Source organism: Gossypium hirsutum, chromosome A13 (assembly GCF_007990345.1).
Source record: "Gossypium hirsutum isolate 1008001.06 chromosome A13, Gossypium_hirsutum_v2.1, whole genome shotgun sequence".
NCBI lineage: Eukaryota > Viridiplantae > Streptophyta > Magnoliopsida > Malvales > Malvaceae > Gossypium > Gossypium hirsutum.
The window spans coordinates 90,574,386-90,646,474 of NC_053436.1; the positions used below are offsets into that span (position 1 = coordinate 90,574,386).

At 33.8% G+C, this 72,089-nt stretch overlaps 1 protein-coding gene and 2 long non-coding RNA genes across 4 annotated transcripts in view; all 3 read right to left on the reverse strand.

Annotated features, from left to right (window-relative positions):
- Nucleotides 1–24,213: 24,213 nt before the first annotated feature.
- LOC121212464 (uncharacterized) lies at nt 24,214–25,165 on the reverse strand. Its single transcript, XR_005907681.1, has 2 exons — nt 25,028–25,165; nt 24,214–24,586 (listed from the first exon to the last, which is right to left on the reverse strand). It is a non-coding gene; the product is annotated as an uncharacterized lncRNA (long non-coding RNA).
- A 9,178-nt stretch (nt 25,166–34,343) lies between these two features.
- Nucleotides 34,344–35,590, reverse strand: LOC107893534 (uncharacterized). The gene is made up of 2 exons (XR_001682856.2): nt 35,053–35,590; nt 34,344–34,731 (listed from the first exon to the last, which is right to left on the reverse strand). It is a non-coding gene; the product is annotated as an uncharacterized lncRNA (long non-coding RNA).
- Nucleotides 35,591–69,964: 34,374 nt separating this feature from the next.
- LOC121202829 (NAC domain-containing protein 86) overlaps nt 69,965–72,089 on the reverse strand; it is a 3,201-nt gene continuing 1,076 nt past the window's right edge. Inside the window, exons 2-4 of one of the 2 annotated variants that reach the window (XM_041085198.1) lie at nt 72,075–72,089; nt 71,175–71,459; nt 69,965–70,469 (exon numbers count right to left, since the gene is read on the reverse strand). The exon at nt 72,075–72,089 is cut by the window's right edge and continues 266 nt beyond it. In XM_041085198.1, the coding sequence (XP_040941132.1) occupies nt 70,239–70,469; nt 71,175–71,459; nt 72,075–72,089 (531 nt within the window). In that variant the 3' untranslated portion in view covers nt 69,965–70,238. Of the gene's footprint in view, nt 70,470–70,748; nt 70,990–71,174; nt 71,460–72,074 lie in introns of those variants that run through there. The other variant, XM_041085199.1, reaches the window with a different exon arrangement.

Below are 72,089 nucleotides of genomic sequence, written 5' to 3' on the forward strand. Positions count from 1 at the left end.
CCATCCCTTACATAGAGAAAGGTCATGGGGAAGTCATGACATGTAGCAGTAAAGTAGGCACATGAATTTTGTCTCCATAGATTTGGCATTTATGACATCTCTTAGCGTAATTGACACAGTCTCCTTCCATAGTGGTCCAGTAATACCCGAATATCATAATTTGTCTGGCCATTGTAAAGCCATTAGCGTGTGTCCCACAGATGCCCTCATAGACTTCTTCCAGGATTTTCTTAGCCTCTACAGCGTCTACACTTCTTAATAGCACTTGATCTTTTCTTCTTCCGTATAGGATCTCCCCATCTAAGACATAGCCAATGGCCAATCTTCTCAGCGTCCTTTTGTCATTATCACTTGCCTGGTCTGGGTACTTACGATTCCTCACGTATTGCGGATATATCGTGATACCAAGGGTGATCATCTTTTTCTTCATCTTCTTCAATATTGTAACAGTGAGCCGGAGTTTCATAAATGCTCATCCGAATGAGTTTGACATCTTCTTATTTGTTTACCTTGATCATGGAAGCTAAGGTGGCCAAAGCATCGGCCATCTGATTTTCGTCTCGTGGAAGGTAGCAGAAGGTAATGTCATCGAACTCTTTAACCAATTTAAGGACCAGTTTTCGATAATCGATCAACTTAGGATCTCTGGTCTCCCATTCTCCCTTGAGTTGATAAATCACTAGAGCAGAATCTCCATACACCTCTAGTATTTTAATCTTGCGTTCTATGGTTGCACGGATACCCATGATGCACGCTTCGTATTCTGCCATGTTATTCATACAATCAAAATCCAATTTACTAGTAAATGGATAATGATCTCCGTTTGGGGATACCAAGACTGCCCCGATTTCATTACCCACAGCATTTGATACCTCATCGAAGTTTAGTTTCCAGGGAAGTTCTTCTAGAGCTCCTTCTTCAGTGGTCGTAACACACATCATGTCTTCATTCGAGAAATCGAAGTTCAAGGGCTCGTAATCTTCCAAAGCTCTAATGGCTAAAAAATCTGCTATTGCACTCCCTTTTACTGCTTTTTGATTTACATAGACTATATCAAATTCAAATAGTAGAATTTACCATCGGGCCATCCTGACTCATTATGCTGACCAAGTACGCATCCCATGGAATTCTCAAATACTGCCAAATACAGTATCAATGGCTTATCGGGGTTAGGTGGCATCAGCACCGGAACGTTGGATAAGTACCGTTTGACCTTGTCGAAAGCCCTTTGGCATTCTTCATCCCATACACCTGGGTTGTGTTTCTTAAGGAGGCAAAAAATAGGGTCACATTTCTCGGTTAGTTGTGAAATGAACCGAGCGATGTAATTTAATCTTCCTAGAAAGTCTCGAACCTCTTTCTCGGTATATAGCGGAGATAGCTCTTGTATGGCTTTGACTTTGTCTGGATCGATCTCAATCCCTTTCTCACTAACCACGAATCCGAGAAGCTTTCCAAACCTAGCTCCGAAGGTACATTTGGCTGGATTGAGTTTTAACTGAAACTTCCTCAACCTTAAGAACAACCTCCTCAGGACTTGTACGTGCTCCTTCTCTGTTCGGGACTTTGCGATCATATCATCGACATAAACTTCGATTTTTTGTGCATCATGTCGTGAAACAAGGTTACCATGGCTCTTTGATATGTTGCCTCCACATTTTTCAGTCCAAACGGCATCACCTAGTAGCAGAACGTCCCCACATGGTTACAAATGTGGTCTTCTCCATATCTTCAGGATTCATCTTGATCTGATTATATCTGGAGAAACCGTCCATGAAGGAAAATAGTGAGTGTCCTACCGTGTTGTCCACTAGGGTGTCAATATGAGGCAATGGAAAATTATCTTTCAGGCTGGCTTTATTCAAATCTCTGTAGTCTACACACATTCGTACTTTTCCATCCTTCTTAGGGACGGGGACGATGTTGGCTACCCATTCTGAGTATTTTACCACCTTTAAAAATCCAGCGTCAAACTGCTTTCTAACCTCTTCTTTTATTTTTAGCAAGACGTCGAGCCTCATTCTTCGGAGTTTTTACTGAACTGACTTACATTCTTCCTTCATAGAGAGTCAGTGCACCACGATATCAGTGTTCAACCCGGGCATATCTTGATATGACCATGCAAAGACATCTTTGAATTCTTGAAGTAATTTGATAAGGTCTCGTTTCATCTCCATAGTGATACATATTCCGATCTTCACCTCTTGTCCCTCTCCTAAGCTCACAATTTCCACTGATTCTTTGTGAGGTAGGATTTGTTTCTCGTCTTGTTCTACCATCCTTAACAAATCAGGAGATAAGTTATAACTTTGGTCATCTTCGAAATCTTGAGAATTTTTCATACACATATCTCGCTCAAAAGGAGACTCTGAGCCACTAGCAGTGTCACTCATATCATTGATATCTGGGGACCTGTTATGAGGATGAAGGAAGATACAAAGAACCAAAAGAATTTAAGAATACTTATCTGTATGGTATGATTATGAATGAAGAACGAAAGAATATTTAAAAGAATGTCCGAAGGACCAAAGAATCCAAAAGTAATCATTTGAATAATATAATTATGAATGAAATGAAAAGAATGAAAGAATATCTGCTCAAAATGATAATAACTGTGCATTTTATTGAAATAACGTTTTTGAACATAAGCCTATTTCACAAAAGATTCTTATTACTTCTAGGCCTAGAGCAATAAGTGTGTTTTGGACATTACTCTGAGTCAGCTCTAAAAGCTAAAGGAATCTCTTTCGCAGTCCAGTTATCCAAAACACTTCCAGGTATTTAGGGGCAAATGCCCAAAAAATTTTCTCCTCCAGCCCCTTCTTCATATGTGGCGTTGATTTCCAACTTTTCTTCTATGGTTTCCTTTCTTGGCGTGCCCCGCTCGGGATGAATGATTCCTCCGGACACAAAATTTTTCGATATATGGGGGAGTATCATTGGCTCCCATTTGATTTCCTCCCCCTTCAACTGTGCTTTCTTTTTTTTCCTGCTTCTTTTCCAGCTCTTTTTTCCTTTGTCTTGCATCTAGCTTAAATCCTAAGCCGAAGCGGTCTCTCTTGTCCTTCAATATTGACGTTTCAACCCTTCTTTGGAGATGTCTCCCGAGTCCTCTTCCCGGTAGAGCTCATTTTCCAACCATCAACTATAGACTCATCCGTGTAGTTTTAGATAATTTTGGCTTCAGAATCTTGCTTCTCTCAGTAATGAATGTCATATTAACAAATTCCAAAGACCGAAATGAACATTCGATTGCTTTGTCATCTGTCTCCAAATAGGGTGCATCATTGCTTATAGCTGCAATGATATCCTCTTCAGCATTTATCGTTATCAATCGCCCCTCCGATACTAACTTCAACTTCTGATGCAACGATGAGGGCACTGCCCCAGCTGAATGTATCCAAGGCCTCCCCAATAAACAGTTGTATGAAGGCTTGACATCTATCACCAGGAAATCCACCTCATATGTGTTTGGCCCGATCAGAAAAGGTACCTCAATTCTGCCCATCACCCTTCTCTCTGTGCTATCGAATACTTTCACTATGTTCTGGCACTCTTTCATGTGAGCGTTGTCTACAGGTAATATGTTTAGTGTGGACAATGATAGGACATTCAAGGCTGACCCGTTGTCAATCAGTACTCCTGGTAGCGCATACCCTTTACAACGTATGGTGATGTGTAAAGCTTTAGTTGACCCCATGCCACAGGGTGGTATCTCATCGTCATTGAAAAAGATAAAGTTATCGGTACTTATGTTGCTAACCAAGCAGTCTAGCTTGTTGACGGAGATATTATTAGCAACGTATGTTTCATTCAAAACTTTTATCAGCGCGCTGCGATAGACTTCCAAACTTAGGAGTAAGGCTAGCACCGAGATACGAGCTGGTTGTTTACGCAGTTGTTCCATAACACTGTATTCACTGTGCTTTAGAAATTTTAAAAACTCCTTAGCCTCATCTTCGTTTACTGGCTCATTAACAAGAAGTTCAGATTTGGCCAATTTTTCCTTCTTCTGTTCAGCCACTATGGCTTTTCCTTTTGAGGGTTCTGATTTCTTGCTTGCTGAATCGTAGCATATTCCGCTACGAGTATAGGAGCCCATATATTGGTCTTCTTTTAAAGCATCAGCCAGGTTCTCTTTTCTTGGGATCGTTACGTTACAGTCGTAATTCCATTGGACCCTCTTACTGTCTTGATAGGGGAAGACTGCAGGTCTTTGGATTATGACTCTCGGTGGCATTTGCACTCCCGCTTCATTATTTTTGCGTCATAATATGATGACCACGGGGTAGTTAATTGTTTGGTTCTGCGCCGTCAATTTTCCCTCTAACGCACATATATCTCCCTTTCTGGGGTTTTTGGTTTCTTTATAAAACTCTATTTTTCTATTATTTATCATATCCTGCACCAGGGCTCTAAACTCCACACACTCTTGAATTTCATGCCCCACCTCGTTGTGGAACTCACAGTAGTTCCTCTCTTCTTCAGGTTCTTCTCTCGAATCCTACACAATCAATCCTCTCTTAACCATCTCCTTCCACACTCGTCTCAATGGGGTTCTGACTTCTGTAACCCCATATTTGATCTTTTTACTTCCGCCTTTGTTTATCCCGTTTACTCATTGGTCAGTATGATTGGGGAGCGGGTTCCTGCTACATTGGGTACTGTTGGGTCGTCAAACCTTACAATACCTATTTTAATAAATCTTTCAACTAGCTTCTTGAACGCAGTGCAGTTTTCGATCGAATGCCCAGTGATTCCTGCATGGTATTCGTATTGGGCGTTTGTTTCATACCATTTGAGAAACGGGGGCTGCAGTGGCTTCAGGTAGAAAGGGGACACTACATGAGCGTTGAATAGGTTCTGGTACAGCTCCCTATACGTCATGGGTATAGGCGTGAACTGTAGTCTTTCTGTGTTCGCTGTCGCGCTGGATTCTTATCTCACAGTGCTATGTTGATTGGCAGTCACCATCTTTGGTTGGTTTATAGTGAGTAACTTAGACTGACCCTTACTAAATGTGATTATGTTGTTCACTTCGTTATCTCTTTTCCTCGAGGCCAATCTTTTGGTACTTTCCCCTATTTCTATTTTGCCGCTCCTCACAGTATTTTCAATCATTTCACCTATCATCACTATGTCTGAGAAGCTTTTGGTGGTACTCCCCAACATATGAGTGATAAAAGAAGCCTTCAAAGTGTTGATAAAGAGAATCGTAGTTTCTTATTCTAAAACGGCGGCTGAACTTGTATAGCAACTTCTCTCCATCTTTGCGCATACTGTCTGAAACTTTCATTCAGTTTCTTCTCCATATTTTGGAGAGTAATCTTGTCAGGAGTCATATCTGTCACATAACTATACTGTTTCATAAAGGCTTAAGTTAGGACTTTCCATGAGTTAATCTTAGCACGGCTCAATTGGTTATACCATTTGGATGCCGCCCCAACCAGACTATCCTGGAAATAGTGAATCAATAACTGGTCATTGTTGACGTATCCAGTCATTCGCCTGCAAAACATAGTAATATGAGCTTCAGGGCAGCTCGTTCATTGTACTTCTCAAATATAGGCATTTTGAACTTAGGGGGAAGGACTAAATCTGGGACCAAACTTAGGTCTTTAGCGTCAATTCCGTGACGACTATGGGCACCTTTTATCGCCCTGAATTTTTCCTCCAGCCATTTACACCGTTCCTCTAATTAATTCTATGATTCCATCTTTGCCTTTTCTTCTTCTGTAACTTTATCCAAATCGAGAACAAGCGGATAATTCGGGTTATTAACAGGGTTAGAGCCTGAGTTGGCTCAAAAATTTATCGGTATCGAAGCTCCAGCCTGAATCTGCTGAGGCCTAATTGTAACAGATGGTCTTTTTAGATTAATCTCAGGTTGTATCGGTACATGTGTCGGAGTGAAGCCAAGAGGATATTGAGGGTCTTCATTATTTTCCCCAACATTGTCCATGGAACCCTTTCCTTTACCCATTCTTCCTATCAGCAGTTGGGACAACTAACTCATCATCTTTCTTTGGGATTCTATAATTTGCTCTTTCATCTCTTGCTGAATCTTGGCTAGCTGCTCTTGCATCTGTGACTGCATTTGTTCCTGCATGTCTTTTTGCATTTACTCCAATTTCTCAAGTCTTTTGTCTATTGACTTGGTATTTTTCCTTGTACCGTAGGGGTGTGTAGTTGGTTGGTTTTCGTTGGTTTCCAGATTACTGAAATAATTTTTAATTAATTAATTATAATCTTTTTATGACCTTAAATGCATATGATGTAATGCAATGCAAATGCATGAATGCAAAAGAGGCATCAATTTTGATTCAATTCCTTTTAGAAAACTTCACTAGAAAATAAAATTCTTTACATAAAACTGAGTTACAAATAAAACTTCACCCTAATACTCAGAGCCTTAATTTTCCTAAGCAACGAGGCTAGCTCTTGCCCCCGATCTAACTCTAACTCGTACTTCACGCTCAGTGTGTCCGCTTGCACCGCTAAAACTTGCAAGTAATCGGCTACCTCCCGAATCTGGGTTATGGCTTCCGCCATAATGTAATCCCTGTTTCTGACTTAGTCTTGCGCATGGTGAAGTTGTTCCTTCCAACGTTCCTCACTTGCTTCAAAAAATTGAATCCGCATCTCACAGCTTTGTAGTGACGCTTCTAATTCTTCTACTTTTCCTTTCATTTCTTCTACCTTGCTCAAGCTTGCCCTCAACTCTATTACGGTATTACGGCTTAATTCACCTTGTTCATTTCTGCTTTCTGACAGACTCTTCTCTAAATCCCTATTTCGTGCCTGAGCCTCTCGGAATTTCCTTTCCCATCGGTCGACTTTGGTCTGTTCCTCTCGGATTTCATGGCACCATTGCTCTGAAGTTTTACCTAATCTAGTAGTCCTCATAGACAGGCATAACTTCTTATAATCCGTCTTCAAACTGTCTAGATCCTCTTTGGCCTTACATTTCCCTCTTCTCCACTTCTCAGCCTCTGACCTCTGAATGTCTACGTCTAATCTCAGATGCTTCTTTTCTTCCTCCAACTGTTCAATCTTCTTCCCAAGCTCAAAACTCTTCTTCTCAAAATCCTGTTTTATAATTTCCAACTCTGACGGGGCAACTTGTAATTGTTCCTCCACAAGTCGAGAATCTTCTACACTTGGTCTAGGAATGTTTTCATTGACCCTTTTTCTAAACCATCCGTTGTATTCAGGTGTCATCATGGAATTGACAGCCAACCTCTTCATCCATCGAGTTTGCTTCCAAGCATCAGACAGTTCTCGAACCTTCTTCTTATAGTGGTCACCTTTAAAGGAGAATTCACACTGAGCAAGCCCGTAAGTCATGGGTACAAACTGCCTCAATTTATATTGCCTTAATGCAAACAATGGAGTATACCCAGTAGCTTTCCAAATTCCTAACAACGGTACCCAATCAAAGTCCCCACATCAATACAGGATTTCATCAGGAACCATCCAATAAGCTCTCCACTCTATGTCCCCCTCCTTGAGGTTTTGGAGGATTTCCATCCACTTCTCCTCTGAGATACCTTCTCTTCTTTGTATGACTGCCTCCTCCTATAACGTGGAATAACCTTCAGAAAAGACCTGATAAAAAATCTTGTCTACTTTCCAAAAATGCCCATGAAATCACACCATCAACAGCTGTGCACACCCAATAAACCGTCCATCGCCTGTCTTCCGACACATGCTCAAGGATTTGAACGTCTCAGCCAATATTGCAAGCATAGGTGTGATTTCCTTCTCAAGACAGTCGAATAAATTAGTGACTGCCTCATCGACGTGCCTTAAAGCCTTAGGAAAAATTACCAATCCATAAATGCTTAAGGCGAAGATATCGACCCTCTTTCTTTCATCAGGATGCGTTAAAACCAAATCTCTCAAATTCTCCCAAGGGATACATTTATTATCTCCCTTTTGTTGAATCCGAGCAGTGACCCAAGGCTCGCTCATCCCTGAAATATTCATCAATTTCTTCGCAAAAATTTGACCATTAAAAACCTTGGCATAAGCTTTTCTAACTTGAATTTTTGGACACCTGAGTAGGGTAGTATATTCCTCCATGGTAGGCACTAAATCCACTTCCCCAAAAGTGAAACACTTGTAAGCAGAATTCCAAAATTGAACCATAACTCAGAACAGGTATTTGTCCACCTTAACATCTAGCAAATAGGATATATCACCATAGCTTTGATAGAACAACTGTTTGGTTCTTTCATCCCAATGAGCCCATATATCTCTTAACTCTTGCAACTCATTCTGTGTTACATTGACGCGAGTGAATTCCTGCAACTCTGATGTATATCCTTCTGCCAGGCTATCTCCTTTCTCCGATTGTAACTTCTCTGACCATGCGCGGACGGCTGCATTATCCTCAACTTTATTAAGAAATTCATTCTTCATGTCAAACTTTCTAACTTAGTAATCGAATACGAATCAACACTGTAGTCAACCAATTTTGCCCGGGTCTTTATTTTATTTATACATTCAATAGCTAGTCAAATAAACTTAAATAAAGTCCCAATAGTCCATTTACAACCTTAAATAAACACTAACAAATAGCCCAAACATATACAGAGGCCCAAAGACCAATAAGCCCAATTTGCAAAAAGGCCCAAACTTGAAAGAACCCAAAAGGGGAATCTCAGCAGCTGAAAGCACTAGGGGTTTTTAGAACACACCAGTGCTGCAATCACGGCTTTCACGAGCAATTTTTTCCGTACGGCCGTTGCTCCATCCCTGCATTAGAATACACGAGAAAAGGATAGAAACAGAATACGGTAGATGACAACAATAAAATGTATTTTTATTTTATTTTTATTCTGAAATTTTAGCTATAAAAGCCGATGATTGTACCTACAAAAGGGATTACGCTCAATACACGCATGCACATTAGATATTCAAAAATCTAGCCCAAAATTTGAAAGGTGAATTCCAGATTTATTCTTTATTTTCTTTGATTGATTTTCATATTTAGTACGAGTATTAAAAGGGGGAAATCTAGACCGACGCCGATGAAAAGCCCCAAACATCTCAGATATACATAGATGTGGGCGAGGGTCAAGTGAGATTAAAGTTTTGTTTGAATATATGTGAAATTTATTTCGTTTTTTTTTTAAAAAACAGTATAAGATTCACGTTTTTTCGTGGGAAAAAAAAAAGAAAAAGGAGCGAAGTTACCTAATTTTTGGAAAGGTGACCTTCGTTGGCTATATCTGGCCCTTATCCGCGCCACTGATGGAGGTTAAGGGCTGCGTGATGAAATGAACCCACACAGAGCAAGAGTTCTGTTTTTGCATCTGCTTTGAAAAGGAATGAATGAAAATGGGCATTTAAACATCCAAAGCAAAACGGCGCCGCATAGGGGGGAAGGGTCCCCGCGTTAACCCGCCTGGAGCCCCGAATTTGTGCCTTTGCGCCTGGAATGGAATATTTGTGCGTCAGGTCCCTCCTCCTTGTACCGATTTGTAATCTGCTCCTATTTGCATTTGATTTGCTTAATTTTCTTTTAGATTATCCCTAAAATTTTAAGTACTTTTACGTTTTAGTCCATATCTCAACACAATGCTTCAGGATTAGGGATTATTTCAATTTTGATCCCTATTAATTCATGTGTGTTATATATATGTCTCCATTAGTAGTTTTACTTATTTTGTAAATTTTCTTTTTATTTTACTTTGATTTTGATTAAGTATTTTATTATATTTATGTTATAAATTTGGGTTTATTCACTCATATATTTTTAGTCCTTTTATTAATGTATGTGTATTCATCCTTATTTTATTTACATTTTTATTTGTTATTGTTTATATTATTTGTAATGTTAATATTAATGGTATTATTGTATTGTTGTAATTTGAATAATTGAATTTCCCCATGTTGTATACTATTTTATGTAGTGTTTTATGCGTTATTATGCATGTATATACCTCATAATAATTGCTTTTTATTCCATGAACATTATTAACATTAAAATTAACTATTTTTTTTCACATATTAATGTTATTTGTATTTGTTTTTTTTTAAAATGAAATCGCATGTTATATACATTAACTAAATTTTAACTATACATATACAAAAATTATTGATTTATATATATAATTTAAATACATTTTTAAACATTAGTATTTTTATTTCTTTTAGATTTGTTCACATATCTTTCTTATTTAAAAAGAAAATCCCACATATTTTGTGTATTATTTAAGTTATTATTAAACATATATTTAGAATTTATATTTAATTTGTATTCATTATTAAAGCCAAGATATTCTTATACATATATATTTTTTTAAATAAACTCATATAATTGTGTTTTTAAAATTATTACGTATATAAGTTATGTTTAATTCTATAATTCATATTTTAATTAAATGATATTTTGAGATATAATTATTTTTAACATTTTTTCACATGTATATGGCATATATTAAATTATTTTTACTATGGTACATGTTATTATTTTCATATAACTTTATGTAAATATTTTTTATGTATATATATCCTCCTTAAAAATTATTTATGTGTATAATGTTTTTTAAGAAACCCTTTAAATCGTATAATTTATTGTATTTCATATTATCCTTATGTTTTTTCATATATATATTTTGTTACTTATATAACTTATATATTTACTTCATTTTTTTATACATTATTAATTTCATTCTTTTTATCAATAATTATACCCAATGTTTATTTGTATATAAAAGTTTCATAAATCTATTTTGTACATTATTTTATATTATGAATTGTTATTCCTTCATATTTAATACATTTTTTAAGTTATCTTGTGAATTATCAATTTTTGATTAAATTTGTGTTTTAAATATTTTGTATCTAATTTGATTTGAATTTTGAGATTTATAATAACTATTTCAATGAACATATATCCCAAGTTTTACGCAAATGTGTCAACTTATATAATATTATATGATCATTAATTCTTCATTTTGTTTCATACATATTTTTATACATCATTTTATTTTGTGTTATAATCATGTATATTATTTTTATATTAATTGTTCATTATCCATGCTTAAAGAACTTTTTTACATTATACCTGGAATGATTGTTAGATGTATTGAGCAAGGTTTATTGTATTTTGAGTGTATTATTTCATATTTATTATTTTTTACAATGCATTAAATACTTCATCAATTTTAAAATGAATAAACATGTTTTTAAGAAAATTTCTAAATTTCAGTTATTTAAAATTTCTGAAATAAGACAATATCTAATATTTTGGGAATTATATGACTTTTCCGGTAAACCAAATATTTAGATAACCTTTAATACTTTTAATGTATGAGTTTTTTTTTCAAAATTCGAACATCGATCGTATCTTAAAGGTATAAGGGATCGTATCCAATCGTACTGGGTATGAAACCGCATATCTTTAGAACGAAAGATTTTTAACAGCGAATTTGAGCTATTCAAACATTTTTTTATATACTTCATAAAATATTTTTTTAAAAAAAACTTTTGATAGAAGGACAGCATCAAATCAATTTGGTACCAGTTTTTGGGCGTAATGAGGGTGCTAACTCTTCCTCATGCGTAACCGACTCTCGAACCCGTTTTTCTTTATTTTACCTAAATCAAATTTATTTTTTATTGAATAAAGCGTTTTAGTAGGTGATCCAATCACGCCTAAATCAAGAGATTGGTGGCGACTCCACACTCGGTTTTTAATGTCGATCCCTATTGTTTTCCAAATTAAAAAAAGGGTTTCGATAGCTTGGCGACTCCACTGGGGATTGAACAAAGAGAGTCAGGCCATAAAATTGATTGTTTGTTATCCTTTTGTCAAAAAAAATTGAAATTTTGTTTTGAAAATCATGTTTCTTTTAATTGCATTTGTTTGCATGATTGTTGTGGTTCGAGTCTTGTCTAATAAATATGGCATTACATTGCATGACCATTGTGGTTATACCTGTTATGTGGGAGTAAAGAAACTATGCTTTCGTGAGGTTTTCACGTCCGTATGGGCTAGTGGATTACTTCCGGGATATATCCGTACTTATGATTTCGTGAGATTTTCATCTCCGCATGGTCATAGGGAAATGTGTTCCCCTGAACCGAACTCGATCTATATGAGCCTATAATGGGTGAGGATTGAGGAATCTGCTGGTTCCGGTACCTTTACTCTAGAACCGAACTTCATATAGTGAACCTTAAGAACTATCCTTAGGTAGAGCCGCGTCGAACCTTAGTTTGTGTGTTATGATTATTTTTGATGTTATACTTGTATTTTATTGCGTATATTTGATACTAACCTGTGCTTTGTTTTGGTTGTGTTTTGCATGACATTGCATACTAAAAGAGGTGTTGGTTCGTATTCGATTGCTAAGTTAGAAAGTTTAATATGGAGAATGAATTTCTTAGTAAAGTTGAGGATAATGCGGCCGTCCGTGCATGGTCAGAGAAGTTGCAAACCGAGAAAGGGGATAGCCTGATAGAAGGATATACATCAGAGTTGCAGAACTTTACCCGCATTATTGTAACACAGAATGACCTGCAGGAGTTGAAGGATATATGGACTAGTTGGGATGAGGGCACTAAACAGTTGTTCTACCAGAGTTATGGTGATATACCGTACTTGCTTGATGTTAAGGTGGATAAGCGTTTGTTCCGAGGTATGGCTCAATTTTGGAATGCTACTTATAATTGTTTCACATTTGGAGAAGTAGATTTGGTTCCTACCTTAGAAGAATACACTACTTTTTTGAGAAGTCTAAAGGCTCAAGCCAGGAAAATTTATGCTAAGCTTACTAATAGTCAAACTTTTGCGAAGAGGTTGGTGAATATTTCAGGGATGAGTGAATCTTGGGTCATTGCTCGAATTCATCAGAAGGGGTATAGCAAGTGTATTCCTTGGGAAAATTTTAGAAATTTGATTTTGACGCACCCAGATGAGAAGAAAAGGGTTGAAATTTTTGCCTTAAGCATCTATGGATTGGTGATTTTTCCTAGGGCTTTAAGACATGTTGATGAGGTAGTCACTGATTTGTTTGATCGTCTCGGGAAAAGAGTCACACCTGTACCTGCAATATTGGCCGAGACGTTTAGATCTTTGAGCATGTGCCGGAGGGCAGGGGAAGATCGATTTATTGGCTGTGCACAGTTGTTAATGGTATGGTTTCACGGGCATTTTTGGAAAGTAAATAAGGTATCGTACCAAGTTTTCTTCGAAGGTTACTCCCCTTTAAAAGAAGAGATAGCGATGCAAAGGAGAGAAGATATTTCGGAAGAGAAATGGATGGAAATTCTCCAAAATCTCAAGGAAGATAATGTAGAGTAGAGGGCTTTCTGGGTGGTTCCTGACGAAACCTTGTATCGATGTGGAGACTATAATTGGGTGCCATTATTAGGAATCTGGGGAGCTACTAGATATACTCATTTACTTTCACTAAGGTAGTATAAGTCGAGGCAGTTCATACCTACGACGCACGGGTTGGCTCAGTGCGAACTTTCATATAAAGGAGACCATTATAGGAAGAAGGTTCAAGAATTGTCTAATACTTGGAGGTAGATGCACAGGATGAAAAGGCTGACTGTTGGTTCTATGGTAACACCCGAATATAATGGATGGTTTAAGAAAAGAGTCAATGACAATATTCCTCGACCAAGTTCGGAAAACGCTCGGCCGACTGAGGAACGGTTACAAATTGCCCCGTCAGAGTTAGAAATTATAAAGCAAGATTTTAAGAAGAAGAGTTCCGAGTTTGGGAAGAAAATCGAGTAGTTGGAAGAAGAAAAGATGCAATTGAAGTTAGAAGTGGAGATTCAAAAGTCAGAGGCAGAAAAACTACAAAAAAAGAAGGGTGAAGTTGAGGAATATTTGGAAGGCTTGAAAACAGATTACAAGAAACTACGCTTATCAATGAGGACTGCTGGGCTAGGAAAGACTTCGGAACAATGGCGCCAAGAGGTTCGAGAAGAAAGGGCTAAGGCAGAATAATGGGAAAAGAGGTTCTAGGAGGTTCAAGCTCAGAACGAAGCTTTGGAAAGAAGTCTGTCAGAGAGTAAGAATGAGAAGGATGAACTAAGAGCCAGAGTGGCGGAACTTGAGAGATCTCTGTGTTTATACTAGAATCGCAATTCTGTGACCAAGTTGAAAGCAAGCTTAAGTAAGATTGAGGAGATGAAAGGGAAAATAGAAAAGTTAGAGACGGCATTGCAGAATTGTGAAATGAGGATTGAGTTCTTGGAGGCAAATAAGGTGCAATGGAAGAATCAGCTTCATCACTCTCAAGAACAAGTTAGAAGCAGGGATTACATCATGGGAGAAACTGTAACGTAAATTCGAGAAGTAGCTGACTACTTGCAGTCTTTGGCAGTACAAGCAGACGTATTAAGTGTGAAGTACGAGCTGGAGTCAAATAGGGGACAAGAACTAGCTTCATTGCTTAGGAAAATTAAGGCCCTGAGTGTTAGGGCGAAGTCATATTTGTAACTCAGTTTTATGTAAAGAGTTTTATTTTCTAGTGAAATTTTCTAGAAGGAATTGAATCAGAATTGATGCCTCCTTTACATTCATGCATTTTGCATTACATTACATCATATGCATCAAGGTCATAATAAGATTCTAATTAATTAAAAAATTATTTCAGTAATCTGGAAACCAATGAAAATACACCAAATACGCATCCCTACGGTACGAGGAAAAAGACTAAGTCAATGGACAAAAGACTGAAAAAGTTAGAACAAATACAAAAGGATATGCAAGAGCAAATGCAGTTGCAGATGCAAGAATGGCTTGATAAGATGCAGCAAGAGATGAAAGAACAGATGATGGAGACCCAAAGAGAGATGATGAGTCAGTTGTCCCAATTGCTGATGAGAAGAATGGATAAGGGAAAAGGTCCAATGGATAATATGGGAGAAAGTAATGAAGACCCCCAATATCCTCCTGGCTTCACTCCTATTCATATGCAGACACAACCAGAAATTAATTTGCAGAAGCCATCTGTTACAATCAGGCCTCAGCAGTTTCAAGCTGGGGTTTTGGTTCCAATGAATTTTCAAGCTGGTTTAAGTTATAATCCTGGTAATAACTCACATAATCCAATGGTCCTTGATTTGGATGAAGTTGCAAAAGAGGAAAGAGCAAAGGCAGAATCACAAAGGCAGTTAGAAGAACGGTGCAAATGGCTAAAGGAAAAAGTCAGAGCAATGGAGAGTGGTGATAGGCACCTTGGGATTGATGCAAAGGATCTGAGTTTGGTCCCAGACTTAGTACTGCCATACAAGTTCAGGATGTCAGAATTTGAGAAATATAATGGAACGAGTTGTCCTGAAGCTCATATCACTATGTTTTGCAGAAGGATGACAGGGTATGTTCATAATGATCAATTGCTGATTCATTGCTTCCAAGATAGCTTGGTGGGAGTAACTGCTAAATGGTACAATCAATTGAATCGAAACAGAATTAGTTCATGGAGAGACTTAGCGTAGGCATTCATGAAGCAATACAGTCATGTGACAGATATAATTCCTGATAGAATTACTCTGCAGAATATGGAGAAGAAGCCAAATGAAAGTTTTAAGCAGTATGCACAGAGGTGGAGGGAAATGGCTATTCAGGTTCAACCACCGCTATTGGAAAAAGAAACCACGATGCTCTTCATTAATACTTTAAATGCCCCGTTTATAACGCATATGCTAGGAAGTGCCACGAGAAGCTTTGCTGATGTGGTCATGACAGGAGAAATGATTGAAAATGCCATAAAAAAATAGAAGGATAGACGCCGGAGAAGGTGCTAAAAGGTCTGTGCCACGGAAGAAAGAGAATGAGGTGAACAATGTGAATATGGGATATTCGAAGTCTATTACTGTGAGTCAACCAAAAGCAACAACTGCTGGTCAGGGTTCATCACGACAAGAGTCAGGGACCAGGCAGAATAATGAGAAGATTCAATTTACACCGATTCCTATGACATACAAAGAATTATATCAAAGTTTGTTCGATGCACATGTGGTGGCACCTTTTTACTTGAAGCCAATACAGCCTCCGTTCCCTAAACGGTATGATGCTAATGCCCAATGTGAGTATCACGCAGAAATTGTGGGTCATTCGATAGAAAATTGCACCACTTTTAAGAAGCTGGTAGAGAGATTTATCCAGAAGGGTATTGTGAAATTTGATAATGCACCCAGTGCTGAAAATCCACTACCTAATCATACTGATGGCAGGGTAAATACAATAGATGGAGGTATTGGAAGAAGGACCAAAAGGGACGTTTTAGAGGTAAAGACTCCTTTGAGACAAGTTTGGAGAGAGATGGCAAGAAGGGGATTAGTTACTTCAAGCACAGAAGGAAATGATAATGGGATGGAGAATTATTGTGATTACCATCATAAAAAGGGACACAGAATTCAGGAATGTGAAGAATTTAGAACTGTTATTTAGGGCCTGATGAACAGCAAGGAAATGGAATTTTATGAAGAGGTCAATGAGGAGGAGTACATATGTGCGTCAGAGTCCACATCAAGTCCAAAAGTCAATTATCCTGTGGTTATTATCTCGCATCCTAGGAATGAAGCAAGAGTTCAGATGGCGCCAAAGATTATAATTCGGAAGCCCGCAGTTTTTTCTTACAAAGATAGTAAACAGTTGCCCTAGAATTATGAATGTAATGTGAAAATCCCGGGAAAAGAAAGTTCAGTTAGCCCGTTAAAGGAGGATCAAAATATAGGTTCTCATACACGCAGTGGAAGGCGATATGATACCCGAACAGAACTGGTGAAAGAAAGAGAGGTGCTGGTTGAGCAAAAGAAAGGAAAAGCAGTTGAGTTTGATGTGCCTGTTAATGAACCAGTGAAAGAATAAGAAGCTAAGGAATTCTTGAAATTTTTGAAACATAGCGAGTACAGTGTGGTAGAACAGTTGCGTAAACAGCCAGCCCGCATATCTATATTAGCTCTACTCTTGAGTTCAGAGGTGCATCGGAGTGCATTGATGAAGGTGCTAAATGAGACATATGTAACTAATGATATTTCTGTCAGTAAACTGGATCGGTTGGTTAACAACATAAGTGCAGACAACTTTATCTTTTTCAATGATGATGAGATTCCACCAGGAGGGATAGAATCTACCAAAGCTTTGCATATAACTACTAGATGTAAAGGGTACATGCTACCAAGGGTATTGGTAGATAACGGTTCAGCATTGAATGTGTTGCCTTTGTCCTTACTAAATAAGTTACCTGTGGATAGTTCTCATATGAAAAGATGTTAGGACATAGTACGAGCATTTGATGGCACAGAGAGGAGAGTCATGGGGAGAATTGAGGTACGCTTGTTAATTGGCCCAACTACGTATGAGGTAGATTTTCTAGTAATGGATATTAAGCCCTCTTACAACTGGGAAAACCTTGGATACACTCGGAAGGGGCAGTACCTTCATCATTACATCAAAAGCTGAAGCTGGTGTCAGAAGGGCGGTTGGTAATGATAAACACTGAAAAAGATATTATTGTGGCCGTAAGCAGTGATGCGCCATATGTAAAAACAGATGAGGAAGCCATTGAGTGTTCTTTCCGGTCTTTAGAGTTTGTGAATGCAACATTCATCACTAAGGGAAGTAGAATTCTGGAGCCAAAAATGTCCAAAACTACGATGATGGGTTTGCAATTGACGGTAGGGCGAGGAGCTATGCCAGGAAAGGGACTTGGAAGATGCCTTCAAGGAAGAATTACAGTTCCAATGCTGAAAGACAAATAGGATCGCTTTGGTTTGGGGTTCAAGCCAGATGCAAAGCAAAGGAAAAAGGAGCTAGAAAGAAGACAAGAAAGAAGAAGAGCTCGAATGAGTGGTGGGGAAATCAAGTGGGAGCCCATGATAATTCCTCATATCTCCAAGTCGTTTGTATCAGGAGGTATTATTTATCCTGAACAAAGGATGCTGGAGAAAGAAAGCATGGAAAAAGCATTGGGAGATGTGAACATTAATGCCATATTTGAAGAGACAATTGAAGAGGAGATTTCGTCAAATATTCGTCCATATGAGCCTGGGAGTGTTCTAAACAATTGGACCGCGGAAGATTTTCATGTAGTTTTTAGAGCTTACTCAGAGTAATGTTTGAAACAAACTTGTTGTTTTAAGCCTAAAAACAATAAAGATTTCTTTGTGAAATAGGCTTATATTCAGACATCATTATTTCAATGAAGTACATTTTTTGCTATCATTTTGAGTAAATATTATTCTTTTCACAATAATTGTGTTATTCTTTCTAAATAATTATCCTGATTCTTTTTTCAATCATTCACAAACATATCACACAAAATAATAATTACCAAATTCATTTATTCTTTGTATATTTTTGTACCTATAATAGGTCCCTGGATATCAATGTCATGAGCGACGCTGTTACTGACTCAGAATCACGATTTGAGCGAGACATGTGTTTAAAGGGATCTCAAGACTTTGAAGATGACAGAGATTGTGATTTATCTCCAGATTTGTTAAGGATGGTAGAACAAGAGGAAAAGCAAATTTTACCTTATAAAGAAGCCATAGATATAGTGACTTTGGAAGAGAGGAAAGTTGTAAAAATTGGAACATGCATAACTGAAGAGACAAAGCGAGACCTTATTGGGTTACATCAGGAATTCAAAGATATTTTTGCATGGTCATACCAGGATCTGCCTGGTTTAAGTCCTGACATTGAGGTGCATTGTCTTCCCATAAGAGAAGATTGTAAGCCAGTACAGTAGAAGCTTCGACGAATGAGGCCAGATATCGACTTAAAGATTAAGGAGGAAGTCAAAAAGCAGTTTGATGCAGGATTCCTTCAGGTGATCAAGTACTCAGAATGGGTAGCCAATGTTGTGCCTGTTCTCAAGAAAGATGGCAAGGTGCGAATGTGTGTAGATTATAGAGATCTAAATAAAGCGAGCCCAAAGGACAACTTCCCTTTACCTCACATTGATACACTAGTGGATAATACAGCTGGTTACTCATTGTTTTCCTTCATGGATGGCTTTTCGAGGTATAATCAGATTAGGATGCATCCAGAGGACATGGGAAAGACTACTTTTATAACCTTGTGGGGCACGTTCTGTTACAAGGTGATGCCATTTGGATTAAAGAATATTGGAGCGACGTATCAGAGAGCCATGGTGACTTTATTTCATGATATGATGCATAAAGAAATCGAAGTGTATGTTGACGATATGATAGCCAAATCTCGAACGGAAAAGGAGCACATCCAAGTGTTAAGAAAGTTGTTCATGAGATTGAGGAAATTTCAGTTAAAGCTTAATCCAACAAAGTGTACTTTTTGGGCTAGATCCGGAAAGCTATTGGGCTTTGTGGTCAGTGAGAAGGGAATTGAGAAGGTCTGGGCTATACAAGAGTTGTCTCCACCACGTACCCAAAAAGAAGTCGGGGTTTCCTTGGAAGATTAAATTACATTGCGCGGTTTATTTCTCAATTAACGGAGAAGTGTGACCCTATATTCCGTCTTCTTAAAAAGCGTAACCCAGGTGAATGGGACGATGAATGTCAAAAGGCTTTTGATAAAGTTAAAGAATATTTGTCAAGTCCTCCAGTGTTATCACCCCCAAGTTTAGACAGGCCGTTGATATTGTATTTGACCGTGTTTGGTAATTCAATGGGATCTGTGCTTGGTTAACATGACGAATCAGGAAGAAAGGAAAAGGCGATATATTACCTCAGTAAGAATTCACTGAGTGTGAGTTGAGATATTCGCCAATTGAAAAATTGTGTTATGCTTTGGTTTGGACAGCACGAAGATTGAGGCAATATATGTTGTATCATACCACCTAGCTAATCTCAAAATTTGATCTTTTAAAGTATATGATGGAATCAAATGCCTTGAACGGAAGGATGGCTAGGTGGCAAATTTTGCTTTCTGAATTTGACATAATTTACATAAGTCAAAAAGCTGTAAAGGGGAGTGCAATAGCAGATTTTCTGGCCAGCCAAGCTTTAGAAGATTATAAGCCTTTGAATTTTGACTTCCCCAATGAAGAGATAGTGTATGTAGCAGCTGTTGAAGAAAACAATACAAAAGGTCACTGTTGGAAATTGAATTTTGACGGAGCCTCAAATGCTGTGGGTAATGGAGTTGGGGCAGTTCTGGTATCCCCAAATGGAGATCATTATCCATTCACATGTAAATTGGATTTTGATTGTACAAATAATATGGCAGAATATGAAGCATGTATCATGGGGCTCAGAGCAGCTATAGAACGCAGGATCAAATCGTTGGAAGTATATGGAGATTCTGCATTGGTGATTTATCAACTCCGAGGTGAATGGGAAACAAGAGATTCTAAGCTAATCAATTATAGAAGGCTGGTGTTAGGGTTAGTTGAGGAGTTTGATGATATTACTTTCAATTATCTCCCACGCGAAGAAAACCTGATAGCAGATGCTTTGGCTTCCATGATCAAAGTAAGCCGACAAGAGGATGTGAAGCCTATTCAGATGAGTATTTATGAGGCCCCGTCTTATTGTTATAATATAGAGGAAGAAGAAAGAGATGATCATCCTTGGTATCAGGATATATTACGGTATGTGAGAAATCGTGAGTATCTAGATCAAGCCACGGAGAATGACAAAAGAATGTTGAGAAGGCTCGCTTGTGATTATGTATTAGATGGAGAGATTTTATACAAAAGAAAGAAGGATCAAGTATTATTGAGATGCGTGGATGCCGTGAAGTCCAAGAAAATCTTGGAAGAAGTGCACGAAGGTATTTGTGGAACGCACGCCAATGGGTTCACAATGGCCAGACAAATTATGCGGTTTGGATATTATTGGTCTACCATGGAAGGAGACTGCATCAATTATGCTAAGAAATGTCATAAATGTCAAATTTATGGTGATAAGATTCACATACCTCCCTCGCCCTTGCATGTTATGACTTCCCCATGGCCATTTTCCATGTGGGGCATGAATGTCTTAGGGTCAATTTCACCAAAGGCTTCAAATGGGCATCGTTTCATTTTTGTGGTTATTGATTATTTTACCAAGTGGGTGAAAGCTGCTTCGTACGCCAATGTAACTAAATCGACAGTCAGTAGATTCTTAAAGAAGGAAATTATATGTCGATACGGAATGCCTGAGAAAATCATATCCGATAATACACTGAATTTGAACAATAGTACAATAGCAAAGGTCTGTAGTCAGTTTAAAATTAGACATCATAACTCGTCACTATATCGTACGAAGATGAATGGAGCAGTGGAAGCAGCTAACAAAAATATCAAGAAGATTGTGGGGAAAATGACCGAAACTTACAAAGATTGCATGAAAAGTTGCCATTTGCTCTTTATGCTTATCGAACATCTGTTAGAACTTCTACTAGGGCAACACCGTTCTCATTGGTCTATGGAATGGAAGCAGCTCTGCCCATTGAAGTGGAGATACCTTCTCTTCGAGTTTTGTCAGAATTGAAGTTAGATGAAGCAGAATGGATACAGTCTCGTTATGATCAGTTGAACTTGATTGAGGAAAAGAGGCTAAAGGCTATTCAGCATGGACAGATGTATCAAAAAAGAATGATGCAGGCTTATGACAAAAAGGTTCGCCTAAGAGAGTTTCATGAGGGAGATTTGGTTTTGAAGAAGATTCTTCCCATACAAAAAGATTTCAGAGGTAAATGGATGCCGAATTGGGAGGGGCCCTATGTGGTGAAGAAAGCCTTCTCTGGTGGTGCATTAATACTGGCCAAAATGGATGGAAGAAATTTATTTAATCCAGTGAACTTGGATGCAGTCAAAAAGTACTACACTTGACAAGGGAGGGAAGCCAAAGTGAAAATCCACAAAGGGCGCTTTGAGGCTTCTAGAAAAAAAAAAGAAAAAAAGGGCTAAAGTGAAAACTAGCAAAGGACGCTTTAGGACCAAATAAAATGGAAAGGGGCCAAGGTGAAAACCCGCAAATGGCACTTTGAGACCCAATAATAAAGAAAAAAAAGGAAAAAAATGAGAGGCCAAGGTGAAAACCCGTAAAGGGCGCCTTGTGAACAAAGGGAATTTAAGTTGAAAACCCGAAAAGGGCGGCTCAAATATGGATCCAAAGTGAGGAGGTTGTGATCTTGATATACCTGAATTAACCATGAAGGGGATATGTTGTATCTTGGGGCATTGACAAAGTACTTCTGATCTTTTAAACACATGTTGAGTTTGAATTGGTCTTCAAGAAATTTGTACAGAGAAGCTCAGGTTGCGATAACAATGGTACTTGGTATTCATTTTCAGTAAAGTGGTTATCTTTATCCTTTCTTTTTCAAGATATACATTCCCAAATTAATGGCCATTGTTGTTCTTTTGATAATTTACTTTGAATTCAAAATTAATTTCCATTCTTGTCCATTATCACGATTTGATTGCAAGCATGTTGCATGGACATAATGATGAATGAACTAGTGGTGTTTTCATAATAGAAGTTTTGCATATTACTCTAGGAGTTTCTAGATAATGCAAGAGTCTGAAGTGAGATAATTGTTTAGAATACGCTCTAGTTCAAGGATATATTTGGATAAATCACCTTTTTGAGATCTCTGTCCAAATGATGATGGAGCAAACAGGCAGGATATAGTATTGATGGTGCAATTTTATTCTCGAGAAAAAGGAAATGACGTTCATACAAAAAGCAGAAATGTACACTTGGCTATAGCACCTGAGAAGTGAGGTAGCAGATTAAACAAAGGGAAATTCAACTTTGAGTTACAATGTTTTGTCTCAAAAGGAGTAGTAGAGGGAATGTTGGAATTACAGTGGGGCAAGCTCGCCAGACGAGATAGGTTGTTTCTTTGGGATACTCCTTCAAGAGGATGGTTGAGTAAATGCGTCAGTAACAGCATATTAATGAACAACAGTGACGATACCCTAATTTGTTAAAATGGAATCATCCTTATTTTTGCATATATTATTCATAACGTATTTAGTTAGGAGCATTGGGTCATTTCGATCATAGCATCCTAATTATTTGGCATAAGCATGTGCATATAACATGGAGTCTACAAGATAGGTCCCCCGGAGGGCAATGTAGCAACATTGGTAAAGATTGAAGATCTTATTTCCCTGAAGTTGCAGTGGAATAGATCCTTGCAGATGGTGAATCTTATCTCTATGTATCAGCAATAAAGCAGATTTTACCACCAAGCCTTGACTCTCTGAGGTAGCAAGAGAGCAAGTTGAAGAATGAGTCTTATATTCCTGAGGTAGCAAGGAAGCAGACTGAGAATTGAAGATTTTATCTCCCTAAAGTTGCAGCGGAGCAGATCTTCACAGATTGTGAATCTTATCTCCATGTATCGACAATTGAGAAGATTTTACTACTAAGCCTTATCTCTCTGAAGTAGTAGGAGAGCAGGTTGAAGAATGAGTCTTATCTTCTTGAGGTAGCAAGTAAGTAGACTGAGAATTGAAGATTTTATCTCCCTGAAGTTGCAACGGAGCAGATCTTCGCAGATGGTGAATCTTATCTCCATGTATCGGCAATGGAGCAGATTTTACTACTAAGCCTTATCTCTCTGAAATAGCAGGAGAGCAGGTTGAAGAATGAGTCTTATCTTCTTGAGGTAGCAAGGAAGCAGATTGAGAATTGAAGATTTTATCTCCCCGAAGTTGCAGCGGAGCAAATTTTCGCAGATGCAGGAGAGCAGGTTGAAGAATGAGTCTTATCTTCCTGAGGTAGCAAGGAAGTAGATTGAGAATTGAAGATTTTATCTCCCTGAAGTTGCAGCGGAGCAGATATTTGCAAATGGTGAATCTTATCTTCATGTATCGGCAATGGAGCAGATTTTACTATTAAGCCTTATCTCTCTGAGGTAGCAGGAAAGTAGGTTGAAGAATGAGTTTGATCTTCTTAAGATAGCAAGGAAGCAAATTGAGAATTGAAGATTTTGTCTCCCTGAAGTCGCAACGGAGTAGATCTTTACAAGTGGTGAATCTTATCTCCATATATTGGCAATGGAGCAGATTTTACCTCCAGCCTCATCTCTCTGAGGTAACTAGGGAGCAGGTTGAAGAATGAGTCTTCCTGAAGTAGCAAGGAAGTAGACTGAAGGTTGAGGATCTTATCTCCTCGAAGTGGCAGTGGAGCAGATTGAAAATGGAATTTTATCTCCATGTATCGGCAATGGAGCAGATTTAATCCCATCTTCCTAAAGGTGTTTGGAAAAGAGAAGCATCAAAAAGCCAAAAAGCCAAAATTCAATAAGACCAAGCAAAATCAGTTCTTTTGAAATCTTTGCTCTATTCCCGTTACATGCCAATGAGCAAAGAGGGGCAGCTGTAGTCAACCAATTTTGCCCAGGTCTTTATTTTATTTATACATTCAATAGCTAGTCAAATAAACTTAAATAAAGTCCCAATAGTCCATTTATAACCTTAAATAAACACTAACAAATAGCCCAAACATATACAGAGGCCCAAAGGCCAATAAGCCCAATTTGCAAAAAGGCCCAAACTTGAAAGAACCCCAAAAGGGGAATCTCAGCAGCTGAAAGCACTAGGGGTTTCTAGAACACACCAGTGCTGGAATCACGGCTTTCACGAGCAATTTTTTCCGTACGGCCGTTGCTCCATCCCTGCATTAGAATACACGAGAAAAGGATAGAAACAGAATACGGTAGATGACAACAATAAAATGTATTTTTATTTTATTTTTATTCTGAAATTTTAGCTATAAAAGCCGATGATTGTACCTACAAAAGGGATTACGCTCAATACACGCATGCACATTAGATATTCAAAAATCTAGCCAAAAATTTGAAAGGTGAATTCCGGATTTATTCTTTATTTTCTTTGATTGATTCGCATATTTAGTACGAGTATTAAAAGGGGGAAATCTAGACCGACGCCGATGAAAAGCCCCAAACATCTCAGATATACATAGATGTGGGCGAGGGTCGAGTGAGATTAAAGTTTTGTTTGAATATATGTGAAATTTATATCGTTTTTTAAAAAAAAACAGTATAAGATTCACGTTTTTTCGTGGGAAAAAAAAAAAGAAAAAGGAGCGAAGTTACCTGATTTTTGGAAAGGTGACCTTCGTTGGCTATATCTGGCCCTTATCCGCGCCACTGGCCATCAAACTGATGGAGGTTAAGGGCTGCGTGATGAAATGAACCCACACAGAGCAAGAGTTCTATTTTTGCGTCTGCTTTGAAAAGGAATGAATGAAAATGGGCATTTAAACATCCAAAGCAAAACGGCGCCACACAGGGGGGGAAGGGTCCGCACGTTAACCCGCCTGGAGCCTCGAATTTGTGCCTTTGCGCCTGGAATGGAATATTTGTGTGGAAGGTCCCTCCTCCTTGTACCGCGTTGTAATCTGCTCCTATTTGCATTTGATTTGCTTTATTTTCTTTTAGATTATCCCTAAAATTTGAAGTACTTTTATGTTTTAGTCCATATCTCAACGCAATGTTTCAGGATTAGGGATTATTTCAATTTTGATCCCTGTGAATTCATGTGTGTTATATATATGTCTCCATTAGTAGTTTTACTTATTTTGTAAATTTTCTTTTTATTTTGCTTTGATTTCGATTAAGTATTTTATTATATTTATGTTATAAATTTGGGTTTATTCACTCATATATTTTCAATCCTGTTATTAATGTATGTGTATTCATCCTTATTTTATTTACATTTTTATTTGTTATTGTTTATATTATTTGTAATGTTAATATTAATGGTATTATTTGTATTGTTGGTCACTTATTTGTTGTAATTTAAATAATTGAAGTTCCCCATGTTGTATACTATTTTATGTAGTGTTTTATGCGTTATTATGCATGTATATACCTCATAATAATTGGTTTTATTCCATGAACATTATTAACATTAAAATTAACTCTTTTTTTTTTCACATATTAATGTTATTTGTATTTGTTTTTTTTAAATGAAATCGCATGTTATATACATTAACTAAATTTTAACTATACATATACAAAAATTATTGATATATATATAATTTAAATACATTTTTAAACATCAGTATTTTTATTTCTTTTAGATTTATTCACATATCTTTCTTATTTAAAAAGAAAATCTCACATATTTTGTGTATTATTTAAGTTATTATTAAACATATATTTAGAATTTATATTTAATTTTTACTCATTATTAAAGCCAAGATATTCTTATACATATATATCTTTTTAAAATAAACTCATATAATTGTGTTTTTAAAATTATTACGTATATAAGTTATGTTTAATTCTATAATTCATATTTTAATTAAATAATATTTTGACATATAATTATTTTTAACATTTTTTCACATGTATATGGCATATATTAAATTATTTTTACTATGATACATGTTATTATTTTCTTATAACTTTATGTAAATATTTTTTTATGTATATATATCCTCTTTAAAAATTATTTATGTGTATAATGTTTTTTAAGAACCCCTTTAAATCGTATAATTTATTGTATTTCATATTATCCTTATGTTTTTTCATATATATATTTTGTTACTTATATAACTTATATATTTACTTCATTTTTTTATACATTATTAATTTCATTCTTTTTATCAATAATTATACCCAATGTTTATTTATATATAAAAGTTTCATAAATCTATTTTGTACATTATTTTATATTATGAATTGTTATTCCTTCATATTTAATACATTTTTTAAGTTATCTTGTGAATTATCAATTTTTGAATAAATTTGTGTTTTAAATATTTTGTATATAATTTGATTTGAATTTTGAGATTTATAATAACTATTTCAATAAACATATATCCCAAGTTTTACGCAAATGTGTCAACTTATATATATTATATGATCATTAATTCTTCATTTTGTTTCATACATACTTTTATACATCATTTTATTTTGTGTTATGATCATGTATATTATTTTTATATTAATTGTTCATTATCCATGCTTAAAGAACTTTTTTACATTACACCTGGAATAATTGTTAGATGTATTGAGCAAGGTTTATTGTATTTTGAGTGTATTATTTCATATTTATTATTTTTTACAATGCATTAAATACTTCATCAATTTTAAAATGAATAAACATGTTTTTAAGCAAATTTCTAAATTTCAGTTATTTTAAATTTCTGAAATAAGGCAATATCTAATATTTGGGGAATTAAGAAAAATCGTGTTCAATCGTACTGGGTATGACTTTTCCGGTGAACCAAATATTTAGATAACCTTTTATACTTTTAATGTATGAGTTTTTTTTTCAAAATTCGAACATCGATCGTATCTTAAAGGTATAAGGGATCGTATCCAATCGTACTGGGTATGAAACCGCATATCTTTAGAACGAGAGATTTTTAACAGCTAATTTGAGCTATTCAAACATTTTTTTATATACTTCATAAAATATTTTTTTAAAAACTTTTGATAGAAGGACAGCATCAAATCAATTTGGTACCAGTTTTTGGGCGTAATGAGGGTGCTAACCCTTCCTCATGCGTAACCGACTCCCGAACCCGTTTTTCTTTATTTTGCCTAAATCAAATTTATTTTTTATTGAATAAAATGTTTTAGTAGGAGATCCAATCACACCTAAATCAAGAGATTGGTGGCGACTCCACACTCGGTTTTTAATGTCAATCCCTATTGTTTTCCAAATAAAAAAAAGGGTTTCGACAAACACCTCTTTTAGTATGCAATGCTATGCAAAACATAATCAAAACAAAACACAAGTTTGTATCAAATATAAGTGATAAAATACAAGCACAACAAAGATAATTATAACACACATATGGGAAAATACTAAGGCTCGATGCGGTTTTACCCAAGGATAGCTCTTAAGGTTCACTATATGTGGTTCGGTTCTAGAGATAAAGTACCTGAACCAGCAGATTCCTCAATCCTCACCCATTATAGGCTCATATGGATCAAGTTCGATCCAGGGGAATACATTTCCCTATGACCACGCGGAGATGAAAATCTCAAGAAATCATAGGTACAGATGTATCCCGGAAGCAATCCACTAGCCCATGCGGAGGTGAAAACCTCACGAAAGCATAGTTTCTTACTCCCGCTTAGAAAGTGTGACCACAGCGATCATGCAATGCAATGTAATATTATTCTACAAGACCCGAACCATGAAAATCATACAAACAAATGCAATCATGATTTTCAAAACAAATTTTCAATTTCTTTGACAAAATGACAACGAATAATCAATTTTATGGCTTGACTCTCTTGTATCGATCCCCAGTGGAGTCGCCAAGCTGTCGAAACTATTTTTTTTTATTTAAAAAAACGGGGATTGACTTTTTGAAAACAAACTGTGGAGTCGCCACCAATATTTTATTTAGGTGTGATCGGGTCACCTAATAAAACACTTTGTTTTGTTAAAATTGATTTTGGCCTCCGTAAATTTGAGAAAAAGGGTTCGGGAGTCGGTTACGTATGAGGAAGGATTAGCACCCTCACTACGCCCAAAATTGGTACCAAATTGATTAAGTATTGTCCTTATGTCTAAGATTTAAAACTATTTTTGAAATATGGTTCCTTTTAAAACATATGAATGGCTTAAGTTGGTCGTCAAAATTCTCTTGTTTCGAATGTATACAGCATCATATCCAGCACGATAGGACACAATCCTCCATACTCTTAAAAACACGATAAATTTTTGACTTCCAAAAATTTATATGTTGAAAATTACAAAAAAGGATGCCCAATTATTTAGTCCAACGAAAAACCGAAACCCAACACGGTAAGGCACGATTCCTCCAATTTCCAAACATTGACCATTGCCTTGTTTTAGAATCTTAAAAAAAATGAGTGAAATTCTAAAGGAGTATTCGATTATTTTGAACAAATGGGAAATTGCAACCCAGCATGATAGGGCACGATTCCCCGAATTGCCAAATATCGAACATTTCTTTCATTTTAAAGAATTTTTTAAATGAATAATTATAAAACTAGCTTAAAACGCATTAATTCGGCTTGAAATAGGAATGGAATAATTAGTTTTAAAAAGTTAGACATTATAAGGCGACATTTGTAAACCAAGAGGAAAAAAATTGAAAACATAGGGTAACATGTATGCATAAAATACGACAATGGATGAATGAAGATAATATGTCTTATTTAATCAACTAACAAAACAATTAAATATGATTAATCTAAAAATATAACCCAAATTTCAAGCATGTACGGAGAATAATTAATATAACAATACAAAACAATGAATAAATAATATGCAACGACGATGTATGGCACCATATAAATCAATCAACAAAACATGTACAAAACAAAATGGAATTTAGAAGTCAATGTGGTATAAGAAATTTTCCAAAATAATGATGAATTAATTAACGCATAATATAAAAGTTGACAAATTTGCATAAAAACTAGGGATATATAATTATTGAAATAGATATTATAGAATAAAAGTTTGAATCAAATTATATGCAAAATATTTTAAACACAAGTTCATTCAAAAATTGACAATGTACATGATAACTTAAATAATATATAAGATATGAAAGAATAATAAAAATACACGATAAGATATAATACACATAATAGATTTACAAAACATGCATATATAAATAACTTTAAAAATAATTATTTGCAAAAACATGGAAATACATACAAGATTAAATTAATTTGGTCATACGTGTTCGAATACATATAAAAACATTTAAATCAGATACTACATAATATACTAAAATAATATGATATAAAGAAGAATTTCCAAATAATAATTTTATAAACACAAAAATGGAATTCCCGAGTAACTTTACATATATAATTAAATGAATTTTAAAACAATAGATATTTTAAATAGAAAACCCGATTAGAATAACATATGTGTTAATATATATAAAAATATTTAAATAAAGAAATTACATAGAAAGCGTTAAAATAGTTTAAATGAAAAAATTTAAAACGATGATTTTATAAAACAAAATAAAACTATTAAGATGGCACAACACATATGCAAAGACGTGGTGAACTTCGAAATAATAAGCATTACTAATCAATGAGCACAATAAATGTACAAATTTGTATAAAATATTTAAAGAAGTATTGTGTAAAATGTAGAAATAACATGATAAAAAAAACTTCAAAATAATTGTACAAATAAAAATGGACAAAATCATTAAAATGGATTGACACATATGAAAATATTAAATGTGTTTTAAATTAGTAAGTTAAAAAAAACTAAATTAAAATGGAGTTAAAATAAGAGGGACAATTTAAAAATAAAATAAACTACTAGGATTAAAAAAAGGACCCTTGCACAATACGCGTACATTCGCAGAGGCTAATGATGAAAATTTCCCCGACCCAAGATGTTGTGTTCAATCGAGGGTTACATTGCAACAGCACACAAACTTTGGGAGAAATTAAAAAAAAACTAAAGTATTAATTGGAATTAATTGCATTGCAATGGAAAAGTGGAGGACCTAACTTGAAATTATCCCTCTCCACTGAAACAAGCGGTTCCCAGGGGTTAAGAAAACAAAATCGGGTTGGGCAAGCCATTTCAAGGCTACATACACATGCCCCAAACGGCATCACTTCATGCTGCCAATTTAAGCTTCTTAAAAGCCAAATGTTTTGGCAGAACAAATTGAAAAAGAAAAAAAACCTAAAGGTTTGCTCCTATTTGGCCGCCACTCAACCTTCCTTCCAACACCACGATGCCTTTAGATCCCCTTTCGGCTTCGATTTCAACGAAGCGAACAGAGATCCATGGCTGATTCGCAAGGTAAGGCTTGCTTTTTCCCCTCCTTTGTTTTAAAATGAAAATGATGAAAACAATTTATGGAAAATAGATAAAAATGACAGAAAGATTAAAAAGACTAAGAAAGATCACCTCTTCAGAAATTGTTTTTGAATTTTTCTATTCATTTTTCGTATAATGTATGTGTGTATGCGTTTTTGTGTGCGTAAAAAAAATACAATGACAGTGTTCTTGGCTTTATAACCGAAACCGAGTAAAAAACGAAAAAAGAAAATACAAATCGATTGGTTCTGCCTCTTTGCTGTGCTGTTGTTTGTCTATTTCTTCGCAGGTACGGAGGCCCGTTGGCGCGGTGGTACGTGGCGTTTGACGTGAGGCGTACGGGGGCTGTGTGCTGGGGGCTGTTGAAGCGCTGGAGGTTGTACGGCGCTGGAGGCTAAGGGCTGCGGCGCTAAGGAAACCCTAGGTTCCTGTTTGGCTAAACCTAGGTCTAGGTTTTGGGCCATTGGGCCTTTTACATTGGGTTATTTGATTGGGCTAGGTTGTTTTGTAAATGGGCTTGTAACTGGGCTATTGGGTCTGATATGTAATGGACTGATAATTGGACTTTTTATTATTTGGTTTTATTTATTTATTTATTATTTTGGCTTTGATGTGGACCCAGGGAAATTGGCCCGTTTACAAAACATATCAAAGTTTATATAAACAAATTACTAACATGTAAAAGTTTTATATAAATTTATAATATTTTTGAACTAGAAATGATAATTGATAAGTGTGTAATTTTCTAATTATTCGTGATGTTTCTCGTCTTAAATTGTGATATTTATATTCTTAATTATATTATTTATATTTTATTTATAACAAATTTAGAGAATAATTGGAGAAAAATGAACTTAAAATTTATTTTTGACAAGTTTTTTCGTATTGGACTTTCACACACATAGCACTTTCAATATTTTGGCCATAATTTGAGCTACAAATCTCCATTTTTGGCCTATAATATTGATTCAAAGGGAATTGAAAGATCCAGCCAAAGCTATTTCAAGGTTGAAGCCCAAAAATGTTAGAAAGATATCCAGAAATTCTCTAAAAGTTTGGCGCGAAAATAGCCGAAAAGCCTAGAAAAATTCTGCTTTATTTAATTAAGGGAACTTTTGTATTTTCTCCATTATATTATTTTTCCCTATAAATATACATTATTAGGTTAAGACTGGGGGAGACGAATACATGGTCGCTCTTAGTTTTATTTTGATTTTGTGTTTTATTTTCTTTATGGGTTTCTAAACTTCATTTCTAGTTAATGTAATATTTGAAGTTTGATTCTATAAAGTTTGTGAGATTGAATTGTTCTTAATATTTTCTTTGCTCTTTAGTGTTTGCATGTTTTCTACTTGAATTACAATTGTTCAAGTTTGTGAAATATGCGACTGGTATTTGATAGCGTAGAATGATTGCTTAGTCAATTAGAAACTTATTCGATTGATTGGTTCTAATATTTGTGATGACTAATGATTTGTGTAGTGAGGGCATGTGATCTAACTTAAATCAATCCCGATTATGTGTTTATTGGTTAGAATTGGGTCTCTTTTGTTTTTTTATGTTATTTGATAAATTAAATCCTAAGCTATCGTTATAGGGTTGTTTGTCAATAATTGAAGTAATTAATAGTGATTGTTTTTATTATCGAGAAGGTGAGTAGAGATTAGGTTACTAGACGATTGTCGGTAACTATAATCAATTTATTAAATAACATTGAAAGTCATCCTTGCATCGTTGATCAAACCCCTGAATCAAATGGAGATTTTGCTTTGGCTAGAGTTTCATCTTATTTATTTTCTCCAATTTTATTTGTTAGTTTTCAATTTAGCTTTCTTCCACTCTTAGTTTTAATTTGAAGTTTTCTTTAGAAACAAAACTCATTTTTTATTTATTTTATTAGTTTTAGTCAAAGGTATAAAATTACTACTGATGTCTATAGATTCGAACCTACTCACCATTAATTGTAAAATTCCATTTATTTGAGTAGGTTTTAGTTTTGGCAACTTTGACAACCGTACAACAATGAATGACATGGTTTAAGATATTTATGAATTCAAAAGCTTTAACTTTAATTCAATTATACACGATTAAAAAAGAAATATATATACTTATTTTCATATTAGATAATTATGGTTATTTGTGTAATGAATTAGTAAACTTAAAAATTGTGACACATCAATAATAATATTAATAATTTGTAAGATTTAAATTAAAAATAAAAAATCATATATATAAAATTACACTAAATGCAAATTCAAATTTAATGTAACACATAAAAATAAAATCTAAGTATAATTTTGGTATTTATTTATTTAATCAAATCCCACACTTTACATGTTATTTGGGAGTTTAGTGGTAGGTATATGTAATAGAGATGCCTTTTGGAATGCAATATGAGGAGGTGCTTGAAATGATTTTCTTCTAACCTACATTGGTATCTGCATATTTAGAAAAGAAAGCTTAGATGCTGTTTGTTTTTTTCTCTCTATAAAACATGTCATGTATTCTTTGGGTGAGTTTGGATGGGCGATTGGGTGCGGTGCGGTGCGTTTAGCTTACTTTTTGTCTCTCGTTACAATATCGCTACAGTATCTAATCTCACCGCCACCGCTATTTTTACACTAAACAGAGGTAAACGCACTGCCTATCCAAACTCACCCTTTGTCTCATTACGTCGTGCTTTCTAACGTCACTTCATCCTTGTATTTGTATTTGATTTAATACCCTAATATTATATTTAAGTTTTTTATATGAGTTAGTATTATAAATTAAAATAAGTATGTTTTCTTATTTTTATATTTATTTATAAAATTAATAAATTTAAATTTTACTATTTTAATCCTCAGTTCACTTGATTCTTATGTAAGCCTTTAATAAATATATTTTAATATTTTCTTTTAACCTTTATTGTGAGTGTAATTTAATCAAATACAATAATTTACTGTGAAATATCGCCAACAATATATGGAGAAGTGACTAAACACCCTTCTTAATACCCTAAATATTAGGTTTCAAACCCTTTGTCCTCACCCCTCAATTTGTAATATATAAAAAATACATATATGTTATGTCATTAGTTAAAAAAATTAGTTTCAATTATTTGTTAATTGTTGTTATTATTATTATTTTTATATAATTTCTAAAATTATTTATAACCCCTTCTCAACCTGTAAATAGGAGGATAATGTACTTTTGCGCACTCAAATCCACGTCCTCTTGCATTAGCAATAATACTCATACAAATTAAACCAAAACCCAATCGGCATTGTTGGTATATAGTTTATACACACATGTTGAATTCAAAGCTCATACATATTAAATAATGTTAAAATGTAATATTGCACAGATGGATAGTACCATTAGTTTCGATAGGGTTAAAAATGAGGGTGATAGTAAAATTAATTATTGTAGTTGTGAAATTAGGGATGATAAAATCCAAACTATTTCATAGATTTCTAACAAATCCGTTTCATATGGAGTCGATTTTTTTTTTAGACAGGATGAATTTTTTCTTTTAAGCACTAGGTATGGAGCGACAATGGTAATTGTTTGCGCTGTCCACCCCACCCCACTCCACTATATAAATTATCCACCCCACCCCACTCCACTATATAAATTATCATTATATCATTGTGTATATATAACTATTAAAAGAGAAGATGCAATAATGTTGTAATAGGCCCATTTCGCCCGGGCCTATACAAGAACCAAAAAAACCAAAATAAAAAAATAAAAAAATAAAAAAATAAGGTCCAAAGTCCAACATTACAAAAAGCCTAGCTTTTGGCATAATACCAAATTTACATTTAACCCACATACAAATTGAAGCCCAAACTTTAAACTTATTTTAAAAAAAGGCCCAATCTTAAAGCGACCTAAATGGCCCGGACAAATTGAAACTTCTGGAACCCTAGGCTTCCCCACGCCGCAGCTCCTACGCACGGTTTTCTTCGTCCCCTCTGTACGCCCCATGTGCGCCACCACCTCCAGCTGGCTCCTCCTGCAACCGATTAACAAACTATAGCAAACAACTCATGGACAGCAAAGGAAAATAGCAGAAGGATTTAGGGGATTTCCATTTTTTTTTATTTTTTATTTATTTTTCCTGATTCGATTATAAAAGAAAATGGATTGTAATCTAAAAGGGGGATCTTTTTCACAGAAATACATTACGAAATACTGAAATACAAAAAAAAAACACCAAAATCGAAAGGTGATTTCTAATTCAAAGGTTCTTTATTTTTTTTATTTTCAACTCTGTTCATTTTGTTTTTCATTAGAGTTTAAAAGGATTTGAAAATAAAAAAGGCGAGGGATTTACCTTACGGAAATACTGGGGATCCCATCTGTTTGGTTGAAATTAGAGTTGAGAAGGAATTTCACGGCTAAGATTATCGTCTCTCGAAGCCCGAATCTGTTCGTCAACATTGATAGAGGCAAATCGGTGCTTAAGAGAGGGATGTTAGGATCGGTTGAGGGAAAATCAAGAGAGGCTAGGGTTTTGATTCATAGAAAGCGGCTGAACCTTGCTTTTTTGCTGTGTTTTAGCTTTTATAAAGGGCAGAAAACAGCACTGTTCAGAGTCAATTGCAGTGGCTTCAAAACAGTGCTGTATAAGGCAACCCGCTTCAACCCGATCCACTACTGTGAGGATCCACACTTTGGTTTAAAAGGAATAAATCGCAATTAGTCCTTTCATTTTTCCACTGACTTTTAATTTGGCCCTATTTGAATTCAATTTGTTTTTCTAAATTGCCCCTGGATTTTGTGCGTAAATTCAATGTGGTCCTTTCCTGAACGCAGCGTTTTGGATTTGGGACATTTTTGGTTTTAATCCTTGATTATTTGAACGCGTTTTACTCCGGTCCTTAGTTCTGTTTTAACCTTTTGATTTATTTATAAATTATCCCTTCTATTTTAATTCCATTTTAATTGAGTCTTCTATTTGTATAATTCATTATTTTAAAATTCATTTAATATTTTTATATATGTTGATCCATTTCAATATTTTTTATGTTTTTATTGGTATAATTGGGTTGAATTTCTTTTTTTTTTTATATCATATAATTTTAACATTTTGCATAGTATTTGATTCAAATCTTTTTATGTACTTGTACTTATATTATTTTAATTGAGTCTTTTAGTCATTATGATTTTAAAAATCAATTTGTTTTTTTTGCATGTGTGTTTAACCATTTTGATAACTTTACTTTTGAAATTTGTTTTTATGTCATATTGTTCTAACTATTTACATAATATTTTGTTTAAATATTGTTTGGGTATATTTGTACGTACATTATTTTAATGGGATTTTTTATTTAAAATACTTATTGTTTTAAGATTCATCTAATGTTTTTATATATATATGAAGCTATTTTAGGAACTTTATTTTGTGTTTTACATAGTTTATATAGTATTTTATTTAAATGCTTTTACGTATATTTGTAATGTATAAGTTGTAGATTAACTTAATTTTATATGTATTATTAATTTCATGCTATTTTTACAAGTAATTACTTCCAAATTTATTTATGTATATATATGTTTTGTAAATCTATTATGTGTATAGTTTATTATTATGTTTTGTATTCATTAATTCATCATTATTTTAAAATTGTCTTATACCACCTTGACTTCTAATTTCCATTTTGTTTTGTGCATGTTTTGTTGATTGTTTTATATTGTGCTATATCTCTTGTTGTTGTATATCACTTATTCATTGTTTTATTTGTTATATCAATTGTTCCCCATACATGCTAGGAAGGATGGTTTCATTTTGCTTAGATTAGCTATATTCAGTTATTTGATTTAGTCGGTTAAGTAAGGTTATGCTATCTTCGTTCACCAAATATTGTATGTCATGCATGTATCTTATCCCATGCTAATTATTTTTCTTTTAGTTTACAAAATGTTGCGTTATAATTCCCAACGCTTTAAAATCAACCACTCCATTGAATTTCAAATAAAATTAATATGTTTTGAGTTTACAAACCTTTTAAAAAAAATCCTAAAATAAGGCAATGTTCAGTATTTAGAAATTCGAGAAATCGTGCCCTACCGTGCTGGGTTCCGATTTTTCGTTGGACTAAATATTTGGACACCCTTTTGTAACTTTTGACTTAAGAGCTTTTGAAGTCAAAACTCGATCGTGTTCTCAAAAGTATAAAGGATCATGTCCTATCGTGCTAGATGTGATGCTTTATACCTTTGAAATGAAAAGGTTTTGACGACCAACTTAAACCACTCAAATGCTTTAAAGGGAACCATGTTTTAAATTTTTGAAAAACTCTAGACATAAAGACAGCAATTAATCAATCTGGTACCAGTTTTTGGGCGTAGTGAGGGTGCTAACCTTTCCTCATACTTAACCGGCTCCCGAACCCATTTTTAAATATACGTGGACCAAAATTGATTTAAATGAAACAAAATGTTTTATTAGATGATCCAATTACACCTAAACAAAAAGATTGGTGGCGACTCCACATTTGGTTTTAAAAAGTCGATCTCTGTTTTTTTCAAAATAAAAAATGGTTTCGATAAATGTAGTATAAAAATTTTCATATATTTTATGTTCAAATATTTTTCTGAAGAATTATGATTAAATATTTACTTAACTTTAAAATATTGAAGATATTAAAAATAAACAGCAAAAATTAAATTGAAATGGAGTGGGGTGAAGCGGGGACGGATGCATCTAACATCCATGGAGCGTAGTAGTAAATTTCAAGATTACATATCTATAGCAGAGCAGAGCAGATAGTGGAGCAAATCATGTCAACTATGAAGTGGTGGTGTATTTAGCAAAATTCACCCCGCCTTACTCAGTTACTATCTCTACATGAGATTGAATACTGTAGTGATGGGATCTATATTAGATTCGAACACAATAATAATGATGATGTAAGGATGAAAAATTAATATTAATAAAATTAAACTAAAAACTATATATAATAGAAGTTACAAATTGTTTCATTTCAATGAAATTATTAAAAATATATCAAATTATAATTTTATTAATAAGATATTATGATAACAATATAACATTTTTAAATTTTTATGATTGATGTAATTATTTATTGTTTATCTAATGTATTATCATTATTTTATAAGTATTTTTATGATATTTAACTTTTTTTTTTTAGCAACACATCCAAAGGGGCCTTAACTTTTTTACTGAGTAAATATCCCAACTTCTGTAAGAGAAGCTTACTTTTTCCCAAAAGAAAATTAAGTTGAATAAAATTAAATTTCCCAAAAAAAATTATTTTCATGGGCAGCACTAGAAGTGCAGGTAGGACATCGCAAGTCTTTCTCAGTCATGGATCGTGTATTTTTTTTTTCATTTTTTACTGAATGGTGAAAGTTAAATTATAATTTTTTTTAGAAATTCTTAATGAAAATTTATCATTAAGTTATAATTACTTTGTAACTGTTAAAGATACCACACTGTAATTTTAGTATTTTTAGAGCTAAGGCCCTTACATGCACTTCTAATATTACCCCATGAAAATTTTACAAGGAGAGAAATAAAGTTAAAGGCTAAAGTGGAAACATAATATATGTAGGTATTGGGAAGAGAATGGTATGAAAAAAAATCATGGGCAATGAGAGGGATATGCAAAATGTAAGATTTGTAGTATGGGTAGGATGATACTTGTTGATTAAATGGAAGGATTAGCAGTCCATATGATGAAGTGAAAGAAGCACTAAAATGGTGATCTAAATCCAACTCAAGACTTAGCCCAAAACTAGAAATAAAGCAAAATCCAAATCTAGCTGAAGACTTGGCCCAAATTTGGGATTTTGGATGAACCCCCCCCCCCCAATTGGCCTCTCTAATGGAGCCTTCCCCCAAGATTTCTAATGCATCATTCATTTTATTACTTGCATTGTATTCAATCTAATAATTTACTATTTTCTTACAATATTTTACTATAGTTGATTATTTTACATTTACATCTGTATATTATCAAATTATTACTTCTTTTTAAAAAAATATTTCTTATGCATTTTTATTGTATTTTCATTCATTAGTTAATTTAACATTTAGTACCTAAACTTATACTTTTTTTCTTAATTTGATACCTAAGCTTTTTTTTTTCAAATTAGTACTTGAATTAGACACTTTTTCCTAATTTTTTATCTATTTTTTTGACTTTTTTTCTAATTTGTTACCTAAACTTTTTTTTTGTCTAATTTGATACCTAAACTTGTCAATGTTGTACAATTACTTTAATAGACTAGCAATATTATTTTTTATGAGGTAGCGAAAATAATCAATGTATAAATAACATGAGATAGATGACAATAATTTCTTTTTTGTATTTTAAATGTTCAATTACTTTTAGTTTAATTAATTAATTAATTTAATATATTAAATTTAACATAATGAATTTATTCTATTTTTGGTTATTTTTCAATCTCTTGTTTTCATTCTTCAATATTAATTCGTTAGGTATAGCTCAAAACACAATTTTGTAACACGGATTTTCTTTGATACTGATGATATTTTTGTAGAACTGAGGGTTTTGTGAAGACCAAGCAATGCTTTGAGCATGCAGTCCCTCTTCAATCTTTCCTGCCATTAACAATCGAAGTAATCTCAACCCGAATAAAAGTAAAATTTGAGCATGTTCTTTAGTGAAACAGGGGAAACTCCAAATATATGTAATCATTCCTACCAAAATTCCTTGTTATCTGTCACATATCGATCATACATTAACTATTACAGTTCCCTCATAAAAAAACTGACACTAATTTTGGGTAATTTGTATAACATTTGACATGTTTAGGTACCAAATTGAACAAAAAAGATTAGGTACTGAATTAAGAAAACGTGTCAATTTAAAGTACCAAATTGGAAGAAAAAAATGCCAAATTAGTCACTATATATATATATTTTTTGTTTTGAGCAATTTAATTTTTTTCTTTTATGTTCTTTTAACTTTACTTTTTTTCTTTATTTTCTATTATCTTTTGTTTCTCCGTCTGTTTTCCTCCCTTCTCCATTTCTTTTAACGTAGTTTTTCTATATTTTCTATTTGTTAAAATTAGTCATTATACTTTTTTTTATCAATTTAATTTTTTCGAGTGAGGCGAGTTTGTGAATTAGTTTTAACAAATGGAAAATATAGAAAAACTATATTAAAAGAAATGAAGGAAAACAAAGGAGACATAGAAGAGAATGGAAAATAAAGAAAAAAAATGAAAGTTAAAAGAACATAAAAAAAAATTAAATTGCTCAAAATGAAAAAATATATGTACCAATGTAGAATTTAACCTAATTTTTTTTTTGAAATGATGATTTAACGTTATCGTTACACCGTTAATGACAATTAATAACTGAATGACTAAAATGTTACAATACAATAACATAAGTGGCTAAAATGTAATATTTCAAATATAAGTGACTAAAATGTAATATGAGGCAAATAAAAATGACTATTTTGATAGTTTATCCTAAATTATATAGGAAAAAATTTAATGGTTAATATGAAAAAGACTAATGTGTCCTTCAAAAATTAAGATAAATACATATGACTGGAAATGTAACTAATAAATTTTTAGGTAAATAATTTTCTTATAATGTCATTATAATATATTTTACTCTCTTTTTTTCTCAGACATGTTTTACTTAATTGTGTTCTATTTTTTTTGTACATGAACAAATAATAAGTTGTTCCAACCTGTCTTACTACGTCCCCGTACACGCTACATCCTGGTATGGGGGCCTCTAGCATCGTAAGAGTAGCATCCCCTGCACGAAACGACTTCGCAACAAAATCAGCAGCTCTATTGCTCTCTCTATCGACATGTACCATAGCAGCCCCTGTCATAACAACTGCTCAGTGTTCCCTAATATGCATCAACGTACTGCAGGTAAGACACATCAGCGGCCTCCTCGTTGATCGCCTGTGTCGCTTCAAGGTTGTCGCTCTCTTAAATTACCTATCGATACCTTCTGCCCCAAGCAGCCCTTAAGCCTTCAAGAATGGCTCGCAATTCAGCAAATGGTACAGGGACTACTCCAATACGCCTCCCAAATCCGCAAAGCCACATCCCTTGAGAATCTCAGGTTAAGCCCCCCACAGTAGCTTCATCAGAGCCCATGTCAACAGCAGCATCAACATTCACCGTTACCCATTAATTCGGTGGCATGCACCACCCCTTGCCACCTTTAACGGCCTGCACGATCCTCACCTGCGCTATAGCTTTTTCATACCTTTGCGCTTCAACCCAACAACGCCTGCACGATCCTTCCTGGTGTAGTTCTAAATCAAATATCAAACTATTATTGTTTCTAGAGATTGCATTGAAACAAACTACTCTTTTTGTGTATCTCGTGTTCCAGTCCAAACTTATTGATCTACCTTTAAGCTAAAGTTGAACAAGAATTTAGATAAATATTAACCTTAACATTCCCCTCGATAAGACAAGTCGAGAGCAAAGGAGCAAACATCTTAATTTCTATACCATTCTTAAGGAGTGATTTTCATTTGATGGGTATAATAAGTATCAATAATACACTTTCGTTACCATGTTATATACATTCACTTTTTGCTTGATGATGAGTGGTATAGAATCATAACATCCTCTCTACTTGAGTATAATCAAGAGCAAAATCAAAAGACTTCTTTATCAAATTTCATTTTTTTTTACTTAGAAATACACATATTTTTGCAATTTCATTCATTATAAAATTCATTATAATAGTAATAAAATAAAAATTATTACACCAAATTAAGAGACTTCATTGTCAAATTTTAATTTTTATATTTATGAATACACATTTCTGAAATTTCACTCATTACAAAATTCATTATAATATTAATAGAATAAAAATTATTAGACCAAACCAAGAGACTTCATTGTCAAAATCTAATATTTTTACTTATCAACTCAATTAACTTTATTAAAGATATTGATGATGACTTGCCAAATTAAACAATGTTTTCCTTCACCAGCTACAAGCCTCAAAAGAAAACTAATTGATTTGCTAACATTTTATTTCCCCTATTGCGAGAAGGAAACACTAAAAGGATTAATACAATTTTTGTACAATAAATGTTTTATAAAATACAAAAGGCATCATATATGTAGGGAATTAACCCGTGTTATGCAACGGACAAGTAAATAAACTAAAATCAAGATCGAACATGAAAACTTTACGTGAAAAAATTCTTCAAAATAAGATAAAAAATCACGGGTAAATGGATATTTCATTATAATAAAGGAGAGTAAAAAAGATGGAGAAAATTAAAGAAAAACCCAAATCCCCAAAAGAATAAACCTTTCGAAACAAATAATAGAATTTTCTCAATCTAAATATTTTTGTTGTTTTTAAACCTAAAGTGACTAAGGCCTATTTGTAGGCTGAAATTCGTAGCATATATGACTACAACAACCCTAGGTTAATCAGAGTTTAACTAGGAGAAGAAAGCCGAAAAACTTGAAGTACACGTTGCCACGTCACAACGTGGCATCACGTCGTCGGGACGAAGAAGGATCGCGTCATCAGGACGAGGGCTTTCTTCTTGTCGTGACGTTGGCTGCTCATTGGGACGAAGAACACTTTCTTGTTGCGACGTCACACACTGTTTGGTCAAAAATGCGAGGCATAACTCCACAAATCTCCACATTAACTCGTATTTGGCTTAACTCCCTTGCTAAGCCCTATTAGGAGCCTATCGTCGGATACTTACCAAGTCCAAGCTCGAACTTTGAAACTGGAAGACTTTTTGTCAACATGTCGGCCAGATTGTACTCTGTGTCGAATTTAAGAATATGAACATCCCCTTGAATGACCACCTCTCAAACAAAGTGATAACAAATATCTATATGCTTCGTTTCTTCGTGATACATTTGATCTTTAGTGAGATGTATGGCACTTTGGCTATCACAATAAATGAAAGATGCCTTCTTTTCACTTACTCGTTCATTGAACAAGCTCTTTAACCAAATTGCTTCTTTTACAGTTTCAATAATTGCCAAGTATTCCACTTCAGTAGTTGACAAAGCCACTATAGCTTGAAGTGTAGCTTTCCAACTAATGGCACAATTCCAAAAGCAAATAGATAACCTGGGAGAGACCTTCTTCGATCTAAGTCTCATGCATAATCAAAACCAACATATCTGACTAAGCCCTTTGGGCTTCTTCTAAACTTTAAACTCATGTTGGAGTAACCTGCAAATATTTACAAATCCACTTAATTGCATGCTAGTGTAACTTACCAGGATTGATCATGTATCGACTAACAACACTAATAGCATGCGAAATATCGAGACGACTGCATACCATTGCATATATCAAATTTCCAACCGTGTTTGAGTATAATACTTTTGACATGTACCTTTCATCTTCTTCATTCTATAGGGAATTCAAAATTGAGAGTTTAAGTGTACAGCTAAAGGAGTACATGTCAGTTTTAAATCTTTCATCTCAAATTGCTCAAGCATATTTATGATGTACCTTTGTTATGATAAAAATAATTTCCCTAAATGTCTGTCTCTCGAAATTTTCATCCCTAAATTTTTTTTCTGCTCCTAAATCATTTATCTCGAACTTAGAGGTAAACATGGTTTTAAGACGATCAATTTCAAATGGATTCTTAGCCGTAATCAATATATCATCAACATAAAGCAACAAATATATATATAAAAAAAAACTATCATTAAGACATTGTAGGTGAACACAACTGTTGTATTTACTTTGAGGAAAACCAATACTCAAACATGAAAGAGTCAAACTTTTTATACCACTGCCTAGGAGACTAATTCAGACCGTACAAAGACTTTTGTAAGAGACAAATATAATCTTCTTTACCTTCAAATTTGAAGCCTTATAGTTGTTACATATAGATATCCTCCTTAAGGTCACCGTAAAGGAAAGCAGTCTTCAAATGTAACTACTCTAATTCAAGATTTTTTGATGTCACAAGAGCCAAAAGGGCCCGAGTAGACATATATTTCACAACGGGAGACAAAACATTATGAAAATCAACTCCTTCCACTTGATTGTTGTGACAGCCCTAATTTGACCCTAGTCGGAATGTGGTTTCAGGACCACAAAATCGAGTCATAAAAATTTATTTATTTTATTTAATTGCATATATTTTATATGCTTAATGACTGGATTAATATGTTTGAAAATTTGGTATTTTAATTTTGTCTTTTGGACGTAAAATTAGCTAAAAAGGACTTTTTTGAGAACTTTAAAAATGTGGTAGGTAAATGTCCAGGGATTAATTTGTTGAATTACTAAAAGGGTGGATTTGCATGTCTATTTTACCTTTTTAAATTATGGGTACGATAATGGGGTGGCATACAATAATTATATGCTTTTTATAATAATAGATTATATAATTGAAATATGTTATAATATAAAATAAGTTATAATATATTAAGTGGGGGTGATAAAAACAAGGAAATAGAATGTTTCTCTTCCATCCTCATTGCCGAAAACATAAAGGAAAGAAGAAGGAAAATGTCAAGGGCATTCGGCCATCTTAAGGGTTAATTAAGGTAGGATTTTATGTTATTTTTATTAAATTTTATGAAAATTGAGTTAGTAATCAAGCTCTTATTATAACCCATATGTGATTTTTTTGAATTGGTGACAAAATGTGCATTTGGTTATAATGGATAAATGCTAAGAAGATAGTGTTTTTATGTTTTGGATAGAAATATTAGAAAGGTGAAAATGAGCTAGCTAAATAGATATTGGTGAACTTAAATGATGGTATGAACAAATGTGGAGCTTTTGATAGTTTTTAGAAGTATTCGGTCAAGGTGGTTATGTGTTGAAACTTTGTGTTAAATGACAAAGTGATGTGCAATTGTTATTTTGGTAGTAATAATGCCGAAAGTGAAAAGATTGTTAAGGAATTATGGTTTAAATGTTTAGTGAAGATGATATTCGGCTTGTTAGTATGTGAATAAATTATTTAAAGTATAAACTTTATATGTATGCTAAAAATTTATATGCATTCGGCCTTGAGACATTAGATAAACTTTAGTTGAAGATTCAATGTCTTGAACAACGATGGTTATAAGATGAAATGGAAATTATTAAATTTATATATATATGTGAGTAATTAGCAAGGAGTAGTTACCGTATGTACATATATATAAATATAGGTGTTTTATTGAAATATTGATTGGGTTATGGATAGTAATGTGGTATTAGGTGAACAATAGCCGAATGGCTTAAAAGCTTAAGGTGAAAAAAATCAAATTTTAGCCGTGTGATTCTCGTGATATGAAATCATTAATATTATGGGATATAACTAACTAGCAATGTAATTAAATTAGTTAATTTATTTATTTTAGCTCAAGAACCCAAATGAGGGGAATCAAGCAAGGGCAAAGCAAAGAATATCGAGTAGCCGATTGCAACCGTTTCATCTAAAACGATGTAAGTCTATAAGCAATTAAACTTGGTTATTTTATGCATAATTGGTGTATGCATATCGTGAAAGAATTGCTCTCGTTTATGTATTCTTTTGATTGAAAGGCATGTGACCGATTATACTTAGTTAATTGAATAAATCACTTGTTTAAACGAAATGATTTTGGCACTATGTGTGCGAATTTGAATGGCACTATGTGTGTGGATTTGTATGGCACTATGTGTGCGGATTGGAATGTCAATATGTATGTGAATTACTAAGGCACTATGTGTGCGGGTTAACATGGTACTATGGATATGAATTTCCTTGCTTGAGCACTACGTGCGCGAAAATGGTTGTTGTATGTAGATAGCATGCATGCTAATAATGTTTTTATTTTCTACTTAATACCTTATTGATTATGAGTTAACATGAATATTTAGTTGAACATATACCTTGAATTATGTTCAAAAATTTTAATTGATTAGTTGTACTCTTCTTTTTACTTTTGAATATTCGAAATATTGAAGGTGAAAGGCTGGAAAATTTCAAGTTGAAATGTTATCCAAATGCTGGAAATTTAGCATGCATATTCTTTTATTTAAATGCTTTGACCGAATATTGGAAGTTAACTTGCATGCTGTCTGGTTACTGCATGAGGGAGTTAAAATTGAACTTAAGATAGTTTATTACTAATTAATTTGCTGCTGTAATGCTGTAAATTATTGGCTGTCCAAATTAGGACAAATTTATGGTACTTAATTAATTAATATGCTGCTGTAATACTTAAATTATTGGCTGTCCAAATTAGGACAAAATCATGGTGTTATGCGCTAGCATGATATGTATGACTTTTGAACCGAAATGTAAATGACGGTGTTCATATGGAGCTTATATCCGAATGTAGCAAATGACTACTAATGTGATATGTTGAATGAGATGTGTTAATATATGATTAAATATGCATGATATTTGATGTATATCCGGACTTAAGGTCCACAGGCTTTGTGCTGGAATTGTATCCGAACTTAAGGTCTGCAGGCTTCCTGCTGGAATTGTATCCGGGCTTAAAGACCCGCAGGCTTCGTGCTGGAATTGTATCCGGACTTAAGATCCGCAGGCTTCGTGCTGGTACTATATCCGGACTTAAGGTCCGCAGGCTTCGTACTGGTACTATATCTGGGCTTAAAGTCCCGTAGGCTTTGTGTTGGTGATTGAATTCGGGGTTTAAACCTAGCAGGCTTAACGCCGATGATTCGAATAAGATTATGAATTTGAATGTTCGAGGTAAACTACTACTGATTATGTATGTTACATTATGAGGGCCAGGTACGTATTATGTACTCCTATGCGATTTTGATTTGGATTGAATTATAAGTGTATAAAGTGATGCATATGTGAATAAGTGTTACAACTATAAATGTGATCGTGATACATTCGGTAAATCTGTGAAGTTATGTGGAAGTATATGATTGTTATATGTGACTATGATCATGGAAAATTAAATGTGGATATGATATTGTATTTTGCTCGTTTTGATTGAATTAAAGTTAATAGTGAAGCATTTTAAATGCCTATGTTATATAAGTTCAATCTTGAATGACATGATATACATGTTTAAATAATATGAAAGCAAAGAATGTGTGAAAGAGTAGATTGTAATAAATCTGCTTGGGACAGCAGCAGTAACATGATTTTTGGAAAATTTCCATAAATAGTGGGAGTTGAGTTAGAGGCTAAATAAATTATGTAATGAAAGCTTAATGAGTCTAGTTTCTTATAAAAGAAACTGTGTAAGCAAAATAATTGCCGATAATGAGATATTTGAAGTGGCGTGGGACAGAGTCAAAATGACTTCGAGGTCCCCTGTTCTATATTTAGAAAATCATTGTAAATTTTACAATGATGGTTATAAAATAAAATTTATATTCTTAGACTCCTTAATGAGTCTAGTTTCAAATGAAATAAACGAGAACATGTTTTGAATTCTGTACAATGAGAAATCTGATTCAAAGTGAAGAATGGTCAGAATAGTAAAACAGTGAAACAGGAGAAACTTTAAGAAAAATCTGGTATTGATTGGTCAATCCAAAAATTCTGAAAATTTTATGGACAGAAGATATATGAGTCTATTTTCAGGTAAAATTAAGGGAAATTGATTTTAAGTTTCGTAGCTCCAGTTATAAATAATTTAGTGACTATTGCTAAGGAAGACAGCTTGTCATGAAATTGAGTATATATTGTAAACATTGATTAAACATGTAAATGAGCTGCTAATTGTTTTCTTAAGAACTTACTAAGCGTAAAGCTTACCCTCCTTCTTTCCCATGTTCTCTAGGATTGCTAGGTTTGCTCGGGTTGGAGTTCGCCGGAGATATTATCACACTGTCGAGCCTCGAACCCTGTTCCGGTGAGGGATACGGGCGAGGGGTGTTACAATTGTAGCCATTTGCAACCAATATTGCATTATACCTAGTGTCTTTAGAACCCAAACATTCCTTAAAAACACCCAATTGCAACCAACGATTCTTTTACCGATGGGTGGTTTAACTAGCCGTCAATCTCGTTCTTTTGAAGGAATTTCATATCTTCTTCCATTGCAACAAGCCATTTGCTAGAATCAGAAGCCTGAACTGCCTCATAATAACATGAAGGATCAGTTGAATCAATGCTCTCAGCAACACTTAGAGTATAAGCCACTAGGTTTCTTTCAAAATATCTCTGTGGTTATTGAATTTCTCACATTTTTCTGCAAACTTATAGTTAGTTAACTAAGATGGGGAGGGTACCTATGAGTCACATGAAGTCCCAAGTTTATCTAAAACAACTTTAATTTCATAAGAACTGAGATTTCTTCGTATTGTCGCAATGTCGCTTGCTTTCTCGGCAGGATGACGATCTTGTTCGTCGTAACGTTACAATGAAGATTTTTATACTTTTGCAATGTCACCCCCTGTTTTGGCTTTTGACTCCACCTTGCTTGAGACACATTGATTTGTTGTGTCTTTAAAACTAAATGACTCATTTTCTAATCGAAACATGGTAGATTCATTAAATGTAACAACTCTGTTAACAATTGTTTTATTAAATTCTGAACACCATAACTTAAAACCTTTTGTATCGACAGAGTATCCCAGAAAGATGCATTTAATGACCCTTAGTTCAAGCTTTCGCTGCTAGCTTTAGCATAAGTAGGACAATAAAAAATTTTAAAGTTAGAATAACTGAGAGGATTATCTGACCATATCTTCTCTAAAACTTTATCATTCAATGCTCGATGAGGAGATCGGTTCACCGAATGACTTCCCAAGTTTAAGGCTTCGTCCCAAAAACTCCTTCTTAAAACATGCATTTGAAAGCATGTATCAGGCCTTTTCGAGTAAGGCTCTGTTCATTCTTTCAGCAACTCCATTCTGCTGCAGAGTTCCAACTACGATTCGATGTCTTTCAATTCCTTCCTATTTGTAGAAATTGTTAAATTTTGAAGAATAGAACTTAAGGCCATTATTCGTTCTCAACCGCTTCACGAATTTACGAGTTTGTTTTTCTAAAAGTTTTTTCCACTGTTTGAATATTTCGAAGACTTCGTTATTCTGCTTTAAGAAATAAACTCAAACTTTTCTAAATTGATCATTAATAAGAGTTAGGAAATATTTATAACCTCCATTTGAGATGACAGGAGACGAACCCTATAAATGTTTGTGTATTGCTAAATCGAAGCTAAATCAAATTTGCTTCCTAAAAATACAACGCTCGTAGAAACCTAACTTTCCAACTCTAGTGTCTTTGAGAAGACCTTTATTGCACAAAACTATCACACCTTTCTCATTCATATAACCCAATCGCATGTGCCAAAGTTTGACTGAATCAAAATCGGTGGAGAAACAATCATGTCCCATTGTCATGACGTCATGTTGGTTCTCATTGCGACGCGGCAACTATTTCAAATCTTCTTCAGAAATTGCTACCGACCAGTAACTATTGACCTTTGTAGAATGTATAGGCTACCTTGTTTTGTCCTCTCACTAAATGAGAGCTCCATGAGAGGCTTTTAAATCTTTTGATTCAATAACTATCTTGCAACCGTTAGAATCCAAAATTCCCAATGAGATGATATTTTTTTTAATTCGGGTTCATACTTGACATCTAAAAGTATTCAAATAATTTTGTCTCGTATCCTAATTTTTACAGTTCCTATGTCGATTATCTCACATGGAGAATTATTCTCCATTAACACAACTCCACCTTCAACTGAAATATACGTGCAGAATTAGTCCTTATTGGGACATATGTGATAGGAGCACCCTGAATCTAAGATCCATTTGGAAGTAAGCTTGAAGCTTTCGCTTGTTGACACTAATAAGAAATCATCATCTCTTTCTCCGATCATACTAGCATTAGCAACATCTGCTTTACCTTTCTCGTCGTTTTTGGCATCCCTCTTAATTTTATTTTGAAGTTTCTAGCATTCTACCTTAACGTAACCCATCTTTTTGCAATAGCCACCGTATTTCTCACGATTCCTAGATTTGGATCTCACTTTAGACCTGTTCTAATATGAATTTTTGGAATGTTATCAGCCTCTTGAACATTCTAAACGTGTAGAAACGTTTTTTTAACACTAACCTATTGGCTAAGGATTTCATCGTGTACAAGGCTTCCAGTTTCTTCCATAATTTAATCGTTGTTTTCTCCTTCAAAACCTCTTGTAACACATTATTAGTTAAACATAATTGAATTACGGATAGAGTCTTTTTTTCTAACCTATCACATTCTACACATTATTAGAGTCTTTCACTCGTTGACACCAATAAGAAATCATCATCTCTTTCTCCGACCATACTGGCATTAGCAACATCTGCTTTATCTTTCTCGTCATTTTCGGCATCCTTCTTAATTTTATTTTGAAGTTTCTAGCATTCTACTTTAACATGACCCATCTTTTTGCAATAGCCACAGTATTTGTCATGATTCCTAGATTTGGATCTCGCTTTAGACCTGTTCTAACATGAATTTTTGGATTTTTGTCAGTCTCTTGAACATTCTGAACGTGTAGAAACGTTATTTTAACACTAACCTGTTGGCCAAGGATTTCATCATGTACAAGGCTTCCAGTTTCTTCCAAAATTTAATCGTTGTTTTCTCCTTCAAAATCTCTTGTAACACATTATTAGTTAAACATAATTGAATTGTGGATAGAGTCTTTTTTTTCTAACCTATCCCATTCTGACTGTTCCATGTCTACAGGTTTTCTTTCTACAAGGATCCTCTCAAGATCACTCTGGATCAATATTACTGACATTAAAACTTGCCACAGACTAAAATTTGCGATGCTGTCGAACTTGTCAATATCAAACCTTGATGTTTCCATCTTTAGACGGGTTGATTGCGGAGATCAAACTAGCTATGATACCAGTTTGTAAGGAATTAACATGTTTTATGCAATGAACAAGTAAATAAACTACAACTGAGAAGATCGAACACATAAATTTTACATGAAATCCTCAAAAGAGGATAAAAAAACATGAGCAAAACAAGATTTCACTATAATAAAGGAGAGTACAAAAGATGGAGAGAATTAAAGGAAAACGAGAATCCCCAAAAGAATAAACCCTTCGAAACAAAGAACAAAATTCTCTCAATCTAAATATTTCTGTTGTTTTTAAACCTAGAGTGACTAAGGCCTATGTATAGGCTGAAATTTGTAGCATATATGACAACAATAACAACTCTAGTTTAATCAGAGTTTAAGTGAGAAACAAAAAACATAGTTTAATTGGGAGAAAAAAGTCAGAAAACTTGGAGTACACTTTGCCACGTTGTGACGAAGAAGGATCGTGTTGTCGGGACGAGGGCTTTCTTCCTGTCGTGGTGAAGAACACTTTCTTATTGCGATGTCACACATTGTTTGGTCGAAAATGGGAGGCATAACCCACAATATATAATAGGCTTAAATTAACCAAAATACATGTATAAATACATTTAAAATCGTGTGATTCATCTATCTATTTTTTTTGTTTCTTTTCTTTTTAAATTTAGTTGAGGTTTCATTGAAACCAATTTATTAAGAAAACTAATGCATAAAAGAACAAAGTGAAAAGCGAAAAACCATAAAAAACCATCATTAATGTATCAACTTGAGAAGAACCCACCATTGATTTTTATTTCTTCTTCTTTTTCTTACCATGTTCTTCGCTTATAATCCTTAAATACACACAAATTATAAGTATTTATATATCCAAAAAAACTTGAAACTGAAATTGCAATAACTTAAATTTTTTTTTTTGCAATGATAAGTTTTTGTACCTCAAAAACATGGAAAAAATAAAATAAAAAATAATAATTAGTGCATGTATTTATAGTAGTAATTACGAAATTAATAATATTAGTATCATGTACTAAAACGTAAAGCATACATTTGAAATATTTTGTCATAAAATTCTAAATTTTAAAATTTTTAAATAACATTTTTAAAAAAAATTGAGAAATAAATATTTTTCATAGATTAAAAGCAGTGTAATGTTAGAATTGTAAATATCAATTATAACTCTATTAAATTTAATAACGAAGCTCTAGTGTATAAATTTTTTAAAGGAAGGTTGCTATGTTTTTAAAAAGAATGAGAGAATAAGGAAAGGTAATAAGTTTAATATATAAAAAGTAAATGACAATTGTAACCCTAATAATTCCTAATAGTGTTTAAAGAAGTTGGTTTTATATAGAATATAGATTAAATCTTTTAATGAGTTTAGTGTCACGAGTCAAACGGGCAACAATTTAGTTAGGTAATGATAAAAATACTAACTTTACAAAAGAAACTATATTATTTTGAGGATGTTTTGCCAATTTATCTTTATTAATATTAAATTATTTATTATGTTTGGTTTCACGACTCAACCAGTTACCAACTCAATTGGATAATGACAAAAATATTCTTACTTTACAAAAGAAATCATATTATTTTGAGAGTATTTTTTTTTGATTTTATATCTTTTATATAGAAATATAAATATAAATACACATAATAAAATTTAAACTCATGCCTCTATAGTTTTGCCATTCAACCAAAACCTCATTCATTATTTATATTAATTTGTAATAAAAATATTTATATTAATTAAGGTTAGAGATTTAAAACTTTTGCTTCAACAGAAAATTAAGAAGATAAAAAGAGGCAAAGGAAAATTAAATTTTGTCATTTGAAATCTAAAGGGAATTGTACCACTCACTTCTTTTTTAGGAAAAGTCTACAAAATAAACTTTGTGTTGTATACTGCAAATGAAATATGAAATCTCATAGAATTTTGTTTTTCATCTTCTCTTTTCCTTTCTTATCTCCCAAAGTGTAAAAGTTCAAAGTAATTCATGGGAAGAAATTAAAAAATATATATATTTATGTGAATTGCGAATTAGTTGTCTCTACGCAAAAAAAAAAAAAAATTATTTGTTAATCTTTACTAATATATATTTATTGATTATGTTTAGTGCGGTGAGTCAAATAATGCAAACTCAATTAACAATTAACAAAAAATCATTTCTACTCATTTGTTGATTATGTTTGATGTCATTCAAATTTCTTTCTTTCTAATTTTCTTTCTAGCCTTACATTATCCTTTTCGATTCTAATTATTTTTGGTATTTTATGTTCAAATTATTTATTTTAATTTATTTCGAGTTTGTGTTATGTTAGAAGCTTTTTAAGTTAGAATATTTTGATAATTAATCGATTGGTTCAATTTTTAATAAATAAATGTAAAAATAGATTTTTCATAAAATTTATTCACTTGCTAATTTTTCAAATTCAAATATATCCATTTTCCTAAGATAAAAAGACTATTTATCAAAATATTTGGGAAACAAGGCACTAAAATGTGGAGCCTATGGAGGTTACAAACTTACATATGGTGGACTACACAAATGTTGTGGATCGGATTGTTTATTAACACAACATGATAATAATTGGGTAAAGAACGTGTTTTAAGTGAATTTTGTTCATTAGTTTAATTATTCCTTCTTTGGTAGCCACCATTGTTTGGTCATTAATGAGTCTTACGAAATATGCTACAACATCACTCATATTCACTAAACACAGAAGATCATCTATAACATGATTTGAACACCCTGTATCAATAATCCAATTATTTTTTGACTTACCATTCAACTGAGTGGAATTTGATTGTTTTTTACTGAACACCGCCAGAAGAGACTATCATTGCTCAACGGTAAAACCAAGAAGTATCGCCCCCTAACACTTGCATTGCCCCTGTTGTGTTCTGCGCTAGTGTTGCTCCATGGTTGGTATCTATGGCAGTAGCATTGGCTCACACACAGCCTTTGCCATGAGAAACTTGCTGCGTAGAAGATGCAACACCTGTCTTGCCACCGCGACCATCACTTTTCATCTTCGGCTTCCCATACTTCTCAAGCAACCAATCTAGGTAGCCACCTCATGCCCCTTACGTTGGCAATGAATGCATAACAAGGTGAATTTATCAATACGATCAACTCGGCCTTTGTTACGACCCTTCGTGCTTATCACAAAGCCCATAATTTTGGTCTTCTCTTCCTTGACCTATTTTTTTTTTTTGTACTGGTTCCTCCTGAATAACTTTCTAGAATGCTCGATTCAAGAAAGGCAAAGGATCTTGGTAAAGTAGTGTAGACCTAATTTGGGCATAATAATCAGAATAGAGACCAAGAAGAAATTGATGAAGTCGATCATGCTCACTACGTTTTTCAGGTGCCTTCCCTAAGTTACATAAACATTGTCCACACTTGCAACAAATCAAAGATTCATGATTATCTAATTCATCCCACAAAACCTTTAATTTACTAAAATAAGCTGGAACACTCATAGTATTGGTTTGCTCACAACGACTAATATGCTTTTAATTGTTGAATACGTGGATCGTTGACAATAGAAAAATGTTCATGTAAATCATCCCACAAAGTTTTTGCATTATCATAATTGGAAAGTATCAATCTTACCTCCGGATAGATAGTATTGAGAATCCAGGACACAAGCATACAAAGGATGGTAACCTAATCATCCTTTGAGCAAGAGGGAACAAAATCTGTAATGGTACTATTAAAGAAATCCAAATTTGCTCCAAGAAGATAGAGCAGCATGAATAGCATAAATTCAATCATCGAAATTGTCGAGTTTTAATCGAATAGGAGTAATAAAGTCACCGAGTCGATCTTGAGGACTCAAGAAAAATGGAGAGTTAAGTTCAATTTTAGGTGGTGGTGGTGAAGGAGGAGAAGAAGTGTTGCCGCCAGCCATTTAGAATAATGAAAGAGAAAAAAAAATTGTGTCAAAAACCTTGCTCAAATGCCATGACAAGAATAGGGTAATCTATTGAATTTTATTGATAGACCTTAATGGTATATATATATACAGTAGTAATTTCATAGGAATCAAATTGCTAAAATATAATATCTCATAATAATATCATAAAACAACAACTAAATTAAAATTAAGAATACAAATAAATGTCTCTTCTCTACTCTTCGATGGTTAAGTATTTCTCATTTAACTTAAACAAGGTTCGAGAGTTGGTATACAAAGCAAATAAAAAAACAAATAAAGAATGAGAATGAAATGATACGTTGAAATTAAAGCAAATATTTTATTTATAAGAAATAACTTATGCGAGAATTGGTTCATGAAATGTAAGAACATATAATATTATCATAAATGCATTATATTATACGAAGCAAAACTAGCTTGAGAGGTTGAGGTTTCAAGAATATAGGAGACGATTCTTTTTGTTAATAATCTTCCAAAGAAAAAATATTAGCTTTGTCTGTTGTTTCAATACCATGGTAGTGTGGTTGACGTCTTCATGGATGTGCAACGAGCCATGAACAGGTTAAATGTTTGAGAACCGAATTAGTGTTTCATTGGCGTGATTAAATGGAATAACATCTTATTGGAAGAGAGTATATTTCTAAATCCTAAAAAATCAAGAGAGGCAAGAGGAAATGGGAACTCAATATAGGAGATGTGTGGCCATACCAATAGGGTGAAAAAAGAAATGGAAGTGTTTTTACTAGAAATGAAGAGATAACGAAGTTGCATGAAACAACAACAAACGTAGTGTAACATTACAAAAATTTCTGTATAACACTTATTATTGTTCCACGATTGTGCTTAACTAATTTTTGAGGAAATATGGAAATAGACTAAATAAAAAGAATTTATAAAGAATTTAATTGATATTGAGTTGGAATTTGTAACGTATTACATCTGATCTGAGTGACGAATCCAGATAGATACAAGATACCAAATCAGTTGATAAAAGTACAAAAATGTTGAAGTTATTGTTTTTAAAAATATAGAGAGATATTATATAATTTAAACATGTAAAAAATAAATTGAATTTTTATAGATATCTTAAACTAATTATGTAGAAAATCATTTTCTCAATTAAATTTATCCATTTATTTCTGTCAAAAAAGTAAAGTACCAACTATTATTCTTGTAACTTCTAATTATTAAAAATTAAAAATGCTATCCACCTTTTATTAAAATCTTGTTATTAAAATTTATATATGAAATATTTTTTAAATGTAAAGTTATATATAATATATAATCTTTTCACTTGTGTGATAAATTTTAGTTACTAATTATGTGCTTTTTTTATATTTTTTTTGAGAAAAACCTACTCAAGGATCGGATAATTTGTCTAAGGTCAAAGGTGTGCTCGAAATATGAGAGAATTCGAACAAAAGTTTAAGGGCTTAAAAAATAGTCTTTTGCAAAAAAAATTAGACCTGTTTAAAATATAAGTCAAGCTTGCGTTCAAACATTCAAGGCTTGAGCATGACTCATTTTTATACTTTGTAATGTAATATGATATATATTTATTTTTATATAGTATATAATTTATATATAATACTATAATGTAACCATCAAAAGATATGTTAAGCTATCTTTATTCTAAATTTAACAAAAGAAATTCTTCAAATATAAAAAAATTTAAATTAATAAATATTATGTTGAATAAAGGTAAGGGGGAAAAGAAGGTTTGTTATAAAATGTTCCTCACATATCTTTCTATTGATGACCACGGTATTTATATACAAAACATAGCCTAGTAGATCTGTTTTCTTATAACCACCATAGCTAATTTAGAGGAATTCAAATAAAAATATGCTAATGGATTTTAGGAATTCAAATTTTAAAAAATCAATTATGTATTCTTATCTTGCCCCTGCGAGATGGACGATGGTGGAGTAAGTTCGATCTTGTTCATGACCATGATGAGTTGGTGACGAGACAACGACTTGGTGAAGACATCGACAAGCTGATAAGAAGTAGAGACATGGGAGACTTTGACGAGACCATTTTAAACTTGATCACGTATGAAATGATAGTACAAGGCAATGTGCTTTATGCACGAGTGAAACACTAGATTGGCACAGAGGTTTGTGGCCCTAACATTGTCACAATAAATCACTGGTTAGTAAGGAATAGTGATGCCAATTTCAATTAGGAGAGAACAAATCCAGCATAGTTTAGTAGCCGTGGTAGGGACTGATCGATATTTAGCTTCGGTTGAAGACCGGGCAACAAATTTTTGTTTCTTGGAGCTCCAAGATATGGGGTTACGACTGAGATAAACGATGTAAGCACAGGTTGAAGTGAAATCATCCTTGTTGCCAGCCCAGTCAGCATCGGAGAATGCATGAAGAGTAAGAGATGATTGACGACAAAGTGTTAGGCCATGATCTAAGGTACCACAGAGATAGCTAAGTAAGCGTTTGGAAACAATCCAATGGTCTGTCGTTGGTTGGTGCATGAATTGGGAGAGCTTATTAACCATGTAAGTAATATTTGGACGAGTCAACGAGAGATACTGGAGACTTCTAACAGTGGTTCGATACTTTGTAGGATCTGATAAGGGAGTACCAGCATACAAGGTAAGAGACGAACTCGTTGCTAGAGGTGCGGAGACTGGTTTTGCTTCAGTCATACAAGTCTTTTGAAAGAGACCATCAATATACTTTCATTGACTAAGAAACAGACCATCGGCATGGGAAAGCACTCTGTTGAGATCTCAAGTATAAAGAAACTAAGCTAGACTAAAAATTGAAAAACAAAGATTAAAGAATTTGAGAAACTGAACTGTATTATTTCTTGCGTACTCTTGAATAGTACATGTGAGATATATATGGAAGAATGAACTAACTGCTATCTAACAACTGCTGCTAATAGTCTAATAGCTTGAATTCACCATACTAACAAACTAACAGATTAGAATAACAGAGTTGTCGAAACCATTTTGTTTGAAAAAATCCAAGGGGTCGACTTTTTATTTTGAAAATGAAAATGGGGAGTCGCTACCAATCTTTTTTGTTTAGGTGTGATCGAATCACCTCGTAATTTGATTGTTTTAATAAAATGTTTTGTTTTACTAAAACAACGATTTTGGTCTACAAAATTTGAGAAAACGAGTTCTGGAGTCTGTTACATACGAGGAAGGATTAGCACCCTCATAATGCCCAAAATTGGTACCTAATTGATTAATTAATGTTTTAATGTCGAAAGTTGAAAATCCGTAAAGAATTTAAAAATAAGATCCTCCTTTTTATTAATGTTAATTTTACAAAAAATGTTTGGATAAATCGAAAGCAGATACTAAAGACTTTCTTGTTCTGAAGTAATAAAGTGCCACATCCAATACGTTAGAACACAACATTTTAAAACCTCGAGAATAAGCTTGTCCTTTTCAAAACTCATGCGTTTTAATTTTAAAAGGTTATTCGGTCTTTTGAATCAAACGAGAAAAATCGAAACCCAATACGCTAGGGCACGATCTCTCGAATTTCCAACACACAGAATATTGCCTTTATTAAAGAGTCCATTTTTCTATGAATTTTGGTGAAAGTTGGTGAAATGATATATGTGTAGTTTTATTCGAGTATGACTAAAGCATAAAATCTCATATTAGACGAACGATAATTTGACATAAATTCAACAAATTAATAAAGCATGAAAATAATGATAATGGAACATAACAATAATACGCATAATTTACAACATTAATAATAAAAATAATGGTGAAAATAATAATAATAATAGTAATACAAATACCAACAACAAAGATAATAATGATAATAATAAAGTATACGAGCACATAAAACATAAAAAATGAACTTTAATTTAAAAAATAAAGAAAATAAATAGATAAATAAATAAGTAAGATAATAAATAAAACAATTTAATTGGAAAACGAAAGAATGTAAGTAAATAAAACAAAAGTAATGAAAGTAAGAAATAATATTAATGAAACAAAAAAATATAATAATAGTGACAATAATTTAAAATAACTAATTGAAAATATAATAATAGTGATAATAATTTAAACTAACGAATTTAATAACAAAATTACCGAAATAACAAAAAAGGACTATATTAAACTTAAAACGGAGATTTGGGGGCAAATTCGAAACAAATACAAAAAGAGAGGACCCATCTGAATGCACGCATAACAAGGAGGGACCAAATTGGGGAATAACCCCACCCTCCAAAACCCACAATATCAGCTGGCCAATGGCGGACTAGATCAAAAAAAAGAAATGAAATTGAAGGGCCGAATTTGTGAAAATAGAAAAAGGTAAAAGGGCCAGATTGAAAATTGCCTCAAAAGCGGAAAGATTGAGGGTGCAAATAGACCCTCAGTCCAAAAACATGCGGATCCTAGGCGGGTTAGGGTCGAATTTCGGGTCAAAGGCCCAAAACGGTGTCGTTTTGGCCTCTGAAAATACCTATCAAAACGGCACCGTTTGCTCCCTTTATAAAAAGACCAAAAATTTTTTTTACTTCATTTCAACTGTATTTTTTTTCAAAAGGAAAGGGTTTTGGCTTTCTCTGGGGGTCTTGATTTTCGACGATCGGACCACCGTCCATCCGTCACCGGCGACCGCCATATACGGCGGCCAGAAGTACAGAAAGACCCCTTTTTTAACCTTTCCCTTGCTCCCCTTGTTTTATATTTGAGCTTAAAAAAAAGAAAACCCTTTAGAAAATCAAAAAGAGCCAAGGGAACTCCTCGGTTCTTACTTCTCCGACTCAAAGAAAGTACGAAAATCGTATTTCTTTTGAATATAATGTATATTTGTGTGTTATATTCGAAAATAAATTTGCAAAAGAAATGAAAAATATAACAGAATGAAAAAACACATTGATTCTTTTTTCTGTTGAATATTGTGTATGTTTTCTTTTTTTTGTATCTCAAGTTCTCTCTATTAGTTGCCTATTACAAAACGATCTCTCTTGGGCTTTATAGTCGAGAGAGAAAAATAAAGAAAAATACAAGTTTTTTTTATTGTTGTTTTTTTCCTCTTTTGCAGGTATGGAGGCGACGTGGCACTCGGCGTGGGGCGTACAGAGGCTATGCGCGAGAGGCTGTTGGCGGCTGTACGAAGCTGAGACTGCGTAAAAGGACCCTAGGGTTCTGAAAATTTTTTGTATTTTGGGCCAATAGTTAGGGTTTGTTTAGGGTTAATTTGGGCCTTTGTTGAGTCTGTAAAGTTTGGGTTTTGGATTTGTTCTTATCTTTTGGGCCTGGTGTAACTGGACTTGTTTAATGGACTGTTTTCATTTATTTTGGTTTTTTTGTTTTGTTTTGTTATTTTCTATTTATTTTGCTTTGTCTCGGGCCTGGGCTAAATTGGCCCATTACAAGAGTATTCTCTATACTCTAACATTCACCTATCTTTTCTACGGGTAAGACCCGAAGAAGACTCCTAAACCTAGCAAAAGATGAAGCAAAGAATGATTTGGTAAGAATGTCAGCAACTTCATCATATGTAGGTACTTCACCAACCACAACAGAACCATTAGCGACTCGCTCGTGCACAAAAAACAAATCAAGTTCAACATGTTTAAATTTTGAGTGTATCACAGGATTAGCAGCTACCGCAACCGCACTCGAACTATCACACCAAATAGTTGGGGGATCAATAGATTGAAGGTGTAGTTCACTTAATAACGAGACCAACCAAGTACCATCGCTTGTAATGGCAGCAAGACTTCGATATTCAGCTTCAAGCGTGAACCTCGAGACAACTTGTTGTCTTTTAGAACACCAAGAGACAAGTGTGTGACCAAAATACACACAGTACCCCGTTGTAGATCGAAAATCGTCAAAATATAACCCCCAGTTAGCATCGACATACCCAACTAATGAAAGTTGATCTGTCGGTCAAAAAACAAAACCATAATCAAGTGTACCACATAAATACCGCAAAATGTGTTTTAATGCAACTAAATGTACATTAGTGGGAGCATGCATGAACTGACATATACGATTTACTGCGTAGGCGATATTAGGGTGAGTCAAAACAATATATTGTAATGCTCCTGCCAAACTTTTGTACTCAGTAGGATCAAGAAGACGTTCCCCATCATCTTTAGAGAGAGGAGATGAACTAATCATCAGAGTATGAACACTTTTGGCATAAGTCATAGAGCTTCTGTCGAGTATATCTCGAATGTACTTCTTTTGGTATAAATGAATCTAGCCGTCAGAAGAACGTGTGTGTCGAAACCTTTTTTTTATTTTGAAAACAATGGGGATCGACTTTGAAAACAAAAATGTGGAGTCGCCACCAATCTCTTGATTAGGTGTGATTGGGCCACCTACTAAAACGCTTTATTCATGTAAAATCAAAAAGTGGGTTCGAGAGTCGGTTACGCATGAGGAAGGGTTAGCACCCTCATTACGCCTAAAAATTGGTACCAAATTGATTTAATGCTATCCTTATACCAAAAGGTTTTTCTTTAAAGAAAAGATTTTTCAAAGTATGATTCTTTTTAAAATGTTTGAATAGTTCAAATTAGTGGTCAAAAATCTCTCGTTTCAAAGATATGCAGTATCATACCCAGCACGATTGGATACAATCCTTTATACCTTTAAAAATACGATTGATTTTTTTAACTTTGAAAACTCGTACACTAAAATTACAAAAGGTTATCCAAATATTTAGTTCACCGGAAAAATCATACCCAGCACGATTGAGCACGATTTTTCGAATTCCCAAATATTGGATATTACCTTATTTCGAAATTTTTGAATAATAAAAAAAATTGGAAATTCGCTTAAAACACGTTTATTTTTTTTAAAATAGATGAAATACTTAATGCATTGTATCAAAATGTTTGCGTGGGAAAGGATTTATGAACATGAATTAATAAGATACAACAAGTCACAATTAACAAATCCGCAATTATGAACAACTATTCTAAGTAAAATGTGACAAATTTTTAATCATGGATGATGAACAATCAATAAAAATGATATACAACAATAATTAACATGTCATAATATAAAATTATCCATAAAATATGTACAAAATGCAATGGAATTAGAACTTAATATAGTATTGGACATTTTAAAATTAACGAATTCATTAACATATACTATAAGTTGACAAACTTGTATAAAAACTAGGGATTTACTTAAAATAAATATCATAGAATAAAACATTTGAATCGAATAATATGCAAAATATTTTAAACACAATTTCATTTAGAGATTTACAATGTGCATGATAACTTAAATAATATATAGAATATAAAAGACAAATAACACACATGATAAGATACAATGTACATAGCAAATTTATAAAACATGTATATATAAATAAATTTGGAAATAGTTATTTGTAAAAGATAGTACGAAATTAATAATGTATATAAAAATAAGTATATAAATTATACATGTAATGAATCTTTTTAAAAAAAATCTAATCATACACACAAAAAAGGTAAAAAAAAAACTATATTTACAAAAGACATAAATTTAGTGATGTATATTCATAAAACTATATTTATAAAGGGAAATTTAAAACAAATAATATATTGCATAATTTTACATGTAACAAATTTGGATTAATGAAACATACATCAATAATACATGTATAAGGATAATAAAATATGAGAGTGTATACAATAAATAAATTATATGATTTAAAATATGGTTCTTAGAAGAAATATATTATACACATAAATAACTTTAAAAAGGATATATACATAGAAAAATATTTACATGAAGTTATATGAAAATAATAACATGTACCATAGTAAAAATAATTTAATATGTGTTATATACATGTGAAGACTTTTTTAAAATAATTGAATATTAAAATAATATGGAATAAAAAATATGAATTATAAAATTGACTTAAAATTAGCATAAATTATATATATAATAAATAATGTAAAAAAAACTACAATTATATACAAATTTGCTAAAAAGTATATGTATAAAAATGTATGCAAGTTAAATATAAGTGCTAAACATATGCTTGATGATAACTTAAGGAATGCATAAACTATGTAGGATTTTTCCTTATAATAATAAAGGCATATAATAAAATATGTGAATTGATCTAAAAGAAATTATATGTATAAAATACTAGTATTTAGTAATATAAATAAATTTAATATATATACCAATGTTTTTGTATACGTATAGTTAGAATTTAAATAATGTAGAAAACATATGATTTTACTTTAAACAACAATTACATATATAACATAAATAGGTGAAGAAAAAAAAACAATTAAATGTATATAATAATACAAATTATAACATTACATAAAATTGTATGCAACAAGTAGAAATACAATTACCCAAATTACAACAAATAAATAACCAATGATACAAGTGATACAATTAATATGAACATTACTAATAATATAAATAAAAAATATATATACACTAATAAAGTAACTCAAAATGTACAAGTAAATAAACCCAAATTTAAAACTATAACATAAGCCTAACAAATTACTTAATGAAAATCAAAGTAAAAATAATAATTTACAATTAAAATAAGCTTCTAATAATAAAAGGATCCACGTTTAACGTGCGTAAATTCACAAGGACTGAGATTGAAATTATCCCTGATCCTGAAACACTGCATTGAAACATGGACTAAAATGCAACAGCAAACAAAACTTTAGGGAAAATTTTAAATAAAACAAAACCAATAAGACGCAAAAAGGAGTTAATCGCAATGCAGCGCGATTGGGAAAGGCCTGCTGCACAAATAATCCATTTTAGGCGCAAAAGGGTGGATCAGGGTCTCCAAGCGGGTTGACGTGCGGACCCCCTTCTCTGAAACGGATCTGTTTCAACAACAGGTCATTAAAGACCATTCTTTCCCAATTCCTTCCCCAAAACGCAACCCCACTTTTGGCCGAAAATTACAGCCTAGAAATTAAATTTCTAGGGTTTCTTTTCTAGCAGCCGAATCACCGTTATTTTGGTGATCAACAGCATGCAAATAGCACCCGTCCTCCCAGTTGAAGGCGCTCGAACATGCTTAAAAAGGATTTAGTGAGTATATCTTTCTCCTCTTCTTCTTTGTTTGAATGGAGTACTCAAATCTCATGTTATTTTTTAAAGATAAAAAATGAAAATAGATCCGTAGAGTAAATAAACTTCCATTGTTACTTGACCTCTCGCCCTTATATCCGCATAGCAGAACTATTTAGGGCTTTCATCGGCCTTAAGTCGCATAAAAAAAGATGAGCAAACTAAGAAGAAAATAAAGGAAAAAAAATCAGAAGAGAAAAAGAAAAATATAAAATCACCTCTGTTAATTTTATTGCTTTTGTTCTATGCTGTATGCTTAGTATGCGTCTACTGTGCGTGTAAAAAATCAAGGTACAAATAATGGCTTTTTATAGCCAAATTTACATAATAAATGAAAAATAAAAAATATATTTTCCCTCTGTCATTTGGCTGTATATTCTGTTGCTGCTTCTTCTCGTATATTCTTTTGTAGGTATGGAGAAACGGTCGTACGGAAAAAACCGCTCGTGAAAGTCGTGCGTGAGTTCGATTGCAGCACTGGTGTGTTCTAGAAGCCCTTAGGTTTCTGGCATTTTCAAACAGTTGGGCCTTTTGGGCCATTTGTGAATTGGGCTACAGGACTGTGTAGTTTGGGTGTCTGTTTAATTGGGTCAAATTATATGTAGTTGGGTTAAGGAACTTTGGGTACTTGTTTAGGCTAGTATTTTTGTTTGGGCTAAATAAATTGTAAATGGACTTTAAATCCATAAACACTTTAATTTAATATTTAATTATATTTTTTTTGTGTTTGGATTTTTTTACCTTTTTTAGTTTTCATCAGCCCGGGCAAATTGGGCGTATTACAGTGTGACTTAAATTCCTAGAAAGTAATGGAGATCACCCATATTTTTAATAGAGAACTCCTCATTCAACTGTTGAACACAACCATTTATACATGTAGGATCACTGTCAGTAATGATAATATCATCTACATATACCAAAACATAAAGACTGAAGGAAGATGTGACTTTGACAAATAAAGACAAATCAACTTTAGAGAGAAGGAACCCAGCAGTAATAAGAAATGACTTTAACTTGTCAAACCAAGCCCGCGGAGCTTGACACAGTCCATACAAAGCCTTCTTTAGACGACACATACCCTGGAGGTTGCTGCATAAGCACTTCATCAGTAAGATCCCCATTTAAAAAGGCATTATTTACATCCACCTGACAAAGCTGCCAACCTTTGGAAACAACAATAGATAACATTATTCGAACAGTAGCAGGTTTTATCACCGGACTAAATGTTTCCCTAAAATCACATCTAGAAACCTGTGAGCACCCTTTAGCTACTAACCGAGCTTTACATCTTGCTACTGTACCTTTAGGATTTTTCTTTACTTTAAAAAGCCACTAACATCCTATTACTCTGCGATTCTTAAGAAAAGGAACAAGTTTTCAGGTAGAATTATTAATGAAAGCATCATATTTAGCTTGAGCAGCATTACGCCATTCAGGAGTAGAAAATGCTTCTTCAATCGAGAGAGGTTCAATAGCTTCAACAGTCATAGCCTTGGGCTTAAAAATACCAGCCTTTGATCGTGTAACCATTGGATGAGTATTTGTTAGACTTGTAGAAGGAGCTGCACTTCTAGAAGAAGCAATAGAAGAATTGTCATTCGAACAAAATGAAGCTCAAGGGTGGAACCTACTGTATTCCGAGAATTGAGAGAATGAAAGGGACAAGACCCAAGATGTGTTGATATCTCAAGAGTTTGGGCAGAGGAAGATTCTAGAGGTCGAGAAAAAATAGGCTTGACAAGAGGAACGGATGTTGAAAAAAGAGATTAAACAGAAGATGAGAATCCGCTAGCGTCTTTCAGAGGAAACAAAAACCTATGTTCATCAAAAACAACATGATGAGAAATGATGATTTTACCATCCGATGTGAGACACTGATATCCTTTATCTTGAGAACTATACCCCAAAAATGTACAAGGTTGAGATCGAAAATCTAACTTGTGACGCGGAAACGGACGTAGACACGAAAAGCAACAGCACCCAAAGACGCGTAAATGATTATATGTAGAATTGTGGCCATACAGCACCTTGAATGGAGATTGTCCTTTAAGAACCAAGGTAAGAAGGCAATTGATGAAATGCACAGCACAACAAAACGCATACCCCCAATAATCTATAAGAAGATTTGCTTGAGTCAAAAGCGTGATACCCAAGTCAACAATATGTTAGTGTTTACGCTCAGCCACCCCGTTTTGTTCTGACGTATGTGGACATGATAAGCAATGAATTATCCTTTGAACTGCTAGCACAGATGTGAAGGCGCGAAACTCTCCTCCCCAATCACTTTGAAAATGTTTAATAGTTTTCTCAAACTGAGTTTTGATTAATTTATGAAATTGAACAAAGCAATCAATTGCCTGAGACTTTTGACGGATAAAATATATCTAGGTAAAGCGAGTACACATGTCAATAAACGAAACATAATACCAGTTGTAGCCACAAACAACAGATGCTGGTCCCCATAAATCGGAGACCGCCAAGGCAAAAGGTTTATTATATTCAGTATTAGAAAGTTAAAAAGGGATTTTATGTGACTTCCTTTTTTGACATGCAGTACAAATAGTATTAAAGCAACCTTTATTGAAAGAAATATTACACTTTTCTAAAACATTCTTAACAATAGAAGCAGATAGACGTTTGTGCCAGAGAGTAAAATTGTCACTACTATTGTTCTGAGTCGGAGGCCCACTATTAGCAGTAGAAGGAACCATATGATACGAAGCAGGCACCGTGGGCGAAGAGAAGTGATATAGTCCATCACGAATGTTGCCTTTCAGTAATATTTCCTGAGTCTGGGTTTCCTTGACAATATAATAAGTCGGATAAAATTCAAAAAAGACATCATCGTCAGTGGCAAACTGGGACACAGACATGAGATTTTTTTTGTATGGTTGGTACACACAAAACGTTAGATAAATGAAACAATTTATGTTGAGTAGGTAATACTGAATTCTCAACAGATAAAATCTTAGTCGGAGTGCCATCACCCATTAAAAGAGAAGAGTTACCTGAATAAGGTGTTGAACCATTCAGTGCAGACGCGTCACGACATATATGGTGAGTCGCCTTAGAATCAAGATACCATGAAGCAGTACCAACCAATAGAAGAACATAAGAATCAGAACCAGCAAAGTTGGACCCAGACTGAGTGACATTCATATTAGACCCTGAAGTGTTGGATACATCAGAAGCATGTATATCAGGTATGCGTGGGAGACCAATGCATGGATCGAAGGCAGTGTAAACCCGAGCCCTTGGTTTGGTTCGCCAAAGAATAGATGGACCAGCCTCATTATAGTCACCAGTACCAAAAGGCCCAAATTCGCGGCCAGGCCCATAAAAGGGAGCAAAATCGACATGATTGGATTGAGGCCAAGTAGGAATAGAATTGTCATGTGGCCCAAAAAAACCTTGGGCAGATCCAGCATTTGGACCTAGACCAGACCGGCCACGCACGAGTAGCCCATTAGCGTTAGCACCCGCATGTGGTCTTTCTGAAGCTTTGCCAAATTCAAAAGAAAATGTGAACTCCCTATGGGCCCCACGAAAGCCACCTGTTCCATCATCACAACCAACAAATGGGTTAGAAACCTTATTAGACCTTTGAGACCATTCGGCGCAGCATAAGGCCACCAATTTTCACGAGAAAGATGTCCTAGTGATGTAGTCGAAGGAGGCCCTGCGAAAGGACCAGAGAACAGGCCAAGGGCAGGCGATAGAACGGAGAAGCCACTAGCGACGAAGCTCGAACCAGTGCGATCCACCTGTGGTGGCCCGGCAGAGTCCCGATTATACCTATAATAGCATCTTTGAGCAACATTGCCAAACTACCCATAAATTTGGCACTGTACGCGAAATCGGAATCCACGCCCGCAACCTCCAGACGGTGGGCGACCACCACACATCTGATCACCAAACTGCGACGGGCCAAACTCTAGTAGATTAGTATGAAGAGAAACTTCGTGAATCGCACAGATCTGGCGATTTTCATACTCAAGTAACACGTCAATGAGACGTTGTAACGGCAGCGGTTCCGACAAGAAAGAAGCCAAGGTGATAACAGCATCAAAATCCAAAGGTAAGCCTGCAAGAATTATTTTGACCTTCTCTGCCTCTGAGATCCGTGAGCCAGAGGCCTCAATCAAGGCACACGTGGTTTGGAATTTTGCAACATAGCCCTTAATCGAGAGAGTACCTTTCTTACAAGAATAAAGGTCATGACGAAGACAAGAGAGCTTCGAGCCGGTCATCGCTGTGAAGAGGCAAATAACTGTGTTCCACACGTCGCAGGCCAAACAAGCCTCTGTAAAAAAACGTTAATAACGGAAGAGAAATAGTTAAAAGGAGCCAGGAAGCTAATAACTTGTCTTGTTGAAAGAACGCCAAAGCATCTGGATTCGGCACTAGAGACCCTTCCGGAGACGTTAGAAAGCATGGCGGAATAGGTATAGTACCGTCCAAAAATCCAGCTAACTCATATCCTTCAATGATAAGTCTAATATGCTGTTTCCATTGAATGAAATTGTTATCATCTAATTTTACCGTTTCATGGCGAGGAAACAAATAAATGAGCCGAGCACTGGTAAAAGCCTGAGAGCCAGACTCGACAGAAACAGATTCAGCAGAGGCCGTGGTGTTCATGGAAAAGAGCTTGAAGCAGATCGCAACACCTTTAACGTGGAGTAGGTCCCAGCACCGCTAGGCGAATGATACCATGTTGGGATCTCAGGTATAAAGAAACTAAGCTAAACTAAATATTAAAAAATAGAGATTAAAGAATTTGAGAAACTAAACTATATTATTTCTTGCATACTCTTGAATAGTACATGTGAGATATATATAGAAGAATGAACTAACTGTTATCTAACAACTGCTACTAACATCCTAACAGCTTGAATTCACCGGGCTAACAAACTAACAGTTTAGAATAGCAGAGTATTCTCTATACTCTAACACACTTCAACACCCAAAAAGTAATGTAAGTCACCAATATCTTTTAGAGAAAAGTGTGTAGAGAACTGTTGAATAAAATGATGTACAGCTTGATAAGTGTTTCCAATAACAACGATATCATTAACATAAACAAAAATATAAAGAATAACTCATTTAGTGTTGAATATGAACAAGGATGTGTCTACAATAGAGTTTTGAAAACTTGAAGTAAGCAGGAATTTGCATAATTCATGATACCAGGCAGGCGAACCTTGTTTGAGTCCATAGATAGCCTTGTGAAGCTTGCAAACATGGTTAGGATTATCACGATCAATGAAGCCCGGAGGTTGAGATATAAAGACATCTTCTGAAAATGTGCCTTGAAGAAAGGCATTATTGACATCTAGTTGATGAAGTGACTAGCCTTTACTTAAGGCAAGACTAAGAACCAAATGCATTGTGGTTGGTTTGAAGACTAGTTTAAATATTTCAGGAAAATCGATCCCTGGACATTGATGAATACCTTTTGGAACTAGACAGCATTTTGTACTTGTCAACAGAACCATTAGGTAAATATATTTTTATTAATTTTTTAACAGTAAAATAGGTTTTTTTGAACGGATCGGGTTATCTCAAAAAGGGCTTGGGCATGAAAATTGGAACCAGGCCTTGGCCTAACCTGGCTCGGCCCATTAACAACTTGAGTTTATAGCTATTTTGTTTAGAATAATTTTTGGGGAATTATTGAAGGGATAAAAATAATTTCAAATTTGTGAAATAATTTTGTAAATCGCATGAAATGTTATCATGCAGAGAAACAAAATTGGGTTTATAAAGGAAGAAAATCAAGTGGAAGAAAAAGAAAGAAAGAAATGAAGAGGATATTTAAAGAGAAAAAATATAAAATTTATATTGGATGGGTGAAATATAATGAAGTTAAGTTTAGATAAAAAGCAATAAATTAATCAATGGTGTTGAGTTTAAGTTACGGGGAAGGGATATATGAAAAACAATTATTTTTACTTATTAAAACATTATAGAAGTAAACTTGAAATTTCAATTACTTAATACTTAAATTCTAGACACAAATAATTTTCTTTTAATTAATTTAGTAAAGTATATGAATTTTAGAATAGGGCAATGTTTATTGCTCCACGTTGGACAGAATTTGTGAAAGGATTTATTTTGAAAATGTGGTAACTATTCCTTCCATGTTCATGTGTTGGAAGTTGGTGAAGATCCATGGATAAACCAAGACGAAGATGAAGAGTTAAAAGGTTCATGGATAAGACCTTTGAAGATGAAGAGTTGATGAGAAACCAGGACGATCTTTTAATGAAGTAAGTCGGTGGAAATGTGGAGGCTTGCATGGTTCTCGAAAAGCGAGTCTTACGTATCTAAAACAATGTGCGACAGCTTGGGTAATTTGCATGCCGTATCTGGGAAATTAATGCATTACAGAGGTCATAAAGCTACTAAATATATAGAAATTTGATGCATTAATTGATTGATCAAAAGAAACAAAACGATTTATCCACTTCCCTTTCAAAATTGCCAAACAACTTTTCAACCACAATATGTAAACAAAATAAAATAAAATGGTAAAAAAGGAAACCAATAATATGTAGCCTTATCATCTTGTGCTTGGCAAAATGATGTTCTAATTTTTTATCATTTGCTCTAACACGACCTTTTACCTTTTGTGTTACAAATGAAAAAGAAAAAAAAAATTATAGTATTACAAAATAAGTATATTAATTTTTGTTAAAGTGATGTTCAGTTAGTGTGTTTGATTAATCATGCATGGAGAGGGGGGGCATGGAATTGTCCTGAGAGGCACAAAGTGAGAAAATCTCTTCTAATGATCCGTTCATGTAGTCCTTGCACTTGTCATACATCATGTATTCGTCAATTATCTCCGCCTTGGAGGCCTTTGTCTCTGATATAATATTTATCTGTGGGAAGTCCTCTAGCTCTAATGGTGGATATGGAGCTTGATAATGGAGATTGGTGTAGCTTGGAATCTGCATTTCATTCATTCATAAATACACATGTGAATCAGATGAATTATCTAGAAAGGAGTAAAATGTTGAGTATTTTTATGAAGTGATTCAACTCCAAACTGAAAAGAGTTTGAAAGGTCCAAAGTAGATAAGTTGATAAGGAAAAAAGAAAAAAGAAGTGGTTTTTGAATGGGAAAATTGTGCAAATTCTGACTAAGAGTCATCGAGGTTGGTGACAATGGGGGGTGTGGAAAATGAGGGAGAAAGATGGATGGGTCAGTCAAAAGAAGTTATGGAAGAGAGTGAAGAAAAGCCATGGATTTGAGTTTGAGAGCTTTTGGAAAAGAGAGAGTTTGATTTGGTCCCAACTTTTGTGCTAGTTTAAGATGAAAAGCCAACTCAAAGTGGGTGTTTGGTGGGCCATTTCCAACCCACATTTCATCAGCTCATTGTACTTTCAAGTGTTGGGATGGGGAAGACTGACTGAGTGATTTTGAAGCCTTTGGTGATTGATAAAAGCACCCAATAAAGCAGAATGTTGCTGTGAAAAATCCAGCGTTAGGCAAAGTAGATAATCATGTCTTCAACATTAAAAAAAAAAAAGAAATCGTATAAAGCAGATTTATTATTATTATTATTATTATTATTATAAAGAATCATAGGATGGCCCATTCCTATGCCCTAAGGCATGCACATTCCACATCATACACACATGTAATACCGTACCTGAAATAGATCGGAGGAAAAATCAGGGCCGAGTGAAGACAAATTAGCCGAACTATTGGCTTCATCGGAGGTAAATGGAGGTTGATATTCATCGGCCATGCCAGTTTCATTGGGGGTCCCTTGAGTGACATCCGAGGAAGAAGTATTGAAATTCTCATCTTCAACTTCAGCTTCTCTCCCTCTTGAGATTTCATCACCAAATGATTGATTATTCTCAACAGCAGCTCCTTTTGTTTTAGGGATTTGAATGTTTTTCTTGAAGATGCGACATAAAGAATAAGAGTCCTGCTCAATTTGCAACATCAAGTAAAATATACAGATATGTAGAAAATTAAACAGTAAAATGCAGAAGTGTTTAAAAGAATATTAGAAAGAGGTAAAAAGAAGGAATAAATTAAAAGAAAGGAAGATCACCAGCTATACATACCTATAAAGTGTGCAAGATTAAAACCAAAGACTCTTTCAAAAGAAACCGAAATTGGAAATCATAAATATTAATATAAATTACTAGCTTATGGACTTTTTTACTGTTCACCATAAATAACATTTAGTAATTTGATATTCACTCAAGAAATTATATTTCAGGAATTATTTTCCCTAATACAAAGACATGTTTGATAATGATTTTGCATAAAACAAAATTCATGCATCTTCTCTAAACCCTACTTATAATTATTAGTTTATTAATAATTTTATTTTGTTTTAACAAAAGTGAAAAAGACCTTGAAATCAAATTTACTTTGACAAGTTCAGATCTACTTTTATAACCAAATTAGTGAACTAAAACCCTAGTGAAGAATACTAATGTTATACAAGATGAACATGAAACAATAGTATAATAAGAATAAATTAACATAAACACAAGTCGAATATGATATATGGATTGTAGTAGTAAGGTACCTTTAGACTGGAAGG